The 70497-nt window shown below is 42.0% G+C and overlaps 7 protein-coding genes across 13 annotated transcripts in view; 5 read left to right on the top strand and 2 right to left on the bottom strand.

The window, feature by feature from the left end:
* Nucleotides 1-3482, top strand: part of ubald2 (UBA-like domain containing 2) — a 9093-nt gene extending 5611 nt beyond the window's left edge. Inside the window, exon 3 of the mRNA XM_030790240.1 lies at nt 3114-3482. Coding sequence (XP_030646100.1) covers nt 3114-3476 — 363 coding nt within the window. The 3' untranslated portion in view covers nt 3477-3482. The remainder of the gene's footprint in view (nt 1-3113) is intronic.
* Nucleotides 3483-28125: 24643 nt separating this feature from the next.
* mfsd11 (major facilitator superfamily domain containing 11) lies at nt 28126-32617 on the bottom strand. The gene is given in 13 exon segments (XM_030790756.1): nt 28126-28384; nt 28680-28815; nt 29075-29249; nt 29344-29469; nt 29683-29748; nt 29841-29881; nt 30158-30347; nt 30549-30607; nt 30755-30851; nt 30960-31039; nt 31338-31445; nt 32122-32177; nt 32522-32617. Coding segments are annotated over 13 exon segments (1392 nt in total). The 3' UTR covers nt 28126-28222.
* A 1314-nt stretch (nt 32618-33931) lies between these two features.
* Nucleotides 33932-37274, top strand: srsf2b (serine and arginine rich splicing factor 2b). 4 transcript variants are annotated; one of them, XR_004025795.1, is made up of 3 exons: nt 33932-34421; nt 34985-36398; nt 36926-37274. XR_004025795.1 is itself a non-coding variant. In XM_030790123.1 (3 exons), exons 1-2 carry the CDS (start codon nt 34060-34062, stop codon nt 35280-35282), a joined length of 660 nt encoding a protein of 219 aa, XP_030645983.1. In that variant the 5' UTR covers nt 33932-34059; the 3' UTR covers nt 35283-35297; nt 36297-37274. The 4 variants fall into 4 exon arrangements, 3 of the variants coding, with proteins under 3 accessions (XP_030645983.1, XP_030645982.1, XP_030645980.1); XM_030790123.1 differs by having other exon boundaries at nt 34985-35297; nt 36297-37274; XM_030790122.1 differs by having other exon boundaries at nt 34985-35297; nt 35754-37274.
* A 200-nt stretch (nt 37275-37474) lies between these two features.
* mettl23 (methyltransferase 23, arginine) lies at nt 37475-38891 on the bottom strand. Its single transcript, XM_030790912.1, has 5 exons — nt 38796-38891; nt 38490-38594; nt 38115-38352; nt 37908-37992; nt 37475-37718 (listed from the first exon to the last, which is right to left on the bottom strand). Exons 1-5 carry the CDS (start codon nt 38889-38891, stop codon nt 37550-37552), a joined length of 693 nt encoding a protein of 230 aa, XP_030646772.1. The 3' UTR covers nt 37475-37549.
* A 401-nt stretch (nt 38892-39292) lies between these two features.
* jmjd6 (jumonji domain containing 6, arginine demethylase and lysine hydroxylase) lies at nt 39293-45859 on the top strand. The gene is made up of 6 exons (XM_030790539.1): nt 39293-39734; nt 41488-41876; nt 42158-42444; nt 43815-43950; nt 44233-44371; nt 45644-45859. The coding sequence occupies exons 1-6, from the start codon at nt 39606-39608 to the stop codon at nt 45773-45775; spliced, it is 1212 nt and encodes a 403-aa protein (XP_030646399.1). The 5' UTR covers nt 39293-39605; the 3' UTR covers nt 45776-45859.
* Nucleotides 45860-48912: 3053 nt separating this feature from the next.
* On the top strand, nt 48913-64624 carry si:ch73-366l1.5 (FILIA-N KH-like domain-containing protein). 4 transcript variants are annotated; one of them, XM_030790043.1, is made up of 4 exons: nt 48913-49462; nt 57346-57673; nt 59486-59597; nt 63839-64624. In XM_030790043.1, the coding sequence occupies exons 1-4, from the start codon at nt 49106-49108 to the stop codon at nt 63840-63842; spliced, it is 801 nt and encodes a 266-aa protein (XP_030645903.1). In that variant the 5' UTR covers nt 48913-49105; the 3' UTR covers nt 63843-64624. The 4 variants fall into 4 exon arrangements, with proteins under 4 accessions (XP_030645903.1, XP_030645902.1, XP_030645904.1 ...); XM_030790042.1 differs by having other exon boundaries at nt 63834-64624; XM_030790044.1 differs by lacking the exon at nt 59486-59597 and having other exon boundaries at nt 63834-64624.
* A 4876-nt stretch (nt 64625-69500) lies between these two features.
* The window catches only part of st6galnac2 (ST6 (alpha-N-acetyl-neuraminyl-2,3-beta-galactosyl-1,3)-N-acetylgalactosaminide alpha-2,6-sialyltransferase 2), a 3579-nt gene continuing 2582 nt past the window's right edge, over nt 69501-70497 (top strand). The window contains exons 1-3 of the mRNA XM_030789680.1: nt 69501-69557; nt 69590-69761; nt 70202-70358. Coding sequence (XP_030645540.1) covers nt 69501-69557; nt 69590-69761; nt 70202-70358 — 386 coding nt within the window. The remainder of the gene's footprint in view (nt 69558-69589; nt 69762-70201; nt 70359-70497) is intronic.

The following is a 70497-nucleotide window of genomic DNA, read 5'->3' as shown; positions in this document are numbered from 1 at the left end:
GTGAGAAAGGCGGGGGTTGTGGTTTGTTTTTATTTTGGGTGCAGCTCTTGCGTCACTCTGCTGCGGGCGGTGTACGGGTGATGGGGCGGGGTAGAGCAGCGCTGAATTGGATTGGTCTGTGTGTGTGTGTGTATGTGTGTGTGTGTGTGTGTGTGTCAGGCTGAGGAGAAGCAGGCGTCAGCTGGCAGTGATCTCCTGTGCCTTGTGAGAGTGAGTGTCCTCATATCTTTCCCTGGGGTCTTCCTAAACAGAGGGAAAAAAAAAAAAAAAAAAAAAAGAGAACCAGTTTTAAGAAGAAAAGACCTACTGTACCAGCCATAACACTCCAGAGTACAGTAGATTACACGTTAAGCACCAAGATACATATTGATCACATCCAACACAAAACAAAGGAGCCTCAGTTCGTGTGTAAATGAACATAAAAGCAGTTCTATTTTATATCTGTTTGTTTATATCAAATTATAGCTGTATTTTCTCACAGACAAAGAGAATTTTTGTCTTTGTGAATTCAGTTTGGTTTTTTGTACATATCTGCTCACGTGATGTGCAGGGCATAGGTTTGACATGGGATTGTAGGAGGGGGGGTATTTTGATCTGACATATGAGTGTGTGCTGACAGCCCAGCCTCCTTGGCCCTTAGATATCAGTCTTACAGAGCTTGTTTTGTGTGTCTCTGTGCGTGCGCATGTATGCTTGTGGTTGTTCATGTGAATGTGGGTAAGTGCGTGACCGTGTTTACATATCTAAGTGCAGCACTGTTTGGCTCTGTTTTTTGTTTTGTTTTTGACTGAACTTCTCTTGAGCAGATAAAATAGCATCATTACCTGATTGGCTCTTAGGGCTTGTGTGAGTGTGTGTGTGTGCGCGCGTGCGCGTGCGTGCTTACGCACTCGTGCATGCATGCATGTGAATCCCTGTGTGTTTGTGTGTTTGTGAATCTGTGCGCAGGCGTGTATGTGTGCGTGCGTGTGCATGTGTGTGCGCATGTGTTCGTGTGTGTTCCTGTAGCAGGTAAACCAGTGTGTGTTGCCTGACTGAGGGAGACACATGCACATGCAGTTGAGGCAAGTCAAGGCTTGTCTTATTTGACAGGAAGCAGTCAAACCAGACACTTCTCCTCCTCTCTCCCTCTCTCCCTTCTTCTTTTTTTTTTTTTTTTTTTTCTTCAGCACAGGGACTGTTATTGTCCCTGAAGTTGCATGTGGCTCCTTAGAGATCCCTCTGTGATTCTAAGGGGCCCCTGGAGGCCTCCACTGTTTTTAAGGGGACAGACCTTACCCTCAGACTGCAGGTCATTTTCAGCAGGCATACTTCAGTACACATTCAGTCTTTATGATGTGAGGCGACACACCACAGCAAAGTCTGGAGCTGTGTTCCCTGCTGTGAGGAACGCCAGTCTCCAGCCTTTGTTATTCTGCTTTCTGGACAGGCATAGAGTGGTTGTGTTCTGGATTGGGTTAGATTGTCTGTTAATGCTGTCAGGTGTAAACCTGTTCAATTCCAACAGCCAATAATCCCAAAGCTGTCTCTAGGAGACCACACACACACACACACACACACACACACACACACACACATAGATAAAGAAAGACATTCGTTAACAACCGTGTGCGCGTGTGTGTGTGTGTGTGTGTTTGAGGTTTTTTTTTTTTTATACCTAAGTGCTTACTTCGCTCTTACACCATTCTGCAAATGTTCAGAGGTGTTTTGACACCTCTGTCTTTCCTACTGTTTGCCATTCAATCAGGTCAGTACTTGTCGAGAAGAATGACTCATTTTTATACGGTGGGGTAGAGGCTTGTTTGAGACGTCTCCCATCTGCCTACACTGCCTCTTCCCTCTCCACCAAGACAAGATGGAGTCTGATGACCTTATCTTGTCCGTCTGGCGTTTACAATGTGTTTACATGACAAGTGAAGCAATTAGCCCTCTTAGTGTTCTCCGCTCGGACACTTGACCTTCTCCGCTTGCTGTCATTTCTCTTTCACCTCTCCCCTTCATCACTCTCTCCCTCTCTCCGCGCTGGGGCCCTTTTCAAACAGAGGGGACCTCTTTAGGGGCCCTGTGAGTGTATGAATGCCCTTTGGCTGCTATCAGGACTGTGGAGGTCTAAATAAAGCAGCCCCCCACCTCCACAAACACACACACACACACACACACAGGCATATTCCTTCCATCCTGCCTGCTGACTGCACCCTCACGCCTTTTATGGCTGTCACCTGATCTGTGTGTGTGTGTGTGTGTGTGTGAGAGAGAGTCACAGTGTATTAAATGAAAATGATCAGTAACGGAGATGGTTATTGATGCCTTGGCCTACTTCGCTGTACCCCGGCCTGGGCAGCTGTGTAAAGCATATGTGTGTGGAGAGGCAGGACTCGGGCTCCAGTCCAAAACAAACGCGTACCTTTTTAATTGAAATCATGAGACTTATGCTCATGCGTTGACAACAATGCTTTTCACATGCGTTTTCCCGTGTCCTCAGGGCGAACGTGAACTCCCGACCTACTTCTCCGACTGTGGTTATTGTTTGGACTGTTATAAAGCTCTATCTGTATCAGATTCATTAGACTCTAGTTCTCTGACTGTGGTTATTGTTTAGACCGTTATAAGGCTCCATCTGTATCAGATTCATTAGACTCCATTTCCTCAGTCTGCCCTCAGCCTTGTGTTACAGACACAGAGCTGCAGGCTAACATAAACCAAAAACTCATCAAAAAAAAAATCAGTAAACCAGGAAGAGGTCACATCAAAACAGCAAAAAGAAAAACAAACAAACAAACAAAAAATTATTTATGTAGCTCATTCACAAAACCGACTATTACTCTTTGATATCAGTGTGTCAGACGATGATGGAAAATGCCGCGACATTGATTTTACATTGCGCACAAGGGACAGAGTGTTTTCATGTTGTATTTGTTTGAATAAGTCTTGCATAAAATGCACCTTTTGAGGCCAAAGCTAAAAAAGTTATTAAAAAATCATAAAAGTGTGAAATTTTAATATGTTTTCTTGAACATGCAAAAGAATCATTGGGAAGCTGCAATGCTTTACAGGACACGACCGTTGAAGTAACCTTTGCTTACGCCTGTTGTCTGGTTTTTATTTACCCTCAGATGTGCACCCCACGAAACACTCCAGCCACACCGCCCAACTTCCCAGACGCCATCACCATGTTCTCCAAGCTGAGGGCGTCAGAATGCGGCTCCAGCGGAGGAGGCTCTACCCAGGTCTCCATGGCCTGTTCTCCACCTCCACCATCCTCAACCACAGCCGGTTTTGGCTCCTTCTGGGCCCCGTCCCCCCCAAGCCATCAGCCCGTTTGGCTGCCTCCGTCTTCTCCAACAGGACACCACCTCTCTCACCATCACCACCACCATCACATGCACCAACCGCACCAACCGATGTGGCCTCCTGTCTCTCAGACCAGCTCCAACCAGCAAACACCAGTCATAACCGCTCTCCACGGCCAGAGATGAGACTATGGGAGGGGGGGGGGGCAGAGGGAGACAAGGAAGGGGAACAGAGGGAGAATTTGTGGGGTTGGGGTGGGAGGGTTGAGTAAGAGATATTGCTTGGTGAATCTAAAGTGGGTGGGTGAATATTTTTTGTGGGGTGGGGGGGGGAGTTGTTGTTGGGGTTAGAGTTTAAGGGGTCCGGGCGATCGATGGAGAGGAGACACAAGGTACTGTTTCTGAGGGATTTTATTGTTTTCTAAAACAATGAACAATCGGACTTCTTTTGGAGACCTTTCGTTTTTTTTTTTTTTTCTTCTTCTTCTTCTTCTTCTTCTTTCTCCATCTCCAACACATAACTATGGAAACCTGGGAAGAACCACTTTGGGAAGTGAGGATGGAAAAGGCAATGAACAAGGAGGTGAAACTAAAAAAGCCCCGGAGGAGCCTGGGAAATGCAGTTTTCTCTAGATATTGTAAGCCACGGAGCCAGCAGAGCACTGGCGTGAGGAATGATCCTGGGTGAATGTGTGTGTGTTTGTGTGTGTGTGTGTGTGTGTGTGTGTGTGTGTGTGTGTGTGTGTGTATGTGTGTGACCTCAGATACTCTCCTATGGTTCTGTAACGCTGCATCTGCAACAAGCACTCGCAATAAACAGCTGACACAAACTATGGGACTGTAAAAGCATATGATGGTCTTCAGGATTTTCTCCCCTTACATACACGACTTTGTAGAGATACTCTATTTTACAGTAAGCTATTATGTAAAATATGAATTCTCCCGAAATGGAATAGATCACCCCCAAAGCCACTGCATGAGGGCACATGAAGCCACGTGCCTGTTTTTTACGAAACGTATTTTTAAATGTGGTGTATGACTTTAAGGTGCGGTTGATGGTGGCTTTGTGTAAGTTGAGTGGTGGACACTAAGAGGTTTTTTTTGTTGTTGTTGTTTTGTTTGTTTGCATTGGTTCTGGAGGAAACGCAATGCTGGAGAGCTGTTAATGTAATGATTTGATTCAGAGAAAAGCAGACAGTTAAAAGGAAGTTGGCCGGGTTGGCAGTTGTTTATACAGTCATTCGAGAAGGATTCTACATAAAGTTCAAATGTCAGATTGAGATGATAATAACAATACAGATGATCACACCCCGAAATAATAAGTCAAGGGATGTGAAAAACATACGGTGGTTTCTAATACCCCCCTTCTTTTGCTACACTTGCTAGTATACTCCAGTATTTGTTTAGAAACGAACAAATGGTAGAAAACGCAGGTCCAATTTTGAAATGTATTTTAAAAAAAACAAGAAAAAAAAAAGACAAAGTTATAAAAATGTAGATCTCACTTTTGAATTTTTCAGAGAGACTTTTTTTTTTTAAATAATAATCTAAAAATCTTAACTGTTTTGATGAGAGAGAAATTTTGAAATTTATTTTCTGAAAACTGACTGGCTCTCAATGAAGCTACACAACACACAGAGGAAAGTCAGTCACCCCCCCCCTCCTCCCTTTTTCCTGTACATGAGACTCTCTAAGCATTCCCTACACTGTGCCCCTAATGCCTAACAGTACACAGTGTCCCAGAGAGTCATAAAAAGATGACAGTTATGTTGAGTGGAGTATTCCTCCTCTTGTAGTGGTTTGTAAACTTACTGAACAAACTAATAGAAGATGTTTTAGGACCTCTGTCCCATCTGGAGAGAAGTTTGAAGCCCGAGGTCTTTTGCGCGCGGCATTTTAAGGATGCTCGGGCAGCGATTTAAGAACCGAGGTCTTGTTCTAAATGCTGATTGATGACTTCAGGTGCATGGTAGTGTTGTGAGTGGGAGTTGTAATGTTGGTAACTCCAAACGGTCGTGTGTCTGTGAGAAAGAGACAGAGACAGGTGAGCTGGAAGAAGAGAGGTCATAATGCGAGGTATGGAAGAGCTGAGATGGGGGGAAAAGAAAGATTAAATAAAGGCGTGATGTTTTAGGTCTCTGTCTACCAAAGGAGATTTAGTCAACGTTTTATCGAACGATTAGGACATTTAAACCTTTTATTTCACCTTCCATTTTTGTGCTCTCCGGACAATCACAGCCGTTGCCTCCACGAACCCTGTCAGTCAGTCAGTCAGTCAGTCAGTGACCCCCGAGCGAGTCTGTCACAGTGTGGCAAAGAGGTCTTATCTCATCTCACTCTTTCAGTTCAATCCAAACTGCAGTAAACTCTAGACTTTTTTCTAATCATTTCTTAAACTTTGGAGATGGGTAACGTCGCAAAAGTAGTTACGTTTGTGAAGTTTGCGATCTTTACAAGCCTTTGGTAATCATGGCAAGCAAGCAAAGAAACAAAAAATGTTGCTTGGTTTTTTTTTTGTTGTTTTTTTTCTTTCATGTTATGAAAGTGCATGCTCTGCCTGTCAGTTGACGTTCACTCAGAGCAGAACAACTGTGTAGTGTGACCTCACTGGTGTGACCCTTGCCCTCTGTTCTTGTTTTGTGTAAGGATGTGGAGGGGGTGATTGTTTCAGCCATCTGGAGAGGAGTTTGGGTCATTTCCTGGTATGGGGATCAGAGGGGGTTTGGCACTATTTCGGTGGTACTCCCACAGCAGACGAGAAACAGAGAGAGGTCCACATTCGATCCTCTCTTTTCAGACTGTTAAAAATTTCCCAGATTTAGATTAAAAGACATTGTTGAGTCTGAGCGGCAGTTCCACTGAAATGGTGTTTAGCCTCACCCAGTATAGCTGACGTCCGTAGGAAACACTCCCAGTCTATTGACACGGACAGACTCATTACCTTAACGTGAGTCAGAAAAGACTCAGAGCTACTCCCATGTCCACTCACTGCATGCACTTAGAGAGAGAGAGAGAGAGAGATTTACCATATTAAGAGTCCCTCATGACAGACTGTTGTACCATGAGAAGTAATTAACTAGTAAAGAAAGCAATTGTCCAGCAGCGTAGCACACCAGACCAGGGGATTTCTGAGCTTGATAGCTTTAGTTAGAAGTCATGGCTCTCCAGATGGAAGGTTTCTCAGCTGCTCTCCCACTGGTTGGTTTTGACTTCTGGCGGAGGTTATCTAGCTTCCTGAGAAATTCTGATTTATACAACACCCCATGGGTCTCTCATCTAAAAAAAAAAAAAAAAAAACTGTTTAGTCCATGAATGCACAACCCTTCTTTTTTTTCTATTGATTTCTCTTCTGTACTTTGTTTCCTTTTCCCTTGATGATATTTGTATTTATATGTTTTATGGGAAAAAAAAAAAAACAAGTATGATCTACAACTGTTTTGGAGGTCATTGTGTTTTTATCAAAGTCAAAATAAAACAATTTGATGATTAATCAGATTTTCTCTCCTAATATATATATATATATATATATATATATATATATATATATATATATATATATATATATATATATATATACATATTAAAAAACTCTGGTAAAGATTTTATTTAATTGCAGTTTAATGAATAGATGTATGTGATTTTTGCGAAACAGACATGGATAGAGTCATTTTTCTGCTGATCAAGTCAAACTGATCTCTGGCTAAATCAAAATGTACTAAGTGATTAGCTTAAGGTATGGAGGAGGTTTACCATTATTTTCAGTTTAATACTCCTTAATTAAAATAAGTCTGTTAGTGGGAGTTCCACAGACAATAACAGAAGTTTATAACCCTCCTAAGTCCTACCTGTAAGGATAGAAACAATGTTTGCAAGGCCAGTGTTGGATGGAACCAATCCTCAAAGTCTCCCGATGTTAACTATGAACATTTTTCAAATTCAGATTCAGTGTTCACTGCCAGTGGAATTCACAAAATCCCCATTAATAGATTTCTTTTTTAAAAAAAAATGGCAATCCTTTTATGTAGAGATGGAGAAGAAAAACTCCACAGTAACAAAATACCAAACAATGTTTATTTGTGATTTATCAATGTGAACTGCAACAATTCACTGAGCAAAGACAAGTTTAACAGTTTCGCTGAAGGGGTCATATAGGATCTAGAAAACAAACACAGATGTTTTAACAGTGATGTGGTGGATGACAAAGTTTGCATAGGAAGGATGCGGTTAAAGTCATGAATGCAGAACTGACAGCGTGTGACGGCCTCTGTGTGTGTGTGTGTGTGTGTGTGTCTGTGTGGCCTGTTGTGACCCGAGTCTGTCAAAAGCCTTTGATAAAAGCACATAAACTAAACACGTTGCCACTCTTTTGAGAAGGACTACAATGCGACAGTACATAATAAGATATGTGTTACCAGGAGAGACAGTTAATCACAACAAAGACAAGTCACACGTGTTCTCTCCAGGCGAGAGAACAAAGTTATGTCTGCCTTGGAAACTCCCAAGGATTTCTAACACAGTCATACACTGTATTATCATTCCACAAACCCAAAGCATTTTGAAATTCACATTTCTACTCCAAGGTCTGAATGTGTTTATCATGGAACAAAACACTGATTGGAAAATAAATACGATACCCAGTGATGAAATCAACATGTTAAGGTGAAGAAAGCTCTTCCAGAGACACAGCACTGGATAAGAACAAACAGCAAAATCAGTTATTCATAGTGATTCATAGTCCCGTTTAGTGTATGTTTAGTAAACAAGAAGTCTCCCATTCTGGAGTTAACATTTTCATGAACACCTTTCAAACTGACAGAAAGTACCAAAGCGTGTGATCTTAAATGTCACTTTTTCAGTTTCATCAGTTTGACAGAAATCGCTATGTTGTCGGTGTCCTTCTCAGAAATGCTGCCCCCCCACCCTACAGACTCGCTCTGTTTGACAGAACATTCTGTCCCTCTCCGTATACATAACCCGTGCATCCTGCCCTGTCTCACGGCCTCTTTAAAACTGTCTGTTTGTGCGTGCGTGTGTGTGTGTGTGCGTGTGCACGTGCATACATTTGCACCCCACTGCAAGAGACTCATCTAACACCTGCCACAGAATGCCAACGTAGAGACTCACTTAATCACGCTGCCATAAAACTGCCATGGAAACAAACAGCAATTTAGTACAATCTTCTGTCTTAAACCATGGTGCGAACACACTTTAAATGGTTGTTCAATCAAAAACGACCATTTACGTGTTGTCGTTTTAGACTGAATAGTTAAATTTGTTTGATGGAAATCAAAGGGCCTTACTATGTTGGGGTCTTGGCTTTAGACTACGCTACTCCAGGCTTGGCTAACCTAGGTGAAGCCGCTCACTCTTTTGTTTAAGGCAAACCAATGGGAGAGCTACACATCTCTGTGAAAAACCACTGAGGAGTTGAGCAGAGTGGAAGTGTGGTTTGCTGTTTTCCAGTCAGGAAGCGGTGTGTCGGCTATAGCTGATAATGGCTTGTGGTTTGTGACAAGCCAATTCCACTGCATTTGTTATTTTTTTCATTCATTTATTCATTTAATTTCTACGACAGTTTTATTTTTTAATCTTAATAAAAGAAAAAAACAAAACGGCACTGAGAAAATGGACGATTTTCTCAGGACTAGGAAGAGCAGAGGTCCGGTATGATTTAGAGTGGATTCTATTTTATAAAGTCATTTCTGTAAAACTGAGCCGGCATGTGATCATGGCCAAACTGTATAAAATACAATCATTGTCAGCTAGAAGCCATGCGTTTAAACCATGGTCTAGTTCAGTTCAGCGTGTGGTTGTCTTTCTAGACGCACAAAAATATGCACAGAAAATGATGAACGTAAGGACGTATGTGATGAAAACTATAAATAAAAATAATGTCTTTATTCCATATTCCATGTTCACCAGCACTTTACCTGGATGTCCTTATATGGACACATATAACACATTTAAAATGATTGTGTATGAGCTTTATACATATTTGCCTTTACAAAAGTGTGATTTCAGTTAAATGTGAAATGATAAAATAACACAATAGTGCAATGTATACCCTGTACTATATACTGTAAGTATTTAGGTGCATGTGCAACTACTTTATACCATTTATGAGTTCATTATGTTGCTATTACACAAAGGGTTTTTAAGTAACAAATTATCAAATCATTCAAACATAGTCATAATACTTCTCTCCAAAATAAAATGGAGCTGGCCACCCCTCTCCGCTGCTGAAAATAATTTATTGATAGTACATGGTAGAAATTCTTAGCGGAGCACTACTGGGAGGTCACAGGCCTGACCTCTGATTGGCCAAGGTCTGCATGGAGCTGCGTCTCATTGGTGGATGCATCTGTATGGGATGAGCTCTGAGGCAGACAGCCAACTGAGGACAAAGGACGTTCCCGTAGTGAACTACCCGAAACTAAGGGGGGGGGGGGGGGGTGACGAGAAAGAGAGTCAAGGTGTCAGATCAGAGGTCAAAGATGAAAGGTACAAGTACACAATCTATACCAATCTATAACTGTACGTTCAGAGTTTAGCCCTGGCTTGTATTTGTTCAGTTCAGCAGGGGTTCAGATGGACTGAAGAAAACATTGAAAGAGTCCGTGTTGAAGGATCCAAGCTGAAGTGCAACAGCTAAGAAAGGCCTGTTATTGTACATACATGTACATTTTACAAGTCTAGGCGCAACACTCGTGGTCATTGCACGTCAGTTGGTCATTTGATCTGTTCATTTCCTATCACTCCGCACAGTTCACAGTACTGCGCCTGTTTAGGGCTTAAGACACAAAACTATCACCGCACAGCAGTGACCTCTGACACAGGGAATAGGTCAGCTCACAGGAGGGCAAAACTAAAAGTAACCCAAGTTCTATCTGGCAGAGTCAGTCTGACTTAAGTTATCCAGTCAGTTTTTAGGGAGGTGATGGTGTCGCTTATGAGGGGGGGCGGGGTGCGTCTGTGTGACATAAGAGCGAATTACATTGCCAGCTTGTTAGCAGTGGGGTTGTTAGCAGTGTGTTTTCTCATTCTCTTGAAGGGTGTTACTTTCCCCGCCGTAACGCTTCGGCGACTCCTAATGTCCCATGGGTTAACACGGGGTAATGGTTCCAGGCAAATTTTCGGGAGGTCCTGTAGCCCTCTATACATGTTACATTGCCATGGAGATGCTTGTAAACTGAGCCGATATCAAGAAAAGCAGTGACCGACTTTGCAAGTATTGGATGATTAATGTGGTAATCGACTGATGATTAAAAATGATCATGACTGAGGGTTCAAAATTTTAAAAAGAAGGTCTTGCACGCACCTTTTCCACAATACAACATATCCTCTATCCAAGATAATTCTAACATTTTTCCTAAGCTCAATTTTTATCCATCTATTTATGTATTTCAATCACTAGTTTCAACATAAGCATATGCTATTGAAGATTGAGTGCTCTGAGTCATTTTTTATGGGCGCCCATGTCCCGTCTGTCCTATATTCTGAATGGTGTGTTTTCGCCTGATTCTGTAGAACCTACCGGAACGGCTCCATTGAGTTTTGGCACTATGAGGGCGTGCAGTGATTCCTCGCCCAGGTTCTGGACCGCCGGACTTCTGGGAATGTGAGCGGACGACCTTGTCTTTGCTCTTGGCGACGGCTGAAGGGAGCAAAAACAGAACAATGTCAAAACGCCAAGCCTTAGCATAGCACGACGACAATGGCACGATAACACCTTCACATCCCTCAACTTTTACCCTTAACACAGATCACACTAACTCATAAATCAACAGCAGAGAGAAAAAACTCAACGCAAAGTCAAACTCTGCTCTAAAACGTCGGCTCCAAAAGACACAAAAATACTGAACAACAAACTCTTTTCCAGACTCTCCTTGGAGAGGACTGTGTTTCTAAAGAAAAGAGCCAGAAATATAAGAGAAATGACAGCACGTCTCCTTCACACGTCCGTTTTCTCTTACAGATAGTTACAGATAACAGTTCTCCTCTTCTTGCGTAACACAGAAAACATCAGGTTCTTTCCAGCGAGGAATGTTAAACAAGAGTTTTCTTACCTCCGTCCTCCATAAAAAGTTTATTCTAATTCCCTAAATCCTTTCACTAATCCTGATGCCACAGCAAACCACTGCAGCAGACCCCATCTACTTCCCATACCAGTCCATGCACTCTCAACAGTCTCATACTCTTTTATTTATTCATCTTTTTACTTCAGATTTCTCTTCTCTTTTCTTTTTCACAACTGAGCACCAACCCCCCCCCCAAACAAACGAACAAACAAACAAACAAACAAAAGTACATTAATGCTACATTCACCTTCCCCCAAAATCATTAGCATGCCATAACCTAGCCCCCTCATGAACCCCAAATCCCCCACCCCGATGCCCATCCCCCCCCTTCCTCTTTTTCTCAAAGCTCGAACTTACAGACATGTCTGTGGGTAAACAGGATGTAGGTCACGTTCAAGGGCAGAGCCAAGCAATGGTAGTAAGACATATTACATAACGTAGCCCTGCTGTGTGTGCATGTGTGTGTGTGTGTGTGTGTGTGCGCGTAGGCAGAACAGTCATGTACGTGGGCTATGTGAAACGTGAGGCCTCCTACACAAGAACTCTTTGAACTCTTTGGCAATCACAAAGACTGTTCACATCTCAGCTCTGTCACAACACACCCTACTGGAAGACTGAAAACTCACATCTCAGCTCTGTCACAACACACTCTACTGGAAGACTGAAAACTCATACTCAGCTCCATCACAACACACTCTACTGGAAGACTGAAAACTCATACTCAGCTCCATCACAACACACTCTACTAGAAGACTGAAAAATCACAAAGACTGTTCACATCTCAGCTCCGTCACAACACACCCTACTGGAAGACTGAAAACTCACATCTCAGCTCTGTCACAACACACTCTACTGGAAGACTGAAAACTCATACTCAGCTCCATCACAACACACTCTACTAGAAGACTGAAAAATCACAAAGACTGTTCACATCTCAGCTCCGTCACAACACACCCTACTGGAAGACTGAAAACTCACATCTCAGCTCTGTCACAACACACTCTACTAGAAGACTGAAAACTCACATCTCAGCTCTGTCACAACACACTCTACTGGAAGACTGAAGCTCCTCTACAGCCTCACTCATGTGGCTTGGCAGTACTTTCACATACTGCTCCAAAAATAGTCTTTTGCAAACTGATTTTTTGAACACCTGTTCATACTTACTGTGATTTAAATATAGTAGTCTCTCACTATAATTAAACATATATAAGCATTACAATAAAACACAGTTTATAAAACACGTTTCCCGTCACCGGCCTGAATTTGTCATTGTGCTGCCATTTTGCTGACTCAAGGCTCAGTTTCTTTCATCAACAACTCCAGAGTACCAACACTAAATGACACATAATTATCACACTGTCATATGGTGTAAGTTACTCAGATGTAGGTCAGGGATACGAAGACCATGCCTTCTCTGGAGGAGATGGTGGGCAGGCGATGTTCCATGTTTTTCACTGCCTTGTTCAAACGACCCTTGTATATGTGTCCATCCACGCCCATGATGTCCACCTCCTCTGACTGAGGAAAAGAAAGAATTTCATCATGTTTTGATTTTGATTTTTCCAATATGACATTAATACCAAACAGACATTTCAAGCAGATGTTCATTATATCTCCCATTTCCAAAAACTGTTTTGGATTTCGTCCTGCACTGGACTGGAACTGAGCAGAGACCACAAATCTGGTTCACTCTGTTGATTGTTCAGGTTCTGCCTACCTGAATACGAAGATCGGACCCCGGTCCGTTCTGGCCGTCTTCCTCAGTCTGGATGAGGTGTGTGATGTGCTGCAGGCGTGTGTATCTGCGGTGTGGGTAGGTGAGTGTGTGGCTGCCACCACAACTACGTGACATGGTCAGGTAACTGTAGTCTGTCATTTCAGGAATCCGCTCGCTGGGTCAGCCCAGAAAACAACAACAGATCCGGTTAACACGCTGTACCAACCACTCTTTTGAAGTGGGAGTGAAAATAAGAAGCAACACCAATTCACTATGTAGCATGATTGATTCTTCTCGGCAGTCCTGTTTTCCTGTTTCGAAATTCAGGGAACCAACTGGCACAAATATATATATATATATATATATATATATATATATATATATATATATATATACATATTTTTTTTTTTTAGCCAAGTTTAAATGGGACAGATTCAGTTTTAGACTGAACAGACAGACAGACAAACAGACGGACAGACAGACAGACAGACAGACAGACAGACAGATAGATAGATAGATAGATAGATAGATAGATAGATAGATAGATAGATAGATATAGTTAACCCTACAATTACTGGAACCCTTCACGTAATTGAGCAAAAATTATTTTGTGTAAGATAAACAATACACGTACTCCTTCACAAGCTTCACTCATATGTTTGAGAAAATTAGTTCCCTGGTTCTCATTAAAAAAAACCCCAAAAGTTAGAGTTAAGGTTAGGGTTTTTTGAGGAGTAGTATTTTTTTCTGAAATAATTACGTGTCAAAATGATCAGCATCCCTGTTGGAATATTTAACACAAAACCCAAACAAAGTGCTATCTGTTGTGAAATTCTGTGCTTTTTAGTTGAGCTCAGTCTCCAGGATTAGGCTGCTGTCATCCAGTAGTTCCTGTTTCTCCTGGATATAAATATGAAGCTGCATGCAAGTGAGATCCCTTTGTCATCCATCAGCATGGTTAAAGCCAAAGAGCTTTCAACTGAAAAAGAGACAGATGGCTGCTGACCTACACAGATCAGGTAACGGATATAAAAAGAAAAAAAAAATACATTAACATTTGAAAACACCACTAAGCCCAGTCAAATCAAGCTGCAAATTTGCCAAGAAGACCACGCCACGTGTGCATGTGTATACCCCCCCCCCCCCCCCCCCCCCCCCCCCCCCCCCCCCCCCCCCCCCCCCCCCCCCGTGCACGGTGAGGATGAAGGTGCAAGGGGCACAGAGGAATCCAAGCATTGAGGCTCCAGAACTACACAGTTTCCTGGTTATCAAGTTTTAAAATCAACTTGATTTTGATTCAACTTGAACATTTATTTATTTATTCATTTATTTGCCATGCACACCATCCGCATGTTTGGCGACAAAAGAGGCCTTCATTAAGGAAAACACCTGACACCTGAAATAACACCTGACACCTGCACTAAAATATGATGGTGGATCATTAATACTTTTGGGCCTTTTTGCTGCCAAGTGGTTAAGGAGTTCTTGTTAACATCAGTGGCATAACAAATTCCGCTAAGTACCAGAAATTTTAGCCAAAAATCCAGTTGCCCCTGCCAGGAGGTTGAGACTTGACCATAGATGCACCTTTCTACAAGACAATGACTCCCAAATGTATATCAAAACCAACACAGAAATGCTTGCGGGAACACAGAATCAATGCTTTGCAATGGCCATCGCAATGAGATTTGAATCGCACTCAAAACCTGGTCTGAACTGAAGAGAGCAGTCCACAGGTGCAAACCTAAGCCATTCAAGGATCTGGAAATGTTCTGCATGGAGGAGTGGTCCATGATCCCTCCAAAAGTCTGCTCCAAGCTTGTCACATTTTACAACAAGAGACTGTTCATTTTATACATTCATTTTTACTCAATTTCATGAAGGGTGTCAATAATTCCTGAGTTGACTGGAAGTAGACAGACAGACAGACAGACAGACAGATAGATAGATAGATAGATAGATAGATAGATAGATAGATAGATAGATAGATAGATAGATATTTTAAAGGACAAATGTGAACATATCCCTATCCCATACGTTAGTTTGGACTTACTGTTTGGTCACACTTTGACTGGTTCTCTGAAGTGGGCCCACTATGGGCGGGAGGCGGGACTGCGTGAGCTCCCTGATACCCTGATGGCTATAGGGCCGTCCGACCAAGGCAGCGAACTGATTCTGCACTCTCTCTATCTGCCTGCACAGTACACTGTGAGCATGCTGCACTTGCACCAGAGTCCTCTCTGAACATGCCAGCTCATAATGACAATGATTTGTCCCTGATCTAAGGCTGGAACAGAAGGAGATGTGTTTGACAAACTGTTTTTTTTTTTCACTCTCATTTATATTTTTATTGGCGCTTCGATGTCTCAGTGCATACAGACATATCAGTACCACAGTGGAGCAAAGCTATCAACACCTGCAAGCTAAAAAATAGCTTATAGATAACACTAGGAAACAAAATCCACAAGTGTTCAGGTTTGGTTTCGTGATTAGTGATCTATCGGATTATCCCTGATTTTCTGACATCAGTCCAGTTGTTCCTGATGCTCTAGATCCTAATCCGTGAAATTTTCTTCCTTTTTTTCACGCTCCTCTCATATATAACAATTTTGGTTTTGTTTTTATTTTTGATTGATTTCTACATTATCAGGTTCCAGTCTAACTGATATTGGGTGCGACGGAGCAGTGCTGCGACAGTGTTGCGAGCTAAGGAGACCCAGGAGTACTATGCACCCTAGTGGTTGGCGAATGTAAAAGCACAAGGAGAAGCTTACACACCCTCGGCAGTGCTGTCGCACCTGCTCCAGCTCATAGACAGTGTACGGGCGGCTGGGTTTGTGAGCTGGCAGTCCAGGAGCACAGGGTACGGTGAGAATGTGCCTGACGTCACAGGAGAGAATAAGAGAGAGAGAGAGAGAGAGAGAGAGAAATATATTGTACATGTTTTCACATTGAAAATATGATGTATGTGTTTTCTGTTTAATGTATCATTATTGTATTCATTGTTTAATTTACTACTTAAAAACACATACGGTCCTGGTGTCAGCATATCCACCGGACGGTCACAAGAGATGCAGTGGAACCGGGCAACAAGTTGCCTATGAGAGAGAGAGTGAGAGAAAGAAAGGAATGGAAAGAGACGGAGAGAGAGAGAGAGAGAGAGAGAGAGAACTTCTTAGGTCAATGTAAGTCACATACAGTCTAACAGGAACTTAAGCCGTGAAAACAGTCAACCAGTCAATTGTTTCTCACACATATTCAGTTCAGGCTGAGAAATTTTAAAACTGAAAGTAGTTCCTCATAAAAGCTTCAATCATCACTCTCTGACTGAGCAGTTAAGAAAATGCAAAGAGCTGTTTCAGTGGTAAGAGTCAGAGTGAAACTGGTAATGGGGATGGTGAGAAGCACTCACTTCCTGAAACCTGCAGCATCATCTTCTTTGGGCACAGGCGGAGCCTGAAGCTGTTTACAGATGTTCTTCCAACGATCTTCCAACTGCTTCTTCAGAGGATCCAGCTCAATCCGGTTCAGCTAACCAACAATCGCAAAAATATCCTTCAGCCGTAGTAGTGACCTTCCATATGAATGCTGTTTTTTTTTTTTGTTTGTTTTTTTACGTTTGCTGTTAGTACACATCTTAAAGCAGGGTCAAAGTGTCCTGAGGTGTTATTCATCCTGCTACCCTAAATCTCCTGCTCTGGAATGAGACAGTTCTCCGTTCAAAACCAGAGATTCAAAATTCACTTAAGCCCAGGAGGAAATTTTACAGTGGCGTGTGCTGCTGTTTCTCACCTTGCACTCCATCTCAGTAGAGATCTTCTCAATGACCTTGTGCCAGTCTTGCTCCTGGCCCGTGATCTTGCTGAGAAGCTCCTGGAACATTCCGTTGAGTTGTTCTGTCATGGTATCAAACTGCATACGGCTAACCTTAGTCTCCAAAGCCCTCTTGTCTGCTTTCTAGAGGAAGAGAGCACAGCATAACTTCTCTCCATTATGATCCACTATGAATCTCCATTATATCATAGAAACTTGCATATGCTATACGTACCAGAGACGTATAAACATACAATACTACAAGATAAGGTTCAAAACTGGTCTTTCAAACTTTATGTACAGATGAAACATAAATAATCATTTTAAAGGATGAACTCCATCAACTACCATCAGGTGAGGCTGTTTTAACACTGAGTTATGAAATTGTGCTGACACCTAGTGGTTGTAGTAACATAGCTGTAAAACATATCATTACAGTTCTCTACCACAAGCAGCAAGATTCCTGGAGTAAAGAACACATCAAAAGATATAAGTGCAGTTATCTTGAACGATGTGGTTCACAAGTAGCGTGGATCGATTGCATCCACCTATAGCAGAGTGCAGATGAACGTGACAGACAGTGAAAAGCCTGTAGAAAGCAGGAAACTCACAATCTCTATCTCCATCTCCACAAGCTCCTTATCTGCTTTCTTCTCATCCAGCTCCCCAACCGACTTATACAGGAGCTAGAGAGAGACATATCAGTAAAAAAAAACATAAAGGGGAGAGAGAGAGAGAGAGAGAGAGAGAGAGAGAGAGAGAGAGAGAGAACAATGAGACTATTAGAGAATGGGATAACGTCAGATCAGACTTCCTTCCAGGAAGGTATGAAAATAACAGAACCACTTGTTATTTATTCATTACAATACATTTTTCAACTAATGCCCTGACACAGAGAGAACTGAATAGTTTACACACACACACACACACACACACACACACACACGCACACACACACACACACACACACACACACACGTGTATATATATATATACACACACACACACACACACACACACACACACATATGTATTTCATTTAACTGTGCAGGATTAGATCCACAGAGAGGACTTTTTATCTCTTGCAGGGATGTGTTGGGAAGACAGACTGGGTTAGAGCACCATGCCGCACTACCTGGGGAGCAGTATTTGCCCAACAGCTATGGATGTATTTCTAAGATCCCACTCTGGGAATCCCTTCATTACCAGCATAAGTATCATTAGCGTGTGACTTATCTGCTGATCCCACTAGCACTGGCACCTGCCAGATGTTTAATCTTCCCTCAAGCCCTCACACCTGTGCCTCCTGTGAGAGAGCTTCCCCTCATACTCTACAAACCACACTGCTCTGAGAATCTTCCAGATTTTTCTTCTCTGAATTCTATTACCAAACCAGTGTCCCTCGGTCTATTAGTGACTGTTTTGCTAAAACAAATCAGGTATGGAGGAAATATACAAATATGCAAAACATCTTGGCATCCCCAAAACACTGTACATGCACACACACACGTGCCCACACATGCACACGTACCCACACACGTGCACACGTGCAACCACGCGCGCGCACCCACACACACACACACACACACACATGCACACACAACACTCACATCAATGTTTTTCTGTTTCTGAGCATGTTCCTCCACCAGGTGATTAGTTGTAGTGTGGAGTTTTTCACACTCTGCCTGCAGCTGAAGAATGGCCCCCTGCAAGTCACCTATTAGCCCTGAGTTCTGCAGAGAACACACACACACACACACAAACAGAGAGAGAGAGAGAGAGAGAAAGAAAGAGAGAGAAATAAAAAGAGATAGTTCATTCTACAAACCTGTGCTACAGTATACACTATACCTTAATACTCTGTGCTCCCTGTGTTGTGTGCCTTAGTTCTGTGAGGTGCTCTCTTAGTGATGTGTTCTTATATTTTATACCAGTGTGCAGTGTTCCGTGGTTTTTTTAAGTGCTTTGTGCTAAACCGTGCTACATCTTGGCCGGCTTTAGATGGGTGTGCTGTACAACAATGCAGTGTGCTGGTCTGTGTTGATATGTACCTCGGTACCCTGTGTTTTCTGCTCTCTGCTCTGCTGCTTCATCAACTTGGTGACCGTGCTCTGCAGTTTCTCATACCGCTGAAACAACTGACTGACCTTCCTACTCACATCTACAGAGCGGGAAATACATGTTGACCCTTGACCCTGATCCTGACCCTGCCCTAACCCTGGATCCTCCTGCTGAACACTCCGTGAGAGCAGAGAAGATGATGACACCATCATATCTTCCAACATGGACTGTAGGTTGTCCAGCTACAGTAAAGCAGCAGTAAGAGAGGGACATGCTGTTTATTCTAAAGAGCAAAAATCTCCCATGACTGGTGTTTTTGTATACAGAATACACGGTATCTCTGACTGTCTCTGTTTCTTTTCTTTCTCTCTCTCTCTCTCTCTCTCTGACCTGCTCCTGTAGATGACTGTATTTGCTGCTCTCCTTCTCTGCCTCCTCCTCTTCCCTCAGCACCTGCACATCCTCCTCCAGGTTCTGCACTTTCCTCCTGCATCCATACAAACAGAGTGACTCTATACATTACACTGAGTGCCTCAAACAGACTAACTGCTGAATTATAATACACAGTATAATGTAGAAAATATGTCCGACCCTCTGTATAGAAGTATATACTATATACTTATGTTTTAAACATACAGTATTTGAAGATTCACTTGGATTTTGATGTGGACTTCCTTAGGTCTGTGTAAATATTGCTACTGATCTCTTGGTGTCCTGTTATTATTACCTGAGATGGTCTACCTCCTGCTGAACTGTTGTCTCCTCTCCACCTCCCTCATGCAACATCAACTGCTCCAACTCCATCATCTAGAACATCACCAGCACTGTGTTTGTGTTTGTGTGTGTGTGTGGTGTGTGTGTGTGTGTGTATGCACATGTGTGCACACTTTTTCCAAAGCACTTTAATACCTTCTCCCTCTGTGTCGTTAGGTTGTCCACCATGCTTCTCAGATCATTCATCTGTTCCAGTACGTTCTCTGGCATGTCCCTTTCTCCTGACAGCATCACGGACAACGTGAGTGAACATGTCTCTCAGCATAACACACAATTTAAATGCATATTTCTACACACCTATTTCTCTCTCCCGTTTGATTTACATGCACTGTAAACACACATTTATCTCTCCTGTTAGAGGACTGGACTCAGTAAATGAAACTCTCTCTAAAAAAGAAATATGACTGAAGTGCTAGTGTAGGGATGGAACATTTTTTGTTGAACAGCAGGAACAGCTGTGTGTGTGTGTGTGTGTGTGTGTGTGTGTGTGTGTGTGTGTACATTAAGTCTTAACTGCATGAATGTTCTCTCACTGCTTTATCAATGACAAAGCTTTGCTCATGTCCAGTGGATCAGCTCAGGTGAGAAACTGTTCATCATCACTACACTAATAATAATTACCCATGTCTCTGAGAACTTCAGTCAGGTGCTGTAACTGGACATGGTCAGCCTTCCCTTCTTCCAGCAGCTTCACCCGAGTCTCCAGGCTATCATGTCTCTCCCTCAGCCTCCCGACATCCCTCAGGGCCTCAACAGCCTCTGGGTAACGCTCTGCTCCGAGGCTCACACGAGACAAGGATCCCCCAAGTGTTGTTAACACCCCATCTGAAGGAGACTGCTGGGGCGGGGCAGGGTCCATAGTTGTAGTGTCTGCAGTTGTAGTCAGGTGGCGTTGAGCCTCACCAGGAGAGTCTGTTATTGTTGTTGTGAGACCAGAGACAGCCATGGAGTCTCTCACTGCCTGAGTATGGTGGAGCGAGAGAGAGAGCGAGAGAGAGAGAGAGAGAAAGAGAGAGAGAGAGAGAGTGAACATCAATACCATTACACACTCAGTGTTTTTTTTTTTAATACCACAGGAAACCAGTTCTCAAACATGCAGCAAAAAGTTTCAGCTTGACGACAAAGCCATCGAATTAAAAGCAATCTAGGGTCAGTCTGTCCAGACTCATTCCGAATTTAAACCCTTAGCCAATTAACAAACCATGTGAGCATTTCACAGCTGTGACATACATTTTCTTTTCAGTCAAACACAAACTCAGCACCTTTACCCTTTGGTTGGAATTTACTCGCTGATGTCTCTCGGTACTATTACTGTCACTGCTGAAACCATGAGCGTGTATTCTTGTGCGTCTATCTTCCTTCAGTTTGCCATTAATGATAGCTCGTTTCCCAATGATGAATGAGTGCAAGTGAACTGGACTGGAGTCATTGTTAATTGTTAATTGTTAATTGTGTCAAGATCGTTAAACTAAAGATCCATATACCTGCTGAAGGGTCTCTCTCTCATTGACGAGAGCGGCCTGCATGACCTCCCAGGTCACACACTGAGTGAGCTCTTCTGGATCAGGGTATTCTGCAACCTTCCCCTGCAACTCTCTCTACAAGCAGAAGGAACCATAGTCTGTAAGCTTGATTGCTTGACAAATGAGCTTCGCTGTAAACCCACAGTAACTCTATACGTGAAGATATACATGCCCAAAGAGAACAAATACCAGCCTAAAAACATGCTGTTCAAACACATTTCAAACTTACTGTAGCTGCTTCCAAATTCTCCACTTGGTGGAAACATTTCTCCACAGTGGTGATTCTGTTGACCAGCTCACTGATGTTTAGCTGAGGATGACAAAGAGTCGCATCACTGTTGTGTTTGTTAGTAGGGAATGGACAAAAAAATTCTAATTCTAACTGCATGTGTGTGTGTGTATGTGTGTGTGTGTGTGTGTGTGTGTGTGTAAGTCACCTGACTGAGCTCATTCTGTAGGGCTTCGACTTCCTCCTTCCGACTGTTCATCAGCTCTTTCAGTTCCTGAATCTCTCTCAGTAACTCTTGAATTAAAGTCATTGCCTAAAAACAAAGATGTCAATGACCCTTCCATGCTTCAGTGACAAAGAGTTTCATTCTGATTCATCTCATTCATATGTTCCTCCCACTCAGCTGCCTTGTAGTAAATTTCCTGAGCATAACTTCTGTTTATTTTTGCTAACCACAAAACACTAACCATAACTAGCTTTCAATAATCATTTCCTATATCTCTCACCACAGGACAGAACACAGAGGAGTTTAAAAACATTAAACGAGCTTCAGTTCAATACGTCCTCCTTATGTCTCTTTAGTTTCCTTTTTTATCTTTTAATTACCCTTGTACTTGTTTAAAGATCAGTAACACAGTTTGTCTGAGCGGGGCCCCAGAAATCCTGCTCAGGTTCCTAACTCCAACGGGGTGTTTCCCGGATGCCTCCGTGGGACCACGGAATCCCATTAGTACCGGATAAAAGCGGAAATGCAACCACTCTTTGGCTTAACCCTGAAAATGTATGCATAACCCCCTCCATCTTATTGTTTCATTTGTCTCTCTCTCTTATTACTGTTTGGCTGCCTGGTGAGGCTTTGTTGACATAGCTGTCAAATTTGTCTTTGGCTGACTAGCTTGTTAGATTAAAGGGAGGACCTGAGCATACAAAATGGCAGGGAGAGCAAAGGTATGATAAACATTCCTGCAATTACTCCAAAAAAACTGTTTCCTGCAGGGAGACAGGGGCTTATTCTTACAATTCTCATAGTGTTTAAGTCATAGCTAAATGTGTCTCTATGATGTACACTGCTATGATGAAGGAATACACACACATACACAGACACGCACGCATGCATGCACGCACACGTGCGCGCGCACATACACACACACCCCCCCCCCGATCAAAATGCCTCTGAAGAATTCTTTATGGATAAATGACTAACAGCTTGTTAATTATTGCATACACATGTCAAGGTCCATTGTTTGACTGGACTCCTGTAATAAAATGCTTCAGAGAATCAGTGCAAACTGACCAAGAGACTGTTCCCAAACACAAACCTGTGTGCTGTGACGTATTTTTCTTAATGAATCAGCCACAAATTCAACAAAAAAGCCCAAAGCAATTCACACATTGTAGGACAAGGTACAAAAGCGGTGGTAATTTCCCATGGGGGATTTTCCCCAACCTGAGTCTTAACTCACATCTGTGGGTGACATCAAAAAATACAACACTTGGCAAAAAGTCAGCTTATCTGCACACGACTCTGTTCTGTGGTCAGACTAACACAGTCCTGTCTTATCTGGGCACAGCGTACCATCTGTGCCTACCGCTCCGCAGCCAGACACATGTGGCGTGGCAGAGGAACCACCTATACGTTACCCAAGGCTACCAGCTTGGCACTGCTAAACAAGACAAAAACAGTTGTTTGCCTTGATCTGAGAAGCAACAATCAAAAGTAGGTAACAAACAGTAGCTTGAAACAAATAGCAATATAAATACACACACACACAGACACACACACATATACACACACAAAGCCACTTTTATCAATGGAGAGGGGGAAATATGCGTAGGTTGCCTGGAGAAGCATGCTTATCTTCCTCTGATGTGTGACTGTTTAGCCAGAGAACTTTGAAACTGACAGTAAGTCATTAACTGGGTTGGACTGGGGCGACTGGATGTCTGGACTCTCTCCATGCCAATGTGAGCACAGAATGCCAATCAAACTGAATTTCCCGTGCCCCGGGAGTTTTCCGTGCGGTCACCGTGTCACTCTATAACACGCCTTTGACGGCAACATTGCCCCGGGCAACCTCCACAATGTGTTAAATAAGTATCCCTGTTGGCTGCATTCCTGCGCTCTATCCATCCAGCTAAAGCCAGCCACAGTGGCACTGTCTTCTCCTACATGTGTAAGTTACAGGGTCAGTTAAGGTCAACAGAGTACATAGATGACTCAAAATCTATCCATTAATGATTAAGGGCAGGTTTTTTTTGTTGTTTGTTGATTGTCACACACGTCAGCCGAGTTCTATTCTCTCAGTGACAGCAAACATTGTCCCAGCAGGGGGCTAATTACACCAGGCTTATCAGAGAGAGAGAGAGAGAGAGAGAGAGAGCAGAGGTGGGAGGGAGAAACCATCATCATTAGAACATCCCTCCTAGGCATGCCCGGACAATACCACTGCTATGTCATTAACACAACTCTCTGCCTAACTGCTAGGCTATGTGTGTTATATATTATCCACCTGTTTTCTATAGAACCTGCATTAAGCAATATTTCAGTCAAAACATTTTGTTTGACTTTCACAATAGGCAGAGTGCTCAGACACAAAGCAGTTATCTCACAATGTGAAAGATAACTTAACTTCATGTTACAAATTAGGGTCAAGTCAATAAACTGCAGTCTACACGTGAACTGATATGGTTATGAATCGTATATGTTGTCATTGGTGCCAGTCATCACTAATGATTTGGCCAGTTTTGAATGCTATGAATATAACATATTTTTATCAGATGATTTTGGTCTATATATTCTGAGAGCAGTGCCAGGAGTAAAGCAGTGTTCCTAAGTAGCTGGTTATGATGGGTGAAATGCAGGACAAATGTCCCTATGGGGATCTATACAGTATGACTTAACTTAGTGAGGGGAAAGAGAGTTGGCAGTGCAGTTTTGGAAACTTGAACAGTGTCACAGACAGGTTATCTGAGAATAGGGTTCAATGTCTGTCCCCCTTTGTCCTGAGAAGCTTTCATCACACACCTATCTGATGCTGAAAGACTGAGATGAGAGAGTCACTGTACTGAAGCCCCCCAGCTGAGAGAATGTTCTAGAGTTTCTGACATTGTGTGTGTGTGTGTGCGTGTGTGTTAGGGGTGGGGCAGGGTGGCTATAACAGCTATAATAAGCATAGTTTCATAAGAAACCTAAACTGGAAGGCCATAAAAAAAAATCTCTAAATAACTGTGTACGAACATGAGCAATGGTAAAATGAAGAACAATGAGCTAAGACATAATCTGACATTAAAAACAGTCGTCTTAATTTGCTTAAAAATGATCACCTGACATTTTTATCCATACACCCATTACGCACACAAGATGAGGTTTAGTTAATTTAGATCGGAATGGTTCCACTGTGTGCCATTTTAAGAGGAGGAGCCTACCTTGGAAATTCCATCCTCGTTCGCCTGCACTTTCCTCCGGAGCTGCATCAGCTGCCACATGTCATTTACCGGTGTGCTCCCAGATGCAGTACGGTTCAACAGGTCGGTACCGCTGGGCAACGTGTCTAGGGCGGCCATCTGCTCTTCGATCTGGCGTAATTTGTTTTCCATACGATTGTAAAGGCTTGATTTTTCTGGTGGACATGACTGGGTGATAGGCACGGCGCTGGGATCTCGTCCCCCGTCATCACCTTTCCATTCTGCAGTCATATTTTGTATTTTTAGATGTCCCAAGATAGCGTGTAGTAAAGTGTGCAAACCATTGAAATTGACAGCTCCTGGTTCAGGCGTACCGATCGAAAGGTTCAGCAAGTCATACAAAGTAATACTGGACGACATGCTGACACGACTTCTTACCTATACTTTCGATATGGAATTTAATAAGATGTTCCTGGGCAGATGTTTTGGTGGAAATTGTCCAGTTTGATCTAACATCTTGTATTCTGAAGAAATGAATTAGAATCGGAAAAGCAGGACATGCCCAATAAATAAATTCAAATCAACCTAAGAAATTAAATAGCAACAAAAAAGTGAACTTAAATCAAAGATATTAAAGCAAGTCACTGAGCAGTAAAATTAGCCTGCCCCTCAGTCCCCTGGGAGAAAGGGAATGAGAAAGGCTGTAAACCGACACTTAATCTTTTAACTGTAAAAATCTGTCGGCAGCTATTCAACCTTTGTGGCATTTAACTCGCATGTCACTAGCGGCTTTGCTTTGGTGAAATGTTACAAAAATCAACATTCTCATTCCGTTTGCCCGCCTCCCGAAGACGCGTATTGGTCTTATTAAGAAGAATGGTGTTTTGTTCGCTTTTTCAATTGGATAGATTATCCATCAGTCGCAGAACATGCTCATCCCCGTTGTGACTCACGGCGTCTGTGGTTGCCAAGAAACAGACTCCAGCTCTGCGCTAGAACTCCGCTGTACACCTGCGAAGTCTATACGAACCATACGAAAATGAGCTAATAAACGTGCGTAATAACACAAGTAAAAAACCCCAGAAATTAAAATGATATTGCAACAAGAGAGAACGGCAAACACCGCACTTTAACAAGACCGTAGCCTTTCTGTTAACAAATCAATAAGTAAGACTGATTCATCAGGTTTGCGCATTGAAAAGCTACATCTCTTCAGACACAAACTTTACTTCTTCCCCATTACAAATCTAAACAAAAGATTTTGCTAATATATCCTCTGTCATCTGCATATAAGCTCTCTGTACATACCTCTGAATATCTGAATAATGTCACCTGCATATAATATTCATAATATACACTATGGATATTTTATGAATACACAACCATGAATTTTGAGTGAAAGACAAAAGAAACAAAAGACCTTAAGTAAGGCTCAAAATAATCTTTAATCATATACATAGATATAAAAACAAGAATGAAAATCCTGATGCTTTTCTCATTTTTTTTTTTTACAAGATACATTCAAGTATAAGATATTCATAAACATACAGAATCCATCAGTTCAGTTTCCCTCAACATCCTATAGATTTCCATTACCCCAAAACCAGACGCACACATCATCAGCATAGTCGACATCAAACCAGAATGGCTCTGACTGGTAATGTAGTTGTGCACTAAAGGCAAACTCTGTACTGTACATTCAGCATAAATGTCTAATGGGTCGCTTACTCAAAAGTCACTCTGCTGTACCGAAAAAAAAAAAAAAAAAAAAACATTACAAAATGCCTGGTACCAGTGGCACTTGACAGACAGCTCTTAAAAGAAAATGAAGATGACAGAAAGAAAACAACAGGTTGTGTACTTGAATAATCTGAGATGAGGTATTCATATAACATCGTGACAATACAAAGAACGTTTGTCACCGGTCATAATCTGAGTTAATGCCATAGCGTTGTGTGCATCTGCGTGCAAATGGGACGATAAAAGCGAACGCAGTGATTTTAAAATGCAGTTGCGGAGACTCAAAGTCTTGACATATTTTCACCGAGAACGGTTGGGCGACGTCGGCATCCCGCCTCCCGTGGAACTGCAGCGTGTGAAAGCATTTGCTTCGGCTCGACACAAGTGTGCCCAACTCAGTTCATCAAGGCCCTGGAGAGAATCTGAATCACCGTTAATATTGCATTTGTGTAAAACTGGAGTACATGGCCGTAGACAGTGCAGCATCACAGAAGTGGGCTGCTTATCCTTTGCCTAATCGGTTTTGCTCTGAACAGGAGAACACAGACACATGAGCAGGACTCAGATGGACCCAAAACAGCAATTATACAGTGGATCAGCAGTTCTGCATTTCAACAGCAAATCATTTTAAAAATGCTCAGATTTCATCCATGTTCTATTTTGTCAAGCTTCTCATACCATCCTCATCCTGCATCAGTTACTCCATAGTTACTCCACACCGTATTTAAGTAACATTGACTGTAAAGAGTCTGAAATGAGCCAGTCTAATGGAAATTCTCAACAGACAACAGTTGTTTCTTTGGCAAGCATTTTCTTCCCCTAAAAAAAAAGAGCGGTAACCAACTTGAATAAAAGTAATGGAGCAAAAACAGTGACTGCTTGATTTCATATTTCATTTCTATTTACTAACTACATTTAAAATGCAGGTAACTTTTTAAGGGTGGAGCCATTGTCAGCTATTATAGGGTATTATAAATTACTCTTTTAGATTAACATATTTACAAACATATTAAGTTTACAGTGTGCATAGCAATTTCACGTATATTCCGATGCTCTAAAACGACTAAAATTGGATGACTAAGGTTTTGAATTCTTCGGTTTACATTTTCTCCCTTTTCATGTTTCTCGCATCCAATCAGAAGTCACATGAGTAATTTTTAGTGCACTGTAAATGGTGGCAATGTTAGTTTGGCAGCTGCCCTTTTTTTTTTGACAGCTTCACTGCAACAAACAACCTAACTGTTTACTTCACTAAGATGTGCAAAACGTCCCAAATAACATAAAAGAATCTGAGTGTTTGATCAACAATGATAGATGAACTGAATTAATATTAATATAGAATACTTCCATGTGCAGCCGACTTGTTCTCAGTACAAATAAAGAAACAGTCGAGCGTTCTCCATTTCCTCTGATCTGCAAAGTAAACAAACTGAAAAAACAAACAAAAAAAAGGCCATCAACCGCAGGTTCTATGCCATCAGGGAGTGAAAAGGCTGAGCGAGAGAGTCTCCTTAAAGAGAAGTAAAAATAAGATGAGAAAGTCACAGAAATGTCCACTGAAAAATTCTCCTCTCCCCTGGGCTTGGCTGTTAGATGCTGTCGTAGTCAGAGTCCCGTCTGTTGTTGACGACTATCCACTCGGTGACAAAAAAAGAAAGCGTCCCCAGAAATCCAAACACAACCATGATCAGCAGCTGCCAGTGCAAGAGCAGATAGTTGCTGTAGAAAAAGGCCACAGCTGCAGTGATGGACTACAGAAAGGGAAACAGAGCAGAGGGTAACGTTAAAGATATGGGGAGAAAGTGCAGGACCAGGTGAGCACAGGGATGCTATTTCAGTAACAGAGATTTTCTTTTATAGAAAGTTCAGCATGTTCGTATGTTCCACCCTCCTTTTTCCTACGCGATTATTAATACTTGCTTCATTAAAAACAACAAACTAACAAGACCTAAAGAAAAAAAAAAAACTTACTACACTAAAGCTAAAAGCTATTTTAAGAAGTTATATAGTGTATGAATTCAAAATAACCATGTATAGATCAACCACCTGAACAAATTTGAAGACTGCGAAGGCAGGGGCGCTATCTTCGCGGAACATGAACCCGACGATACTGAGGAGCTGGGTGTTAAAGCAGCTGTCCCCAAATCCCAGCAGGAAACTGCACAGTAACGCCACGTCCACGCTAACAAAGAAAACAGAACCATTTAAAAGCATTCTAGTTGTTCTGGTTTTTTTTAAATTGATACGCTTTCCCAACATAAAATGAAGTACTCGTTATTATTTTCTTATGACAGATATTTAGGCAACACTGAATTGTTAGTCAATTCTAACATTGGTTGCATTCATGCACAGCACAACAAATGATTAAGAAAGCATCTTCTGTGCGTCATGTTGCCTGTAACTCTACTCTACTCTCCTCCCTCCATCCAGGCCCCACATACTCAGGAGTTATGTAGGCTTGCTGATCTATCCCTTCCTCCGGGGCCAGTGGTGCATCCTTGGCTATGTTGAGGAAGATCAAGTAGAATGCCAGATAGTGTGTGAGGATTCCCAGCAGTACCACGGGGTTCCTCCCAAAATGTTTATACTTGTTCAGCATCCCAAACAGTCCCCCTCCTGGACAGACGGAGTAATTACATACAGAGTAATCAGACAGACAGAAATGCCAAGAAATGACACTGGATTTGGTGGCACTGTAACAGAGACTCACCCAATATTTCTCCAAGTCCAATAAATATTCCTGACAACCCAATGAGGCCTTTAGCGTCATGACCAAACTGGGTCATCGCTCCGATACATGTCCCGTACACTCCACTGTAGAAGGTAAGCTCAAGCCCTGAGAGAGAACTCATTGTCAATAATCTTTTTTTTTTTAAAAGTGTTTATCACAATAAAAATAACTATAAACAAACAAAACAAAAAAAAAAAACACACCCCACAAAAAGTAAACTGCTTTAACAAAATCAAACTTAGAGCCTTATAGAATCGCCGACCATGTGATTAGATCACTGTCGACAGAACTTGTACTTTGCGGTCATGAACAGGTTACCTGTGTATGCTATGGGGACGCTGAGCAGTAGCATCTCTCTGGTCACAGACAGCCGCAGGGCTTTCTCTGTTAAAATATCACAAGACCGTGGGATACAATCAGGGATGTGTTCTTCACATCACTTGAGGGTAATTTAAATGTCTAAATGAGATACTCACTGAATGCATCAAAGGCCTGAGAGGACAGACTCCGAGGAGCGCTGAGAGAGAGAGGCAAACAAGCAAAAATGGACAACAAGAGGATTACATAAAGCATGAGGTCTGCATGTTAAAGATTGTCGTAATACACAACCTACAAATTATTGGGTTAAGGAACAAATCTGTGTCTTCATTTTTTTTACAACACAGAAATCACAAGTTCCGCTGCCTTCCTGAATGCAAACAGTGTGATATCTGACAAATTAGGTGTTTAATTTACAGTCTTAGTGACTGCATGGTAGGAGAGGGAAGCGTTGTTTTTTTTCTGTCCAGGGCACTTATTTATCACGTAAAAACACACTCACACCACCCCTGAGTCGCTCTCAGACAGGTCGGCCGGCAGAAGTGACTCAGACGCCTCAGTGGAAGAGCTCTCTGTCTCCGCCGGCCGCTGGATGAGGAAGAAGAGGAAGCTGCCGACAAGGCTGATGACGGTGAGGGAAATGAACACCGTTTGCCGATCCTTATCTGAGGCGCAGAAAGAGTGACACATGCAAGAGAAAAAAAAAAAAATCATCTCTATAATCGGCCTCAGAAAGACACAAGTGTCTCTACTGAGTCTTCAGAGACTGAAGTAACTAGGACATGGAAATGAAAAGTAAAAGGGACTCAGATAAAGCATGGTTTTCAAACATTACTACATCAACGTTTTCAGACCGTTCAACTCACCTGATATGTGCATTTTCCCCTGCCAGGCAAGATATATGTATAGATTGCCAAAGAACAAGCTGGAAGAAAAACAAAATGAGAAAAAAACCCCCAAAACAAACAAACTTGAATAAACTGTGGCAAAACACTGAAACTTTAAAATGAATTTTAGGCATCCATTCAATCCACTGATTAGATTAGAAGAAACAGATCACTGGACTTAGTACCTGAACTGTAGCAGAGCCCAAAATATGCCACTGTTTCTGCCTATGGTGGAGTCACTGGAGTTTATTGCCAGGACGTTACCCTGAGCAGTCCACAGCACTGTGAAGAGTCATTGCAAAGAATGATGGAACAGCAGGAAAAAAAGGAAAGCTTCAATGAGAATAAGAATGAATGTGAGGAAACTATGAAATCTATGAATTAGATTACCTGCGGCTGCAATGCCAACCAGGACCGAAGCAGTGTAGAAACTCCAGGTGAAAGGATGGATAAACATAGCAATGTATCCACTGAGGAAAAACAAAAAACATTCATACAGTGAAGAATAAAGCAACAGTTTCACATCAACTATCATAAAGATGTGTCACTGGAAATAAGAAAGAAATTTCTTTCACTGGGTTCATACATGAACAAAACTGGTTACTTAGCTAATTCAGTAATAACAGCATAGCCTCCAGACAATAAATGAAAAGATTTGACACACACAAAAAAGGCTGAATTCACTTCAGTGCAGATTAACGAAGGTGACTACACACAGATAAATCAATCGGTGTCAGTATTCTACAGTGTGTACAGGGTTTTGCTTACCTATACACTAAACCACTGAAAAACAGAGAGAGTTGAGGTCCAATGACTGCGACCACTGAGGGAGCTATCAGATTAGATGCAGAGAAGACTCCATAGATAATAGACATGCTACAAGAGAAAGCAAATATACATCAAGAAGGAAAGTAGAAAGTCAAGAAAATGTTCATTCATATGCTGAAAATATGGGTTTAAAACAAAAGACCCCCCCCCCCCCCCCCCCCCCACCACCCCCAAGCAACCCTTATCTTGTTTCTTTCTATGGTAATAAAAGGACAACTGTTTCCAAAGTCTGCATGTTTACTCAGCGGTGATTAACATCAGATGTCCATGGATTCCAACATCCAAAAATAATCTTTAGCCTAAAACTTTTCCAAACTGTTCAAGAGTCTGCGACATATGAGGTCATATGAAATTCATTTCAGTGATACAACCACCTCCTTTCACTAAGAGACCTGAAAGTACCGCTTTGTTTGGAGGACCTGGCAGATCTAATTAGAACACCTCTTGAAGAGGATGGATGCCTGGCTTCATTGAATTAAGTGATATTACAACTTTCGGTCACCACTTTTTTTTTTTAGGCTTTTTGCGACGTACAGTAAATATTTCACTTATCATACCGAATTCCTTTCAAGCAAACACAAAGATAAAACTCGTTTAAAGCACAATATATTTACAAACAAGTAGCTTCTCTGTCAAATACCTCACAGAACGTTTCTGAGATCCACTGGAACTACAATGTGCTGATATAAACTAAATCGGATAGTATAGTCAAATAATAATGTACCTCGTGTATCCACTTCCATGAAACTCAGAGCTGTTGAAACTCTTCATCACTGTTTGCTGGAAAGGAAATGAACAACAAAATCACAGTAAGGTTTTCTCTAAATGTCTTTATATAATCCACACCTGCAAACACAATTCGTTTCATCTCCTAAGTGAGAAAGTTCGGTTTGGACAACAACACTAGTTCTTTTGCACGATAAAGTATACAGCATGCAGAAAGACATATTATGTCATATACTTTACATATAACTTTATAACAAGGTGGATGTTAGCAGTTAAATAACACTACTGTTTCGCGAGATTACTTGATGGTTTATATGAACGAACAAAAGTTTCAGAGGTCTTAAAGAGATATTGAAGAAAATTAAATGTATCTATGAACTCTATGCTAGATTTCTTACCTCAATGTTTCCACATGTCTGAAAAGCGGTGAACATGAACATGAATCCGAAGCCCAAGATGATGATATTCAGCAGCGATTTCCCCTCTGGACTCATTTTGGCTGGATAATCTTGCTCAGTTACAGTTTAGAACTACTGAAAAAGAGAGGATTCTTGACCTCACTCTAAGGACACACGAAGAACCTTACTAAGTCACACAGAGGTGATGCAATGATTTAGCTAGCAGCTCCACTCTCCATAAACAGATATGAACACTGCTTAACTTGTTCTCTACTCCTCTGCAGAGAGGTTTATTCACCCAAACCCAAAGGTCACAGTGTTGTTATGATAGGCAACTGTACAAACTTAAAACTGGATTTTTTTCGGTCATAATTTTGCCAAAGCAATTGTCTTCTTGAAGCAAAAACTTACCGATAACCGGGTGCGGTAGTAGTCTGCGGCTAATTTCTTCCTTGTACAACTATACCAATACCCTCATCTCGAAAAGCGCTCGTTTCGATCTAAACGTTAAAAGGGGAATACTAATTTATTTTTACATTTGATAATTAGTAAGCATCAGCGGCAAAGTTTTCCTTGGGTCCAGTAAAATATAACAGATCCACGATATCTCTGTTGTATGACTGAACCGCAGAATAAGTGTCATGTGAGACATCAGCTGACAAATCGAATCTTTGTTTCCAGCATGCTAGTAGGATATGTAGTTCTTTTGATATTCAGTGACTCAGTGTCTTCCGGAATAACACAAAAAGGTTTTACGCACATACGAAATCTCGTTACCTTATACGCTTGGATTGCACGTTTTATACCTTAAATTAGTGTTCATACTGTAACACATCAATCTCTTAATGGATTGATTATAAGTGTTTTTGTATTGATCCTACTCCCGCCATTTTGAGAAAGGAAGTGTATGCACTCCTGATAGTCACATAGAGAATAAGAGCGGGGACCCAGACGGATAACTCCATGTAGGAGGGAAATGAAGCATTTTGTGGAGAGTAATAGGGGAACAATGGCCACATAAGGCAGTAATGAGAGGAAGTCGCCTTCATTGTTGTATCGCGTGCAACAGAGGTTGAGTGGGGTTGATTCTAAGTTTTGTGTCTTGTCTTCCCTGGATTGAAATTAGATGCGAAATTGTTGCGCGCGGCCGACGTTTAATTTAAAGATTTTATTAAAGAATCTGTTCTGTCTATTTTAGGAGTATTCCACTTGTTTCCCACTTCCCAAAAATAAAGCATCCATATTCATATAAACATCTTCTTTCCTATATCTTTATAAATACAAAGAGCCCAGTCGTTGTGGGATTCAGGAGCTACTCTTTTGTTTGACTCCGCCCACTGAGTGACGAAGATTTCATTGTACTACAGGATAGTTCGCTGTCTGTACGTGTTTTTTAACAGTCTGTGGTAGTCAGTTTGCTACGGCAGTTTGCTAACTGGCTAGCGACCTTTGAGTCTTGATTTGTAATTCGTGTTGCATAGCTTTTTGGTTTCGCGGTTTAAAATTTGGACAAAATTAGTCTTTAAGTCAGTAAAAAGATGAGTTACGGTAGGCCGCCGCCCGATGTGGAGGGCATGACTTCTTTGAAAGTGGATAACCTTACTTATCGAACCTCTCCAGAAACGCTGCGGCGGGTTTTCGAGAAGTATGGCCGCGTTGGAGATGTGTACATTCCCCGAGATCGTTACACGAAAGAGAGCAGAGGTTTTGCCTTTGTACGATTCCTGGACAAACGAGATGCAGAAGATGCGATGGATGCAATGGACGGTGCCTTGTTAGACGGACGGGAGCTACGAGTTCAGATGGCTCGCTATGGCAGACCACCAGACTCTCACTACGGTGGGCGTCGTGGTGGACCATCTCGTAGGTATGGCGGTTCTTACGGTCGGCGCAGCCGAAGGTAAGTCAAACTTATATGTAATTGCTGACTTAAGTCACGAAGTAAACCCCTCGGTTCTTCAATACAAATACTTGCCTTTGAGCTAACTTCACCAATAATGTTGCAATAATGTCAGTGGAAATCAACTGTCCCTGTATTTATTGATTAGGAATCATGGCTGCCTTCGTGTCATTATGCACTGCTTGAAAACAATTCACTTGAACTTGATTTTGACCGTTTCGATTTGAACACGGGTTTCGATTAGCTAGACTTGTAAACCTGTTAGTTTGTTGCATATTTAGGTGGAACAGGGTGGTTAGTGGGGTTTTTAAGTCTCAATGTGTTGGCTCGCGTTGCTGGGTTTCGAAATGCACGTTAAACGGTATCCAAAACAATCGAAACTGATCCCTACCTCGACAAGGCGTTCAGGCAGTATATATCGGAAGCCAACTGTGGTGGATGAATAATTAATTTGGCATGGAATTAAAATAATGCCCATCATGTAGTTTGGGGCATGTTTGGATAATTTTGTCATAAAAAAATACTTGGTAACTCATGCTGAATTCAGTCATTCTGTGTTCAAGTCCTAGACGCCGGAGACGCAGCAGGTCCAGGAGCCGGAGCCGCTCCCGCTCCCGCAGCCGTTCCCGCTACAGCAGATCCAGGTCCCGCTCGTACTCTCGCTCGCGGTCCCGCTCCAAATCCCGCACACCCCGCAGGAGCAAGTCAAAGACCCCATCCAGGTCTAGGTCCCGGTCGAAGTCAAAGTCCAGATCCCGCTCCAGAAGCCGTACTCCTCAATCTAACAGAGGTTCCAAATCCAGATCGAGATCCAGAAGTAAACCCAAGTCTGGAGGAGAGGATGGAGCTGCATCGTCCTGAAAGAGCAACTCTTTGGTAAGAAGCCAGCAGAACAGTCCTCACGCTTTGTCAAACCATTGAATTGATGGTTTGATTTGGAGCTACAAAATAGTTTGGGACATGCATTATATAAATAAATATAACTATATGAGGACAAGGAAAGGTTTGAAATAAGGTGCAGTTTGTGACTCTGCATGTCTGTCTGGGTGTAGTACTAGCCCTAATAATGGTCATTGCCAAATTTGGTGCAATACTTAAAACCACCCTGCAGATCATAAGTGACAGCCAAACGGTATTTAACAGTTACGATATTAACATTAACGGAATTATTAGCTATCAATTCCCACTCTACTAGTTTGTTGCCTTTATTATGACCAGGTGAGTCGATAAACACGTCAGTAGCAGAGCAGCTTATGTTCACATTTTCGCACTGTTTGAAATGGTTTTGGAACTCCCATGTTCACCAAAAACTGTGGAATTCTCTTCTCCAAGCTGCTGAATCCTGTATGCGGTAAAAGAGGAGTGTGTGGCAGTGAGAACAGTTAGAGGTGTGTGTGAGCTGCCCATGGGCTTCCTGCTGCCGCTGGGGGTTACTATGGAGCAGGCTGGTGTCGGGCAGTGTTTGGGGTTGTGTTGAGGTACGTCTGTTGGAGAATTGGAGTGAAACGAGCACTGTCCCAAACGTGTTACTGTCCATCTGAGGAGAAAAGACTGTAACACTACACTTGGAAGTCAAGGTTTGTCAGTACAGCGTAAGAACCCCCCCCCCATCCCCACTTTGCCTGACTTGCCTGTGGAGGTCCCTCAAAGTGGAGACAATTCCTCAACGACAAAAAGCTGCCACAACTGGAAACGGTCTTCCAAAAATTCACATGAAAAAAAAAAAACCAATTTGACATTCGTTTGTCGCAAACACATTTGCCCATTTTAGGCATTGGTATATAAACCTACCCCCATTACACAGATTCCCCCTTCACTTGATATTACCAGTTATGATTCAATGATTGCTTACTCTGTCGTCTTGCTTTGTCATAGATTTGGGCAGACATGACACTTCTCTGAAGACTTGTTCAGCAGAGCACAGAAACCTCAGACTGAAGATCCACATCTCTACACGGTGATGACCGAGACAAAAAGGTCATTGTTGTGCATTTGTCTGAATGCTTAATGATGTTCTTTTTTTGTTTGTTTGTTTGCTTTGAATATTTTCTTGTCATATTCTCTTTCACCTCAAATGAGACTGCCTTTTTTCTGTTTTGTAACGTCTCATTACCTTGTAATTCACCAAATGAAACTCAGATTTTTATTGACTTGTGAGACTAACGCTTTGTTTTAATCGATGGTGCCGGGAATGTTTGCTTGGTTTTGTTTCTGGAAGCACGTCATAATGTCAAGCTGATGTTCAGATTCCTAGTTTTGAACGTAGTTTATCAGCTATCTTTATTTGAATATTTCTGTGATTTTGTGTTGTGTCCATCTAAATGTTAAGTCATTTGGTCAGTTACAATTAATACTGAAACACGCTGACCTATTGTAAAAATAATAAGCATACAAATTAAAACAAGTGAGTTGGACAGCTCTCAGTTGATTTGTCAGAGGAATTCTTCTTCTGATTTTAATATTTTGATCCTAACTCTCTGTCTTATGTATCTTTTGTGCACTAGGCGCAGTTGTGTAGCAGTTGAGTTTTGCTGGTTAGCTGTTAAGATGGCGAGTTGCAGTGCAGAGTTTGGCAGTGCTTGGCTGTTTTCTCCAGATGCGTTGGTGTGGCTGACGTTTAAAACAAACAAACAAACAAAAAAAAAAACAGCGACTCCAAATTACATTCTGGCGGAATCTCACTTAATGTGATAACACTGAGATTTAACAACAACAACAAAAAAAACCAATGATAAAATCTGTTAACCCTCTTTTCCTTTGCATTCTGTCGCTCTGTCTCACTCCATTCCCATGTATTCTCAGTGGTCTGTAAAACAACACTGAGCACATGATGATAATAAAAGTTCTGTTGTATGATCCTCTGTTGTTTCGTTTAATAAGAGCAGTACTCAAAGGTTGTTTTTATTCTAGAAATGTAAGTACTCTATTTAAGCATAATAACAGTTTTACAGCTTCTCACCAAATACAGCATCAGCAGTAAACTTCAAGATTTACACATATCCATACACACAAAGCTAAGAGCTATGACTTTTTTTTTTTCTTTTTTACAATTTGAGAACTGTAGCTATTGTACACTATTTCTCCACATCATTGTACAGATGAAATCTAACTCCTTAAACAGCTTATCACTATGTCACTTCAGTTCCCTTAAAGGTTATAATCATCATCTGTACTGTGTGATTTCCAGGTAGCGTGGATCCAGCAAGGTGGGTTTCATTAGCATGGAATGTGTCCAAGGGAACCTCTTGACACTGCAGGTTCCATTTGAGTAATAAGGTCTCTATAGACCAGTCAGCACTAAAACAGAAAAATGTTAACTGTGTCATTAACATGTTGATCCATCCAACTTTATTCAGTTCCTGATAGAAAGATAAATAAAAGGTGTCGGTCATGGGAGTTACAGAGTTTACCCCTTGTACTGACACACTGACTAACTGAAAACTACACTTGCTAACACTAGTTGTAATATACAATCCAAACAATTACCTTCGTTCCTGATATGTTGTCCAGAATTGGGCGTGTGGATTTCTTCTCAGTAAGAAGAAGATGGTCACAAGAACATTTTCAAAATCTATTGAGAAGGATTTGTGTATAAATATTCACTTATAATAAATGGAGAGCTAATTTCTCTTTAGAATCTCAGCTCATGAGAACCACAGTAGTTTTTAATGAAATTAGTGGGAAAACAATTACCTTCAGGTTCATAGAAAACATCTGAGCCCAAGATGATATCCACAGGTGGCAGCAAAAGTAGGTCAGGGGACACCTCTCCCCAGGTGAGTCCCACGACAGGGACGCTGTGTAGGCCATTAGCTTCACAAGAACGCCTGCAGTTGTCGAGGCACAGAGGAAGCTCGGCGCTGTCTGACAGAAACACCTTGGCTCCACATTTGGCAGCCACTATACCTGGTAAACTAACCCCCGCGCCAATCTGTGACAAATAACATCAGTTGGAACTGTGATTGAAATTGTGAAGCAGATGCACGTACACATTGTGATCCTCGTATCTTACTCTGTGTGTCTATGTATGCGTGTGTGAATAATAGAGAGAGAGAGAGAGGGTTCCACCTCAAGCACTGTCTTCTGCTGTAATGTCTCTTTAAACGTCCACACATATTGTGCCAACACCACTGCACAGGGCCAGACATACATTCCATACTGTGGATCAAGGACCTGGTTTAGGCAGATAAACATTGGTGTGGCATTGAGATGACAGGATATTACAATAATGTCAACGGTTATCAAGAATATTATTATTCAGTTTTCATCAGATAGATTACAAATAACAGACTGAACGACGGCAAACATTCTTAAATGTAACCATACACATATGAGAGAGATAAATGTTTTACGCTCTGCACACATTGTGCACACCTCAGGTATGGACACTGACAGCGACTCGGATCGGGAATCGCGGTCCTCAAACGTGAATACTTTCAAAACAAGAGTGGGTTTGTCGACTTCACTCATTCGCATTTGTCCGTGATCTACCGTCATTTAGCCAGCAACAAGAATGTCTGGACACAAAATCAAAATGTAAAAATTATCAAAAGATATCTCATCACGTGTAAACTCTTCCCATTTCTTGCATAGGCCTGTAAGCGGCTGTTGAATAAAAAATTTAGAGCCAATGAACTTGCCTTTTTTAGGCGGTCTCAGACCCCTAGCGCTACCCAATTGGTTGCATGTTTCAGGATGGCGGGAGGGGGAGAGCTAGTTACAACCAATTGCTTTACACATGAATGTGTGCGAAATACAGCTGTAGCAAATGAATTACAGAGTATGCTTTCTGGGGGTGGGTTTAGTGTGGGACCGAGCTTGTTCGGTTGTGCCGGACAATGTTGTAGCTCGCCGCCTGCTTATCTAATTGAATGTTTTTTGCCCTCTATTTGGTTCACGTTAGTGTTTTCACAAAAATCAAACAAACCTTTCTTTTTGTAATTCTGAGAACAGATGACAGAGTCGGTAGAATTAAACCAAAGAAGTCCACATTGAACTTGACTACATGCCAGCTAGCTAAGTTAGCGAGTTACCCAACTTCAAAGACTGATGCTTCGCAGCTAATATAGCCTTCTAGCTAAGCTAACACTGAGTGTAATTTGGCAGGGCTTGCTAGCAAGCTAGCTAGTTAACTATTCTGGCTGAAGAGGTAGCTGTAAGGTCTGCGTGAATTCTTTCGTAGGAATGAACCATAAAAGTAAGAAACGAATCAAAGAGGCAAAGCGAAGTGCCAGACCTGAACTAAAGGATTCCGTTGACTGGACTAAACATAACTATTGCGAGACTTTCGATCTCTCACACCGGACAGTGAAGGTAGGTGAAAAGGCATTCTGACAGCCGAAATACGCCGCAAGCTAGCTTGCTCGCCTCCACAGCTTTCAACACGTTTCATGTTTCAGAACCTCCGACCTGCCACATGTTAATGATAACCCAGTGTCGTAATATGCAGTTTCACCAATAATGGTAATGAATACATTTTATGTAATACTCGAAAGACGTACACTAGACTATAAAGTGTTACAAATACTGATACGTTGGCTGGAGCACGTACGCCATGAAGTTGTCTTCTGGTTTAGGGCCACGCACTTATGAATTCATCAATACCTGTATGAGTTGGTGCGATGATTAGTTAGTTGGCCAGAACACCTAATTTATTTTCCTAATCGATCCCATCATTACTTTAGTTAGGAGGATCATGGCTAATTACAGTGTACTGTTTTGAACAGGGCATATTACAATTCAGTCCATAATTTCACTTTATAAGGGGGCCACAACACCAGACATGAGGTTCGGAGCAGCTCATATATATATAATTTAACGTAGTTAAAATTTTCTTCTCTCAACCATGATGATAGAAGTACGTCGACTCCTTAAGCCTAATGCAGGCTATTTCAGGAAGTGTTACCTTGGAGATTAGCCGCTTCATCTTAATATCATAATATGGAACACAGAAGTGTTGGCGGCAATAGAGAACAATCTGGAACACAAGCACCGTCACCTGGAAATTATTTAAATGTTACATTCAGTTACTGAGACTCACTGGGACGCACAGTGCTGTCCCTCGAGCTCAAAATGATTTGTGTGTCATAGCCCATTGTTTTAGTCATTTCGATTTTTACAAGCTCTATCACAACACCCCAAAGCTTCAAATCATCTGGAAACATAAGCCCAGCTGTATCATTGGGCCTCTGTTGCAGGAATATCTCTATGCATTGTATATAAAGGACAAGTGGTCTCCTTCCTTGAGAATTCTGTAGGATGTTTTCTCCAGTTGCCCATCTTATTTGAAACCCTAGAGCTATGGCCAAGAGGTTCAGCGAGAGATTTGTTTTTCACTCTAGTGTTAAGTAGACCTCCCAGGGTCGCTAAAAATACTTTGGTCATCCCAGCAAGAGCAGTCTAGAAGCAATATGACAGGTAAACAACTCACCATAACCTTGAGGGTAGTGCTGGTGTCTTAGTGACCAATGGGAAAACAAGTTTTCTGTATCCAAACTTGTGTTTACACCTTTTGTATTGTATACATTGGTAGTTCTCTTTCGTTCAAGGAAATGCAGCTGAGGTCCTTTTGCTTGTTTTAATGTGCTTTTGATTGAAATCACGTATCTTTAAAATAGATTAATGAAAATAAGGGAACGTCCTTGTCTACTTTTCCTTGTGTTCTACCTGCATCTGTCTGCAGTTCGCTCTCTTACTTCCTTTAACTTTTTCTGTGCTTGTATCTGGTCTAATACGGAACTTAGCAACAGCACTTATGCCACAGACAGCTCCATAATAGGAACATGCTTTGTTTGTGTTCTGCCTTTGTTGGAAGTTGCTTTGGATAAAAGCATCTGCTAAATGAGTAAATGTCAATGTAAAGTATACTTTTCATTGTGTAGGTACAAACACAGACTCTGCATATGCAGATTACATCTACATGCACTTATATTTAGACCCTCTGACCCCTCAGTAGCCTCTATATGTTCCCACTTCTGTCTCACACACACGTACACATACGTACACACACTCAAACACACTACTCAGCCTCAACTAACATGCTAACACAGAGTCCTGATGTGTTTAGGACAATGTAGAGCGTGTGGATGCCCTCCGCCTGACCCCTGAAGAGTTCATCCAACGTTTCGAGAGGCCCTACAAACCCGTGGTGCTCCTTAACTGCCAGGAATCGTGGCCGGCGCGAGAGAAATGGACCCTAGAACGCCTCAAACGCAAGTACCGCAACCAGAAATTCAAATGCGGCGAGGACAACGATGGCTACTCCGTGAAGATGAAGATGAAATACTACGTGGAGTACATGGAGTCCTCGCGAGACGACAGCCCGCTCTACATCTTCGATAGCAGCTACGGCGAACACGCTAAACGACGCAAGCTGCTGGAGGACTACACGGTTCCCGTCTTCTTCAGGGACGACCTGTTTCAGTATGCTGGGGAGAAACGCCGTCCTCCCTACAGGTAAACACTGACATATAGAACAGTCTCTCAGAGGATTCTGGTTGTTCAATAGTCACAGGTAATGTAGACATCAGAAACCTCTTAACTGATTTATGATTTTAGATATGTGTGTAAAAAAAAAAAAATACATATATATATATATATATATGTGTGTGTGTGTGTGTGTGTGTGTATGTATGTATATGTATATATATTTTTTAGTGTTTTCTTGTGACTCTATTCCCTTTTTCATACTTCTTATTTCCTGTTCGTGTACCTCTTCCTTTTTGTTTCGCTGTCAGGTGGTTTGTGATGGGCCCAGCCCGCTCTGGCACAGGTATCCATATAGACCCTTTGGGTACGAGTGCATGGAACGCCCTAGTGCAGGGTCACAAGCGCTGGTGCCTGTTCCCCACACACACTCCCCGCGAGCTCATTAAGGTCACGCGAGAAGACGGAGGGAACCAGCAGGACGAGGCGGTCACCTGGTTTAAAGTGATTTACCCTCGCACTCAGCAGCCCACCTGGCCGGCCGAGTTCAGACCCCTGGAGATCCTGCAGTGTCCTGGGGAGACTGTGTTTGTCCCAGGTCTGTTCACGCACTCCTAGGCCATTTACGTGTTTGTTTATTTACTTCTCAAGGGGTTTTATGTTTGTTTGTCGGATTTGGTGACTTTGGGGAAAAAACTGGTATGTTAGATTACTTGAAGTCTTCCACGACAGCTACCTCAGGGTTTGAGAGAGAGGCTTGGCACACACCTCGTGTTCATGTCTTAGCAGTGAATGCAGTTCCTTATTTCTTGAAATGAAAAGTCTCCTGTTTTCATTTGTTCACAGCTACACATTAGCACAGACAAACCCTGACTAGCTGAGTGTTAGTTATCATTGCTATTATCTTGTCTCTGAGCAGGGACTTCTCCTGTACTGTCCCACATAAATATCAACTGAGCCCAGTTTAAACTGCATAAGGACATCTTTCATGTTTCAGAATCATTTTTTCACCACAGTTCACTTTACTTCATGAGCTTTGTACAATAAAAGTTAGTTCCCATTTGCTATTGATACAGGTATATTGCTAACTAACACACCAGTTGTGCTTGTGCATATCAACTGTGATTCAAAAGGGAAGGTTAGCCAAGAGTTCTGTCTTATCAGTGGAGTCTGAAATTGCATTTTACAGAAAGAAACACATAGTTTTGAAAACCACTAAAATTTGAGGATGGTAAAATACCAAAGAGGGTGTGGAAGGCTCTCTTCAAAATATAGTCCCTGTCTAAGCACATTGTCTGGGCAGAAAAAGGAAGTCTAGTCTGCGTTACTTTAGCGTGACCGATCCCGTCCCAGGCCTCATGGTATTTTTAATACAACCCTTTGGCTGCAGTTTGCTGTTTACTGACCGTAAACAGGACTGTGCAGAGCAGAGAGCCTCCTCCACAGCAGTGTTAAGCCAAGCAGTGCGACGCAGTGGTACACATAAGCTCCAAGGTTAACTGAAATGGTAGCTCAAATGTCTCAGTGGAATGATGCTACTGACCACTGTACTCAGCATGTGTTTAACAGCCATGAGAGGAGTCAGACTTTAACACCCCAGACTTTTGGGCTTCCAGTTTTGACCCGTTGAAAGTCGAGAAAGTAGTATGCCAATTTAACGATGACACACTGAACACTGTCAAAGAGCCAGTGTCTCTACTGGCTTGTTCTTTATGTCCCATTGCTTTTAGTTTTGGTGAAATGATCCCACTCTTCTCATTTCTGTCATGCAGTTCTTGCTCTTAAAGTATTTAGTGCAGCTCTAAGCATTGTACTAATCAGGGAATATATCATTTAATCTTCAATTAAATATTTGGTTCCTAGTGAATTAGGGATGCCATGTCTGTTATTCTGAAATGAATGTGAATGTATTCTTTTGTTTCTCACCTCTGTCTTTTCTGATCCTCTCTTTTCTCTTCTCTCTCTCAGGTGGCTGGTGGCATGTGGTGCTTAACCTAGACACAACCATCGCAGTAACCCAAAATTTCGCCAGCACCACCAACTTCCCCATCGTGTGGCACAAAACCGTCCGTGGACGACCCAAACTCTCCAGAAAGTGGTACCGGTAAGAGTTTGCTCAAGTCCAGTGTTCCTATCCCTTTTACTCCACAACCCAGAAAGAGAGCAGACTGACTGTTAGCAAGATGCTTTCAAGATATTGAAGGAGTTTTGCTTTTCAGAGACAGGCAGACTCTTTGTAGAAGTAGTTTAGTGTTTTTTTTAGTATTGTAGTATTGACATAGTTGTATTATACTCTATAGCTGCATCTTATTCCTCTTTTTATGTAATGTTCCATATTCGTATTGTATTCCTGTGGCATGTAATATTCTATTGTTGTGTTGTGTAGCATCCTGAAGCAGGAGCGGCCTGATTTAGCAGCACTAGCAGATAAAGTTGACCTGCAGGAATCCACAGGCATCGCATCAGACAGCTCCAGTGACTCTTCATCATCCTCTTCCTCCAGCTCCTCCGACTCTGACTCTGAGGTACTCACAGACACACACAGCCCTCAATATGGAGAGAACACATAGAAGTCTAGGAGCTGTTTGGATTCCCCAAAATAATCCCCTCTACGTATTGTAGTTGGCCAAATATATTCCATTTGTTAGATCTTACTGGCAGCTTATTGCTCAACCCCATGAGGTGTCAGCGGTTTGGCTGTCAAACTAAAAATAATAAAATGCTACAGTCCTGGGCTGCCGCTCCATATACACATACACACACACACACACACACACACACACACACACACAAACATAGACATACACACACACACACTCTCACTTTCTCTTTCTCCATCTCTCATGCTCACTCTCACTTACATGCACGCGCACGCACACACACACACCCAAGCACCCTCACAAACACTCTCTTACCAGGGACTGTAGAGGATGGTGTTGAATGGTGCTGTCAGAATGAAGACTGCAGACACCTGTTCTCAGACTGGGCACATGGCATCGACACGGGTACATCATACACATGTGACATGGGCACATATGTCAGCTCCCTTATATGTATGTGCCCACCATATAATATTTATATATCTTTTGTCCTCTACTCAAACACACACACTCAACCATACACTGTCATTTATCCTCTCCTCCACCCACTGTGTTGAGGAAATGTTTACCTCAAAACACTTACTCTAATGCACATGTTTCTCCTGGTCAGACATGTGAGTTGCAATAGAAAACTGTGTAGTGTTATGTCTACCATTTGGTCCGGTGGCCTTTGAAACATGGCAAGGTTCTGGCTTGGGTTTCTGGTGGCAGTTAAAATAGTGTGACAAATGTTCAGTCAGATTTTTAGCATGACCATGCCTGGCTGTCAGCCTCTTCCCTCACACTCAAACATATCAGATTATGAGGACGCGCAGTCATGATGGTGCGGGTGTGAAGTTCTGCTGATGGGGTGTGTTTCTGTAACGCAGACGAGAAGCGGTGTTGTACACCCGTGCATACGGTAGGATGTCAGCGCAACCATCAACGGCAGTGTGACCGTAGAATGGTCTTAGACTGTCAGATTTCATTATATCTGTTTACACCATTGAACAGACACTTATCTCTCCCATCCTCCCTGCGTGTGTGTTAGAGAGGCTGTGGTCAGACATGGCTCAGTGATTCAGTTATGATTTAGTGGCTGGGATTCCCTGCCAAGATGCATGGACTTATGGAGTGCCAGCATCCCCACTGACTTGTCTTTCTATTCCCATCTTTCTTTCTCTCTCTCTCTCTCTCTTTCTCTCTCTGTTTCTCTAGGCTGAATCAGGCTCCGATAATGACACCATGTCCCATCGTCGTAAGAAGAGACGGACCTGTGGCATGATGGGAAATGGTGACATCACCACCCAGGACGACTGCGTGAGCAAAGAACGTAGCTCCTCACGGTGACACTCCACCCCTGTCGGGCACATCTGAGGGGAGTGTCAATCTCTCTCTTTCTTTCTCTCTCTCTCTCTCTCTCTCTCTCTCTCTCGCTCTTGCTCACTCTCTCAGGAGATTGCGGTCCCCATCTGTCCATTAGTTGCTGAGTCTTTGAGTAACGTAGTACACTCCAGGTGGACGCCTCGGATACCTGCCACTATTGTGCTTCTAATGATCAAGCAAAAGAAAGAAAAGGAAAAAAAAAAAAAAAAGAAAATCCGTTTAAATTCATGCTCGTTGGCTGTGATCTCAGCCATAGCTTGGATAGGCATGAGAATGGACCTCTGAGGGGGCAAAAAAAAAGAAAAAAAAAAAAAGGATGGAGACCACCATTTTCGTTCCTGTTGCCTTGCCTGACTCGAGACTTTGTCACAGAGATGGGGAAGCCCAAGGGGATCAGGCCCCCCCCTCACCCCTCCGTCTCTCCAGAGCGCCAGGGGTCTTACGTCGTTGTGTGGGAAGTCGTGAGGGACATGGTTTTTATTTAGCATATCATTATTTTTATTTTCCCACACTAAGGTTATGGTGGACTTTGTGGTGGTGCTGGTGGTGGTGATTGAACGAGACACTGAGCCATACTGTTGGAGCCATTTGATGTTTTTACTACTTTCTGAGGATTCTTTCACACAGTGTGGGTGAATGGGATGGAGGGGAGGGGTTTGGTTTCGGTTAGAGAAAATAATGCTGCCTCATTGTTTGCAGAAGTGTTTCTTTGTCATTCATTCCTTTGATACCCATCACCCATAATTTTATACATGTGTGTGTGTTTGTATTGGGGATAATCTGCACATCAAATGGGCTGTAATCCCCGTAAAATTAAGGTAACTCAGAGAAATCTGAGATAACAGATGACGCAAAAAGTTTTGATGAACAGTTCAGTCTGTTAACTTAGACTTTGTAAGAAAAACAAACAAACCAACGGAGTTCAGTTACTGGCTTAATCTATTCACCCATGTTCTGTTCTCAGTTTATCTGAGGTTATAATGTGGAAATCCAGGAAACTGTTTCTGAGTTTCAGTCTTGGAAAGCCACAGCACATTTTTCTCCTCCAATCTGTCTCTTAATACAGCTGATTACAAAACTAATTAGCTAATTATCAAGTCCTTTGAGTTCATTACAGGGTTTTGGTGTAGACTTGTTTAGAAGATGATGGTGCTTTGGCTCTCCAGGACTGGAGTTGAAATACAATTACACATGAAAACTGGTCCTTCAAATTACAAAGATGGAGATTACCTCCAGTGATGTATACAGCAGTGATCTAATCTGCCAGCTTTAAAAGTCTTTAAGACCTTTCTCATACAGCACCCGTTCAGTGTCTGAAAGCGAGTGTTTCCCTGGTGATCTTACAGAAACGATAAGTGAAACGTTATCCATGCAAAGAAACGAGTCGAGTGCTTTTTAGAGATTTATGAAGAGGCCTAATTCTTAGAGCGCTTAGACTTTCTCTCACAGTCTGGGGTATATTGAATTACTGCTGTTGATAGGAATAAGATTGGCAGTCGTCCTGGAACTGACGACAAAGTGAACAAGACTACGCTAGCAATCGCTCTGAAAACAACCAATAGTACATTTTAATTCCATCCTCCGGTTTGTTGTCTTTGAGATTAGTTGCGTTAAATGTGACGTGACCCCATTCGTTGTGCTTTTCTGTTCCGATTAGCGCAGAGTGCCATTTGTTTTTAGAACGTTAGAACTCATAACGTCCGAACTCAGAACTCCGCACACGATGCTCAACCGCTCCACGCAGGACTCTAACACGGTTATCTCTTGAGCCTGGGCTTGTTTCAATTAAGCAATTTTCACACCGAACAGTAGGGGGTAGTAACGCTAACAAGCTGTACCTACGTCCAAACGGTTGATGTGTTGAGGGATCTGAGGTATATTTTTTATTATACACAAATCAAACACTGGGGAAAGACAATCTATTTTCTTATTTCTAGTGGCCTGTTTAAAAGCATTTGTAACACAGATCGTCTCATGTAGTCTCCCAAAGACTCATTTTAATGTTAAAATGTGTTAAATATAGGAGCAGCTGTGTCAGTCGTTATGTATAAATTATTTTGTTTCTCAGCACCAACCCCCTTCTAAAAAAAAAAAAAACAAGTCCGAGAGCAAATAAAACGATTTAGATAAACTTACATTTGTAAGTGGTGACTGTTCAACGTAGCCAACTCTGTTCGAAGATGATGGTTTGAAAGTACTGTGGGGAGTCAAGTGAGTGTGTTTTTCGTGCTTTAAATGACGTAAATCTACTCCGAATTGGATGAAAGTGGTCTGCTGGAATAATGTGTGTATTACTGTGCTGTCTGGATTTACATCCCATTGAAAAGTGCCTCTTTTGCGCCCAATGATGTGCTGTCGTTGCTCCCACTGCTCATTGACTGAAAAAAAAAACAAACAAACAAAAAAAAACAAGAGCGCATGGGTTTTCAGCCTTCGTCGAAATGTGAGATTGTACGGGTCTAAGATTCATCTGTCATTGAAAGGTTTTCTTACTGAATGCAATGTAAGGGCAAACATGTTTGTTTCAGAGGATGAGTCGTTGTTGTATTGTACTTGTCTGGGGTTATTTTTTATGCGCTATTACCTGAGTTTTACTCGCCTTGAACGCTCAGCACTAGTACAGTCCCTGAGGTTGCACGCACTTGAGGCCTTTGATCCGCAGGGACTCTAAGGGGTGTGGGGTAAAAACGACACCTTGTGCTTGACCAGATCAGAGTAAACAAATTAATATTGTTATTGAATCAATAAATCTTTCTATGTATAACCACAATGCTTCAGTTCATTTTATTGTGTTTAATGAAATCAGCCTTTAAAGCGTCAGTTCCGTGTGAAGACATATTATAATGTTTCTTACAAGAATACATTGTCATGTCTGCACTTCGGTCTTTTGGTAATTTAATGCTTATAAAGTATACGTGTCTAGTTTCGCTGTGTTCCTTGTGTTGAGAGCACGGGGTATTCGGATTTGAAGAATTCGTTACAAGAGGGATATGCCTCTTTAAATAGGGCCGGTCTGTGTAAGCAGGGCAGGTCCATAGGAAATGACGCTCTGGACTTAAGCATGATAACAGAGCTTACATATGCAGGTTGATGAGACTGGCGAGAAGCGCACACGCAAAATGCGTCCACGAGTTGTGGATTGACGCTCTCACTTAAACTGAACTCCACAGATAACTGCAAACTTCCTACCTTTCTGTGATAAAGTTACATGTCCTCGTAAACAAAAGATAATTTCTTTTTAAAACATCACGATTTACTTTCAGTTTCTTAGAGTTTGATTTTTACCTGGCAACCATGGCTATTGACGCGCCTATAATATTATCAGCACTTTTCTTTACGATTATCGCTATAATCGTTGGAGCGACACTGTTCGCTAAGAAACCTGCTGCAAAGAAGCCACAGAAGAAGCCTGAAAAAAGTAAGCCCGCGGAGCGTGTGCCAGAGTACTACCAACCCAAAGTGGAGCGCCCAGTGCCTGCACCAGTGGTCGAACGCAAAGAGCCTGAGGTGAAAGCTGAAGTTGTCGTGAAAGAAGAGAAAAAAGAGGAGCCTGTCGTCGTGCCCCCAGTTGTTGAGGAGACTCGAGTCGTGGAAGAACACCCCGTTATTGAGGCAGAAGTCGCTCCAGCTAAGCAAGAGCCTGAAGTACAGGTAAGACGCATAGAGCACACGCTGTTCTTTGTGTTGTACAAAAGGTGATTTTTTTTCCCCCGACAGAACACAGAGTACCCTAATTTCTAGTTCTGGTTGGCCTCACAGTACCTGCAAATCTCGTAATTCGCAAACCTTTGCTAATTGGTTCAGAGATGGAGAAAGAGCACTGGGACGCCGTCCAGGCTTAATTAAGATTTGGAGCGAGATGCCAGGCAAATGTAGGGTACTGTGTCTCCGTTTCATGTAAGCAGAGCTGGAGTAGCGCTCGCAGAGAGGCACACCCCCCTTCTGAAGAGTTGTCTTAGGAAACTCTACTAAGAGGATATGAACATAAAGTAGCCTGTATCGAAGAGAGTCATTTTAGGTACCCATTCAAATATTGTACGAGCTTGGGTAGCTAATAAGAATATGACTGTGAATACTACAATGACTGCACAGCGTTAACCGCAGTAGTCGCGTTGCCTTGTAAACCTCACTTAATGTGCCGAGAAAGACATATTCCCTTTCCATGCCTTAGTTTAGAGCGAAAAATCGATGGTCCAATTGACCTCCTCTGATGAAGCAAAATAGTTGTTTTTATATGTAATGACTGAAGAGTTTGCAGCGTGACAATACTTTTTTTTTAACTGTGCATTGAAACACAGCTGGATCAAAATAGATCCATCTATCTCACTGCACATATCAAAAACCGTACACGCCCTGGAATCCACACGGGTATTTTAAATAATATTCATCTGTGTGCAGAACGCGGATTGTAAATGTAAGAGCCTTCGCCCTTTTCGGTAAAAGCTCTTTCAAAGCCTCTCGACTTCACTAAGAATGTGCCCGAAGTGGCTGTAAGGGGAGACGCAAAGATATCACGAAGAATTTACTGCAGAGACACACTATATCTAGACTCAAACGAAAGTAATGCACATATACACATGTTAAATACATTACAATGTATATGGGTTCTATATATACAAACATACATGCACACACTGTGATTAAATCTGTAGTATGTATTGTGTGACATGTTTGTTTGTCTTGTTGAGGCTGTAGGGGAGAGGAACAGACTCCCCTATCTGCTTTGGTGAGTTTGAAACCGATGGTTAGGCAGTAAGGCTCGAGCAGTGTTTGATTCTTTGTTCAGTCAAGCCAAACTGGTATAGACTGATTGGGGACACCTTCAAATTAAACATGGTGGACATCCATTCTTGGCTTGAACTCACAAACATCGGTCCACTGTCCATTACAATGAATAGAGGTAGGTTTTGCCATTGCCTTTGATTGGTAGAAGGAGACAGTTTCTTTTTATGACTTAAGTCCACCTGTTTTGACAGTGTCAGTGCTGTGCTACAGTCAGGTCTCTAGCATAGTTTTAGCCTCTGTAACCCCCTACCAATCCACTTTCAGTTCTATGACAGAAAATAGGCTTTAGGGCTAAAGTGTCACTTAAGAGCTGGCTGTTTTATCAAACAGTGACAGGAAAAAAAACCTGTGTGTTTGGTCATTGTGAGAGACAGGAGAATTTTTGTGCTCTCTGTCTCTCTGAGACAGAGAGTCTCTTGTTCTGCTCCCCTCCTCTGTTACTATTAGAAGAATTCTTTTCTTTCTCTCCTTCGCCTGCGAGGAAAGGCTGCACCAAGCGAGAGCAATGCCCCAGAGGGCTTTGAAAGCACACTGACAAAGCTAATGGGGTAAAGCCAAATTTCAGAGGCCAGTCAGAGTGGTAGACTTGCACTGTCCTGAGTCTTGGACACCTTTAGTGTTTTAACTCCTCTGGACTCAGCAGTTCAGTGTATGATGGTTCATTTGGCTCTACCTTTCAAGAAACAGCACTATAGTCACTTTTGAATACAAAAAAACTTGACTTAAAACAAGAGTATGCAGATGTCTTAGTTTTGCAAAGACAAAAAGATGACCAGATAACAGTAGCTAGATTCCGAGGTTTTCCATAACTGCTGTTCTATTTCATTTATTTTATGTGGTTCTAGAACCCAAGTATTATGTTTCAGAATATGTGGTTTGTGAGCGAGGGAGGAATAAGAAAACTGTGCACAGCCGCATCTGGGAGCTCTGGAATTTCTTTCCCTGGCTTCTTCCTGTGCTGCTGCTTGTATTTCTGCCTAAACCCCCCACCCCCACTCATACACACACACACACACACACACACACACTCACACTCACACTCACACACATACACATACACACACACACACTCTTGAAAATCTCACCTCTCAACTGTGTTTGCCTATGTGGGCTTAGAAACTGCTACTGCTCCTGTGAATCCTGTGTATCTCAGTGCTGTGTATGGTATAACCACACCCACACCCCAGGCCCCCTTCTGTTCTCTATTACATGTCATTATGTAAGGTTTGCAAAGCAGATTTTGTTTCTACTGGTTCTCAATGTGTCTTGGGACCAAATTATCACAAGCAGAGTTACTCTGAAGAGATTAGCAAAAGCACGTACCTGACTGAAAGTCAAAATCTCTTTCAGGGCACACAAAGCATAAGGGTCTTTTAAACGCTACAAAACTTTTCCCAAATATTAAACATGGGCCTCACACCCAGACATCAACTTTGAGCTGAGATTTATTGACATTGTAAAAGCTATGAGAGCACTCTGCTGGTGGTATGTGTCGGTTGCCAAGGTACTGGGTGACCTTTGACCCGCTCCTGCTATTCGCGTCTCTCTTACCTACATGTGCACAAACGCGCAACAGTTACGCTCTTGCGGAGTACACTTTGATTGATAGCTAAGAGTGCCCACCTCTGTCTGCTCCACCTGTCCACCTCGAGATCTATAACCCCAACCCCCACCCCCCACCCCCTTGCTCAATCCCCCTCCTCCAAACTGTTCATGCAAAATGCCCTTTCCCCTTTCTGGCTCCTCGACCTTTCAACATATGTGCATGGCATGTTCGCTTGTAACACACCACTCTCGGGTTTCTTTCTCTCCCTTCGCTGTCTCTCTCTCGCTCTCTCTATACCTCTCTCTTGACCTTTTTTTCCCCAGCACAGAAAAAAGAAAACGATGAGTTGGCACTCAGTGCTTCTGGATTGAATTTCACTATTCTTTGCTCTCAGGCTTGTGACTGTGGTACGTGTCAGTTATTTGAATATACTTGCGTCCAAATGTAAATTCACACTGAGTGTAACTAATGACTTCATGATGGATAAACTGCCTTTTATGAATTGCTCTCTTCCTGTGTTTAGCCCATCGGCTGGACATGCCTAAACTCAAAGATTTGGGATATTTATACAGATACTGCCAGATCTGGTTGAAGCTTCAATGTGGCTCCAAAAACCATTGGTATAAACCTCGACTTTGCTCAGGTTTTTTGGATAGGGACAGCGTTTGGTTTTGCATGTGCAAATGCTGCCCAGATATGCTGGAAAGTATTTTCTAAATCCCAAGTGTTTGCCGAAAGATTAAATTTTGAAGTTCTGAGAGGACAGAAATCCTTTTTAAAAAGCGTTCTTGAAGACGAAGATCTAGAGGTATGCACTTTGATTTTAGTGCCATGGTTACTGCTGTTTTGGGGCAGTGGTGTCCATTGTCATCCTTAGAACTAAAGGTTCAGGTTCATTGTTATTATCTGATGTCTAACAGTATTACAAAAGATGAATCTACATTCTCTTTCTGTCACCCAATCAAAAAGAATCCAGCTCTCTATCTCTCTTCAAATCTCCCCTCTGAAAGTTTGCTTTTTTTGTGGGTCTGGGGCCCTCCTTACATGGCAATGCATGCTCATGGGAGAGAGGGAGACACACATACACATACGGAACAGCTGTAGCAAGCTGCTCTCCTCTGAGGGGCAGCTGAGAGCAAGTCAACACTATATAGGCTTTTAGCAAGCAAATGACCCCCCACCCCCAAAAAAAATTCCTCTTCAGCATATTTCTGTGTGACTGACCAGTCCTGACATGTGTACATGTTTGCCGTGTTTGCCTTCTTCAAATGCATTTTGGACAAATTACATGTTGTCCGTGAATCTCGACTGAGGCTAAACTGCTTTGGTTATCCAAGGCCAGTCACACTGAGTGTTATACATACTAAGCAGAGACAAGTGCTGAATACACAGAGACATTCCTCCTCCTTTCTGTGTTCTCAGGCAGCCGACAACCTCCTCCTAACAGTAGCGTGCGACTGGAATTTGTCCGGTCGCTTGCTGATTGGTCAAGTTTTCCTCTGACCTCGCCATCTTGGAATTTCCCTCTCCTGCTACTTGTCTTGTCTCTTAAAAACTGTTTAAATGATAGCATAGTGTTAGTAGTATATTGGTGTAGGTGAACTACTCCAGACTGAAATACTAGTGTATATGTACATGCTTTGTGTCTATTGACAGATTAAGCTTGTAGTGGGCACCTTGTGTGGTTCAGCACAAAGCAGGTATTAGCAGTTTCTCAACCAACCTCTAGTCTGAGGAATGTTATTTTTGGATCGAGGTACATTATCTCTTGGATCTTCTCCCTTTTAGTGACTCACTGTAATTTGAAAACTTGGATTTTGTGGTCTTTTTTGGCCATGTTGGACAACACTACCCTAAATGCCCAGTGATTCACTCTGTTGGAATGGAATGGCTCCTTGCTCCTGAGAGAGAGAGAGAGAGAGAGCGAGCGAGAAAGAAAGGGAGAGAGAGAAACTTTCCACTTTCAGAGGCTGGCCAATTGCAGAGTTGAAGACAAGAAACAGTATGCGATTTTGTGTATGTTTTGACAGGCGATGCATTTTATGTTTGCAAACAATCTGAGGTTTTAGCACACAGATTCACCACAAATAAGTATCACTTTTCTTTTACCAAAGAGAAAACTACTGCAAAAGTGTTGATTTTACCTTACGTTAGCATTTCAGTTAAGTGACCACAGTCCATTTAAAGTTTTTAAATGTTTTTGTGAATAAAAGAGAGCTTTAATGGGAAGCAGGGAAACAGAGATATTATAGAATTATGTATTATGCAGGAGTCCAGTTTAGACAAATTTATTAGCAGTGGTGTTGCCTTTGACTCTGTAACAGAAAGCTCTCTCACTAGTCACAGTAGGCAGACCCAGAGCATAATCCTATCTTTGGTCTTATCTTGATGATCCCAAGAACTGGGCACAGCTATCTCCGTGGCGTTCCAGGCGTGCAATGGGAAATAATTGGGGAGGAGAGATTGCGCTGAGCAGCAGTTTGAAACAAAGTCCTATTGTGAATGAAGAGAAACAGAGGGGGCAGGCAGTTGTGAATGAGACAAGGACAGTCTATGCCACTGTGGATGTTTTGGCCCACCGCCACACACACACACACACACACACACACACTCTCAATGGGGTCCTGAAAGCTTCTAACAGCAATCTATGAAAGACAAGCATGGAAGGAGAAACACGTGTCTGATCAGAGGGTGTGCATAGAGACTGTCACTACAATTACAGTAATACTCAGTATCAGACAGTGTGCATAGAGGCTGTAACTACAATTGCAGCAATACTCAATATGTCACTACATTTCCGTGTGAGGTGGAAATCCATCAGTAAGAAAGCCTTCCCGAAGCATTTGTTAGATTAAAGCTCTTTTTTTAGTCATTTATTTTCACCATTCCCCCCAGTTTGGCCTATCCAGTTCCCTTGTGTTCTCATAAAGCCCAGGTTTTCATTTACTTTTCCAAAGCCAAAAGTGACATTAAAAACCTCCATATTAAAGAAGGAAATACATTAATTCATATGAACAGCACTCATCCAAACCGTTCTGTCTTACTGTGCTAAGAAAGGAAGCGGAACAGCAGGCAGCTCTGATGTGCCGTGTTTTTAACACAGTCAAAAGTTAGCGGCGCTTTGTAAATGGTGAGAGGAGGTAATAGCCTGGCTGTTTCTCGGCATGGCACTGAATCCTGTACAAGCTGCTCTTAATCCTCTGACTCATTTTTGGAGTCAAAACAGGTCAGGGCAACATATCAAGAACTGCCAGTAAAGAGGAAGTATGGTCATTGGCATAAGAAGATAATGATGTGCATAAATTATGACAGCGTAGTAAAGTCCACGGCTGAGTACCGTGAGCACCACGACTGTATCTGTTTTGTTAAGTACTCCCATTGTGTTGGTTCTTACTGACAATGTGAATTTAGTATCTTCATCTGTTTGTACTAAAGTGTTATCATGAATAACTGCCCTGGATCTCACAGACGGGCAGGGCAGCTGCTGATCGTGCCACTAAATGGATGCCATGCCAGTGATGCAGGTCAGTTAGTCAGAGGCTTAAAGCATTAGAAACACACACACACACACACACACACATATACAGTGAGCAGGAATAGCTTGGACATTTGTGTAATACAGAATACAGAATACAGTCTCTATTCCATCGGCCAGTTAGTTTGCAGTTGTTGCCAAAACGCCTTTGGCAGTGAAGTCCGCTCCAATAGACAGCCAGAGCTGTTTCACTAAGGCCATTTTGTTAAGCTATCCCATAAGCAGGCATCTGCTGAAGTGACCCCTGTCTGTTCAGTTAGTTTTGTTAGTTCATCACTTCTTGTCTGGGAGCTCAAATCCTCACATGAGTATTCTTTCCCAGCAAAAGAAACCTAAATTTCTGCAAACTTAACTGTCAGAAACCACCTTAGGTTTTTACTTTCTTGGGGTAACTTTATGTTCATGTTCTCCACATGTAAAGCAGCAACGTTTGTAGGGGTAAATCTGAGACCACAAATGTTTTTTTTTTTTTATCACTCTGCAAATCAGTATGGTCTATTAAGCCTTCGGATCCGCTTTCCTCTGTTATGGTCTTCAAGGGAGTACTTCTGAACAAGCCAGACTCCTACAGCTCATTTCCGCTACAAGAAATATCAGGATCGTAGTGACTAACTGTCAAGTAATGGCAAACCGAGGAACATCAAAACTTGTGCTCAACTTTCTGTTGCTACGAAAACAAAATGTGACTGGCTTGTGTTTTTAGCCGTGGTCTGAGGATCAGCGCCCAAACCTTTTGTAGTTATCCAAAAAAAAATCTACACAAACCAGTGCCCTTTGAGTCCTCCTACCTCCAGTATGGCAAAAACAGCAACTGGAGGGACTGATTTTCCGTGGTTTGCTCCTACCACCATCTCACCCTGCACTCAAACCAAAGAACTCTTGCATAGAAACAAAGTAGTTGCGACTGCCTTTAAATAAATGGCACACCAAACAAAGGGGGGCGAAAAAAAAGAGTTGCTATGGTTATTCACTCAGCACTGGACAAGAGGTGGAGACAGGCACTTCCTCCTGCAGACTGTGTCACTGATAGCCTAACTGGTGTGACTGGGACCTCAGTCTACTGCCCAACAGACAGGTTCTGAGCTGTCATAGCCAGGGAGAGATCCAGAGTAAGCACTAAGATGGGGGGGGGGGGGGGGGGGTAGGCTTTGTTCTTGTGTCTCAGACAGGTGTTTGATGAAGAGGAGGTTGCTGAACAAGGAAGCAGTTTCAGGCTGTGTGTGACAGCTGTCACTCATGTTGTACACTCAGCAGGGCTGTACCGTGAATGTAGAGAATTAGCAGTGGTGTACATGTCTTTATGAAGGATCAGTAGTATCCAGTAGAGAGGCTAAGCTTGTAGCTCAACTTTTGGGCAAGCTATCCATGCCATAAGGTGTGACAATTAAGTAGGACGGTCGATTGCTTCAGCAACCTCTTGAGGTGGAAAGAAACATCCCAGGCCCGTTGTTTATTAATAAGTGCTCATTACTACATAACTAGTCTTCAGACTACAATGAGTTAGCATTTACTTTGCAGTATATCTTGATTTTCCTTGATTTTGCTGCTACAGTTTGAGCACATAGCTTATACCCCATTATAATTGTTTTGTATCTGAATTAACTTTTTTCTTCTGACCTAATCTCTCATATTTTATTTCTTTCCTCGGTTTTCCACTTCTCTCCATAGCCAGCCCCTGAACCCGCCCCTGAACCTGTTCCTGAGCTCGCCCCTGAACCTGTTCACGTCGAGGAGCCCATCCCAGAACCCATCCCAGCCTCTGTCCCAGAAGAAGTTCCCATCCCCGAGCCTGTGCCTGAACCAGTGGAGGTACCAGCTCCCGAACCAGAGCCAATCCCAGTGATTGAACCAGCTTCAGAGCCTGTCCCTGAACCTGTCCCTGAACCTGTCTCAGAACCTGTCTCAGAACCTGTCTCAGAACCTGTCTCAGAACCTGTGCCAGAACCCGTGCTAGAAGCTGTTCCAGAAGCTGTTCCGGAGACTGTAGAGCATAATGGTATGTCACTCTATCACTGTCACTCAGCCATCCACACAATGGAACAATTGTAGCGTAGATGGTGACACAGTTCCATTGTTAGCATACACAGCCTTCATTCAGCTCTCCTGTAGGAGTGTAGACCTTTGAGCCAATGTAATTTCTTATCTTGAAGAGCTGTTATTATTCTCAATGCTCAGTAACAGCGTAGTATAGTTGGCTTGAATTTTCCCTTTTTTTAAAAAAAATGTTTCGAACCTGTAAACTGATGAATGCAAACTAAGGCAAAACTAATATCAAATCCTACAAGATTTCAAATTCAGTCTGTATAACTGACTGGTGCTCCCTCATTTCATATGCCCTGGCATGCTGTCTTCAGCCATCAAGCTTGCCTCACACTGTAATGCTGTCCAGCCTTTAAATGGTTCCATAACAAATACCACCATTATTAACACATCTGGGATTGTTACATACTGACACATCTGATTTAATTCACTAAAGAATTGGGCCCAGCTCAAAGCCTTCTCTCACTCTGCTGTGGGCACATCATCCTCTTCTTATTAGAAATGCTTAAAATGTATTAAGGTCTGCCACCATCTTGTATTCTGGTCTTTTTCTGCTTGTGTTTCTCCCCTCTGGCCATTACTGGAGCAAAGCTCTGAGACTGCAGCTCAACCATTGTCTCCTGGACTGAGCTCCAAGTGCTCACAGATACATTAGGACCACAAGGGGACATGGAGACACACACACACACACACACACATGCACATGCACATAAGCACATATATGTACTCAAGAGCTTTGTGCCTTAGGGATCTGTGGTTATATTCGCTCATGTGTAACTGGTTGTTTTTCAGATGCCTGCTTTGTTTTCCAAGCAGCATGCGCTTGCTGTGCTCTGAATATCAGAAAGCGGTGATGTTTGCAACCTAACGTCACTTGTGGGTGTGCACCAGAGATAACCTAATTCTGGGAAAAACCAATAAAGTTAGTTTTCACCCCAGTACGGCTGGGTCTAAGACAGGACTGGGCAAAGCAGACAGAAAATGAGATAAGGCACCCATTTTTTTTCTGTCCTTTGATAAAAGCTAATATTAGATTAAACCTTTTCTAAGTAAAGCAACATCTTGGAAACTCTTTTATGGGATCTTTGTTTCAGGGCAAAACTTGCCAGACAGCCTTTCTATGGTGAATAGAAATTCAAATATGTTTTGTTAAAAATGATTCATGTGGATCATGAATTTCTTACAGATATCAATGTGGGGTTTTTTTCAGTCAACATTGCATTTGATGTTATAGTAGACATTTTTAACAAGTACTTTCAGGTGCTATTGATGAGACCTAGAGCAAATGGATTGATTTGTCTGAGGACAAACTGGAAATTGTGACATACATTTGTCTATTTTATTGCACAACCTGTAAGCAAAACTCTGCACACAGGGTTCAGAGTACTTATAAATGAAACAAAAATCAATTACATAATAAGTCAATAAATTAACCTAAAAAAATACACTTAAAAATGTATAGCCTCACAGCTTAAGCACACAGTTGCTCTATTTTATGTTCTCTTTATTTTTAAAGACCATCTCACAGAACTACAAATCACTGTATTACTGTTCAGTGAACTGGCCAGCACAAGAGGTCATACTATAAATTGAACCAGTGATCCTGGAAAATGCTTGGTAGTGGATCAAGCTTCTATGTCAGGTCAGACCTGGACATTAATCTGGGGCAGTCTGCGCCCAGCAGGGACTAAGCTTGTAAGACTTTTCGCCTGTCTGACGGCCGTCGCCGAACGTCGACATTAATACCCTGTTCCTCCTCGACCTTCAGATGTGGCAGCAGCCCCTGAGGAAGGGGAGACCCCAAAGGTCAAGGCCGGCAAGAAGAGGACCACCAAGTTTGAGAAGAGGATGACTGAGGAAGAAATGGAGGAGGAGCAGAGGTCAGTGCCGCTATTCCAGGAGAATCCAGCATTGATGTCATAGGGAAGGGAGCAAGGCCTTACATGGGAATCGAAGAGAATTCTCAGTTTTCCTGAAATCTTACTTGGAATGGAAGCTGAAGCTTCCAGTGCGGTGGTTGTTTTCCTCAACAGTCTTAGAATGTCTGCCTCTTCAAATGTTACTCTCTATCCCTGTTCAGCTTTCTCTAACTAACTGACTACTAACTGCATAATCTATTCTCTGCTCTAATTTGGCTCTTCTTACTTTGCCCTCTCTTTCCCATTGATTCCCCAACTGATTCTCTTCAGAAGAAGTTGAGTTCTTAGTCTTAATCCCGTAAAGCTGCGGGGATTGCTTGTTTCCCTCAGTGGTGAAGACTTTGTGTGTTTCCCTTTGTGTGGTCTGTGTGTGTGTGTGTGTGTGTGTGTGTGTGTGTGTGTGCGCGCGCACATGCATACGCATGTGTGTGTGTACATGTGTTTGTATATGTGTGTGCGTGTGTGATCTTTGGGTGTACCCAGGTAAATGAATGGAGAAGTACAACACAGTCTAATCTAAAGATAGAACAGTGCTATTCCCATGTTGAAAAAAGGGATATGGTTGATGGTTAAAGAAGAAGACAGCATGTTCTCATCCAACAGGACTGTTTGTTTCTTTCTTCAAAGCGTCACCCTTGAACTTTACAGTGGCACTTCAAGAGTTTATGTCTAGATTTCATTTCTGTGTATAGCATTTTAGGTATATGAGTGAAATGCTCATTGCAACAAAAACTGGTGTTGTTTCTTAATCTGTTTTATTATCTCTTAACCTCTAGAATTAATTTGAGAAAATGAACTACAGATACTTTGAGAAATGCTTGCAGAATTGAGTTGCTATAGATTCCACTCCACCGTGGAATCCATAACTCTGGCTATTTTTTGCTCCGTGAGAGGGGTTTTTTGGGCTGCGGCGGTGGGGCCGGCGTGGGGAAGGGGCCTCCCCTCCTTCCTCCTCTCTTCGACACGCACAAGTTCCAGAGTTTGCATAAGGAGAGAGAAATGTTACAGAAAAGGCCAGCCTCACTCCTTTCTGAAAAACACTCTGTGTTCTTCAGAGAAATTACTGGAGGTCAAGACTTGTATGGAGTCGGAGACATGACTGACTTGTTTTTTTGGATTGTTTGTGGGTTCAGATCATTAGTCGTAGTGAGGGTAAAGGGAGGAAGACAGAATGATGAAGGTATGGAAGGATAGCGAGAGTCTAATTGATGAATCTGTAGCCTATGTCGTTTAGTCATTTGTTTCAGACAGTTGCTTGGAGAGAGGGGGTAAGGACGTCTTGAGTGGACTCTGATTGGACTTGGGGGAAACTGAATCAGAGGTCTTAAAATAACTGATACATCACCAAGGGACAAGAAGGGAGACTTGACCATGTTGGTTTATTGTGTTGCCATGGAGCTGTTAAGAAAATGGAGTGAGAGAGAGAGAGAGAGAGAGAGAGAGAGGAGGAAAAGCAGAGAGACGTGAAGGTTCAAGCTTTTATGTTCCAGTTGTGGTCGATTTCCTTCCATTGTTTGATCAGGGCAGAAGTTGAAAGATCAGTTTTCAACTGAAAACAGTTGAAAGTCGACAACACAACACTCCAGACCCAATATACTTCACCAATCTACACTGTTTCAGTGTATGTGCAAGTAGCCTAATGTAATGAAATCCAATGCACTGATCAAAACATTTGTTTTTGTTACGCAGTTGTGCAAGTTCTCTTCCACAAGAGCTGTCACTGTGTACTCATGACTAACACGTTATCTGGGGGAAACCAAACAACACAGAAATGTAAAGATGAACAAAAGTCATGCATATGTACATGAACTTATGTTCTATTCTAAAGTGTAGTTACACAGTGTGTACATAATGTCTTCACTCCCCACCCTCTCCACCTTTATCTTTACAGGATAGAGTTCACAGCTGATTTTACCTCTCTTTAAACAGCTGCTGCAGACAGTGTGTCTGTAAGAAACCGCTGGTAAGGTACAGTTTACTTAAGCCCCACTCCAGAACCCCTTAGAACTCCCTTATGACATTCCCCTCACAAGCTCACCTTCTCCTCTCCCTCGCACTCCTATTGGGCCTCACCACTGGCTAATATTTTCTTTTGGTTTTTTGTTTTTCTTGTTTGTTTGTTTTTTTCTTTTTTTTTTTTGTAATGTCTCCCTGGTGATTATGGGTCTCTGTGACAACTCTCACAGTATGGGACTTAATCTGATACATCTAATGTATGACATCACAATAGGACTTTTTGACATCATATAGGGGCTCACCCTCCATCTTAAAAACAGAACTGTCGCTTACCATGCAAGCCACCCCACCATTTACCAAGCCAACGTGTACATCGCTAATCTCAGCACTAGTGTGAATGTGCAGCTTGGGGTTCATTCTTTTTTTTCTTTTTCTTGGCTTCTTAAATGATAGCTCCAGCTTTGAAAAGCAAGTTGGGTCTTTTTGACTGTTAAATGTGGCAAAGTCCCAGAGGATGTGACACACAGCATTTATGTGTGTTAAAAATCTACCTTAAGGCTCTTAGAGAGACAGGATGCCCAAACACAACGGGTGTTGGATGACTGACATAGACTGAAGTCATCAACCTTATATAGTTATACAAAGAACAGTGTATCAAATTTGAATGTAGTGCATGAGAACTGCTGTAGCTCTGACAACCCACACAATACAAAATGGCCCATTTCAGTGGGACTGGCCCAAGGGAAGATGTGTTTAGGTTTCAAATGAAAGCCGTTCTCCTGAGTACCTTACGTAAAGTGTCTGAAACTCAAAACTGGATAAATCACATGATCTTGTCTTGTATGTTGCTTAGGCTTCATCTGATTCCCTTATATTTGACTGACAGACGTGAAGTTCCAGCCCGTATGGAGCTGATACCATACCTAAAGAGGAAGTAACAGAGCGTTTCTATTTGCAGTGTCAGTTAGATCAACTTTACAATACTACTGCTCCCTCTGCTGGCAGCTATGGGAACATGCAGGGAGAGAAAAACTAGTGTAGATAACTCAGGAAGTTCTCCCCCCTGACTTTTTTTCTTCCTTAAAGCTATTTCCCCAGCTGTGTCCCCCCTTTTGTGCCGTGTTCTTTGTGGAAACACGTATATGCATGACTGTACATTTTCTGTGTCAGCCCATTAATGCATGTGGCAATCTATGCACTGAGATACTTTATCTTCATATCTTTATCTTGATATAGGCAAAATGAACAAGATGTTTTGTGAATTTATAAACACACAACTACAGACTATTACACAAGTGTGCATGCATATGCTTTTTGCTCTATTTACACCGACTAAATCCTGAATTCATGAAGACCTGATTCACGCTCCTGTTTTATCCATATCAGCGAAGCTGTTTTGGGTCTAAATGCATGAGACTGGCTGAGTGCGGGCTGCTCTATTAGGGTGGTGGGAGTTGCTTTTAATCAAGGCTGATCTGGCTCTCTCTCCTAACTGCTTGTGTTGGCTCTCTGGCTCTGGGTGTGAGACAGGTTCAGCCAAGTCTCCTTTAATCCTGCATGACTCACATCCTCTGCTGCTTACATCTAACAACACAGCAAACGGTGAGTGGGCTTCAGCTCTACCTAATCATATGCTTACAATCAAAGCCATTCATTCTTCATGTCATGTACAGCTGGCCATGAAAGTTAGGATAAAGGCAGAGTTTAGATGAAGGTTAAAGTCTGAATACACAAAAAGATGGCAGTTTAAAGCAGGAGTTATATTAGTTCTGGTAAAAGCTTTAAGTCAGTTAAAAAAAAAAGGGGGGCAGAAGAATGGATTATGTTTAAGCTCAGATTTACGGTTAGTCTGGGTCTGCCTTCAGAACAGCCTCTACACCAAAAAGCTCCCCTGTTTCACCCCCTTTGAGAATGAACTAAAATCACAGTCTGTGATGGTGACTCATAGGAAGAGCCTCTGTGTCTCAGCTGTGGAGCTTTTAAAGCTGAAGGGGGTTTTAAAACTGAAGCTCTCCTACAGGGAGAGCAGAGCGGTAGAGTCAGCAGACACCCATACATATCTCACATTCTGTACCATATGTGTAATGTGAGCCTTAGACTGGAGTCCTATACAGTATGTTCCCTATATGCCAGTCTTAATCCACACTGTCTAATAATGGAACATGTTTATTGCTGGATCCATTGTGGGTATATACAGTATGTGTATATAGAACTTAATGGTGTTTTCCCTGTCTTTTGCAGAGTAGCTGAATAAGCCAAATCAGATGGACTTTAACCAAGAGGCCCTGTCTTCGCTTTTTGTGTGCGTTTGTGAAAAGATGAAAAAAAAAAAAAGAAAACTCTTGAAGACCTCCGTCAAGAGAAGTGACCTCGTCTGTCTGTTGTTTGGCAACTGTTATGGAAAATAAATATTGTTTTTCTTTTGACTTTTTTTTTTTCTTTCTATCTTTGTAAAGGCCACATTGCAGTTTCCGCCTGTGAATAGCAAGCTTTAAAACCAAACACCAAAGCACCTAAAATAATATCCTCCTTGATTTTTTCTTTGTCTTTAACCATCACCTCTTTCCTGTCCTGGGCAAAGCTTTTCAGTTGATGTTACTTAGCACACAAGTTCTCCAAAGCACATTTATGGTGTCTTTTTACTGCCAAAACATTTGTAGTAACACAAAATTTAACCTGAATTTGAGTTCATAATGCACACACCAGAATGTTTTTCGAACCCCCTGCTCAGAGGAAAACGGTGGCCATTTTGTGAGATGAAGAGAGGTTTGTAGTCACTGTGGGTGGAGGATCAGCCAGAATTTGGCTTTTCTTTTTTTTTTCATTTTGTTTTATTCTTTTGGGTTTTTTTAGATTGAAGATGAAACTGTGATGAACCATTTGATGATAAAGCACCTTCCACCCTGTTTGTCTTGCAGTGTGCTTATTGTGTGTTTGTTTCAGAGTTAGCTGAGTAAATATCAAAATGTGTCTCTCTGATCTCTAAGGACGAGATTTTCAGGCAAGGATTAAACTGTTCACTTGTCTGAAAAGCATTGTGAGTTGGCTTTTTCTCCTCTAAAACTGTAATTTAGTCCAGGACAGGTCTTAATCCTTGAATAGAAAATCAGATACTGTGGTAGTCTCTCTCTCTTTCCAAGTTCTCTTGGGGCTTTTTGGACAGGACACACAAAAGGTACTCTGAAAATGACTGAACTCTGCTACAATCAGATCTGAGTTCATTTACACATATTAAGGAGACATAATGGACAAGGAAATGTAGTGATTTTTTTTTCTGTTTTGGTTGGGTGGGGGTTGGGGGCAGGGGGGTAAGGAAAAGATTGTTTAAAAAAAAAAAGTTTAAATGGCTTTTGTAATATGTGATCAATAAAAAGCCAGATTGTCTAAACCATTTGTTCGTATGATCTCATTCCACATGCAGCTCGTGCTCAAAATATTTCTCAAAGAAAATAAGACTGTAACTGTTACCTTTCTTTTAAATGGAGTAATCATGACATTAAAGGGAATGTGGGTATGTGAAATAGCACGATTACATCATGGAAATGATGTATCATTGGTTTGTCCCTTCATTACTCTAGGTCCGTAAAAAGCCCAGTCGTCATTCTAACACTTAACATTCCTCTGCTCACTGCTGATGCCTAGTAGCTCCTTACAGGTAGAATCAAAAGCAAAACTCAGCAATGACATTTCTAAATCTGTCTCAATTTAATTGCACACTTTGTGAAATGAGAAAACAGAGAATCTTAAAGTCATCATTTTTCTGACTGGGGGGAATCATGGCTGCTCTGTAGAGTTGGTCAGATATAGATTTCAGCGGCAGATCACCTCAGATCACTATTATACGTGTTAGAAATTCAAATGAAAGCTTAATAGTTTATAATAGTTGACTGGCAAAATTCGACATTTGTCAGAGTGTATAAATGAAATAGATGCACTGGGAAAACGCTTGTGCAATGAGTTACAAGTACTGAATACTTATCCAAATGTTCAACATTACTCATCCTTTTGAATGTCTGACCCCTCTGTCTATGTTCTCAGTGTGTTTTGCTTGTATGATTCATTGTCTGTGTTTCTCAGCGTTTTATGTCTTTTCGTTTCAGGGTGCAACAGGTGCAATTGGCAGCCATTTTCCAGTTGCTAAGAGAAAATCAGGAGACATTTGGAGAGGTGACTGAGGGAGACGTGGAGGAACAGCTCAAACTCTACTCATTCTAGTCTCTCTCTCTCTCTCTCTTTCTTTCTTTCTCTCTCTCTCTCTCTCTCTCTCTCTCTGTCTCTCTCCGTCTCCCTCTTTCTCTCTCTGTTTCTCTGAGAGGCAGTTTATCAGTCTCCCTTTCAGGTTTTGCCCTCAGGGTGCCATGTTCTACTGACCAGTTCCTCAGATTAAGTGTGCTCCTGGATTAAACTGCATTCAAACAGTAATTTTGAATTTTGTTGTAGCATTACTTGTTGTCAGGGGAACCAGTCCTGAATGTCAAAGTTACACAAATCAATATTGTGAGCAATGTTGTAAAATTTGCACAATGTAAATTCATGAGGGCTCTGCGTGGAAAACAGCAGAATTCATTGCATAGTCGCAAAGCCCACTTGTCTGGTTAGCACAGGTGGTCTCCATTGTAACTGGTCCCATTGTTCTTTCTATAGAAATCATTGTGATACATAATACTACTGTTAGAGAGTTACAATGAAACCAGCTTTTAGCCTAACACCAGATTGCAGCATTATTGGGCTGAAGAACTGAAAATGGGACTCATTCACATCCTACTACATATGAGCAATTACATTTGATGTAAATGATTGTAATATGTTGGATTGATAAATGTCCTTTTTAAAAAAAAAAAAAAAAAAAGACAAATGTTTGCAGTAACTTGAATGTGTGGTTACATATTTTAAAGTTAGTATCAGAATTACTCTTTTATATTCATAAAATGTTATGAATAAGTTATTTTCATATAGCTATGATCCAGTTTATAGTCTATGCAGTTTACATTTTAGACAAAGGTGTGGCTGCATTATTGGTATTTTGATGTCATTAAAAAGGAACTTCCTACCTCCTCTCAGTGATCTTATTTTTCAACTTGTTTTACTGTAAATACGATGTATGACATGAAATGGCCTCATATTTCATGTTCAAGTTCTAAGACTGTACATAGTCTTATGATTTCCCTGTCATTCAAGAATGCATTGTCTGCGTTCAGTGCATTATTGAACTTTGCTTTGAAAAACAGGACTGGTTTGAATGTGTGGTTATGAAAGGCTACATGGTTTCAGAAAGCTTTAGGTCACATGTGAAAACAAATTACTCTCACAGGTTCAGCTCACTAAATGAGTGACATGGTTTAAATATAAAGGGATGTTAGTGGCAGCTACATATATAACATAATCAAGTTGTCGTGGAATCGGTCGTCCAGAGGAGGAGTTCTGAAACAAGCCCTTAAATGCAGTTGCTTTTTGAGTGTGTTCTTCAGTTAACTGAATCATTCTGCAAATATGTTGGCCGCCTGCTTTTAACAAGTACACCATGTGTCTCACAATTTTAAGTTTAGTACATTAAAAAAAAAAAGCCCTGCCTAACTAATTACACATACTATTAACATTTCTCCCTCTCACACACATGCAGGACTTGGATACAATGACAACAGTGCAATGTTAAAACCGTTTATAGTATTATTTCCTCTATAGCTTAGAGCCAAGCGATCATCGAAGTGTTGGCACGAACAGTGTAATAGAACCTGTGATACAATGGGGGTAATCTTTCAGCGTAGTTCGACAATAGTTTCACTTTCATCTGTGACCTTTGCCTGTCTCGAGGAACTGCTCCGACGTTTTTAAGGTATGGCTGTGACCGCTGTGATTCTACGTGATAACTTTTAGCGGCCTTGTAGCTGTAAACCACGGGTGTACTTGAGGCCATGATTTGAATGAGACAAGATATGGCTATAGGCTATAATCTGTTTCTTGCTGAGAATCCAAACTGATACAGTCCTAAAAACCCAACCATCACAACCACTGGAATACAAATCATCATGTACAGAAATGTTTCAACAAGGCACGATGCTGGGGAAAAACAACAACAAAACCAAACGAACAAACAAACAATCAAACAAAAAACATGATTAATCTAGGATAAACCTATACATATCATTCCAGATTTTGTTTCCTTTACCATAATTTCCAGTGCTCTCCATACTGAGATAAGACATGGTGAATACAATGAATATAATTTACACGGTTGTCATCTAAGACTAACTTGTAGGATCTCTGCACTGTTTTTCAGGGTGGACATACTGATGTGGCATCAAGTTCTTTTTTTTTTTTTCACCTGAATTATTGTACAGATAAATTCCAGACTGAATGCAGAGCTTTCCCAGACTAACACATTTACCCATCAATAGACATATCAATTAGATGACGTATAAAATAGCACCACACACAATGAACGTTACAATTTCCCGCCACTGAAGCACAAACTTTACAAATCAAGAGCTGCTAGTTCTGAGATATTTAAGCATATGCAGCTCACATTCTTCAAATATGACACCATCTCAATATCGGCAAAAGGCTATCGCGCGTAACAAGCATTTGAGCTGCTAAACTACAACAATGACAATGATTGACACTTGGACAAAGTGACTTGATCTGTGTAACGAACGTCGTCAGTTGTGGGAAACAGGAACCGCCTTTCTGTTCCAGTCTGTCTGATTTCTGCTTCAGTTTGTTTGAGGGCTGACAATCATGAAGTCTCACAGGTGGATACGCAAATTGCTGGTGGGAGCAATTTGTGTCGCCTTCACAACGTTTATCTACGAGCAACATCACATATTGTTTAACACGGCAGGCAGACGCTCTGAAAGGTATGTTAGATAGTACGGTCCTAAGAAATCTAATGTTATGGCTCTCAACTACTTGTTAATTGATCTCTTTTATTCATATCTAGTCGATACCCAGAAAGTAGTAAATATTTATTGTGTTTGATTAAAATTTTGCATCCTGAAGGGATGCAAAAATTTGTTGAAAATGTTCTCTTGTTAGAATTAACCGGACATCCTTTCGGTTGTGAGAAATCATTGCCGTAAGAAAAAGTAACTAAGCTTAATGGTAATAAAACAATGCCTGGTATTGTGAATGAATGTTGTTATCATGCCAAACAGCATAAGGTGCGTGCTATTGTTCTGCTTCAGGACAGGTTTCACTCTTTGCCTTGGCAAATCTCTTGGCAACCTTGATTTATTTTATTTATTTTTAACAACACTTGTATTTACCATTACTAGTCTGGAATTTGATGACTACAACATTGTCTTACAGAGCAGATACATATGACACTCTTTCTCAAATCCTGGACCACAAGAACTTCACAAACTTGTATGAAGAACCAGAGGTGGGCAAGCTAAAACCTTTAAGTAAGGACTTGTAGCTATGCTGTGATTAAATGGTCAGTAATATAAAGGTGTATCACAGTCGAGCATGTTTAGTCTGAGGTGGTAGTTGCTCTTAAGTACTTGTCCGTGCCTTGTTTGAAAATGGACCGTTAGGAGGATGAAAATCAAACGAGCAATTTCTGTGAAGGATGGGAGAGATGCACTTAGAGGTGGGCTACACATCATGCCTTGAGGGTCAAAATCCTTTTTTGCCATCATTTCCTAATTAGAAACTGATCTTTTTATTTATTTATTTTTTTACTTGAAAAGTGACAAGAACGGGTGGTTAAAAATAAAACCCAGCGGGCTGGATTTGGGGAACGCTGCCGTAAACGCTGCTGTACTTTGTTTCTGACAACATCTACATGTCTCTTCTGGGCACGGGAATGCACGCTCCTGTTTCATGTGTACATTCCTCAGAGACAATGGAGAAGCAGCAGGAATCCAGCCCTAAACGAAAAGCATCTTACTCTTTGATTCTTTTAGAGCAATGACGGGAAGTTCTGACGTTGCTTTGCAGATGGCGACCCTTAATGGAGCTGAAACGGTGTGATTTAATCCCTCTCCTGTTATTCCCAGCCCGTGCCATACTGCTCCCTCAGACGAGCTGCCACACAGGATCGCTTCGCCCAAGACAGCTTTGATTTCTCCATACCTGTTCTGCAGTGGGCAGGGAGCTTCAGTGAATCTGAATGGCATCGACATCAGAATGCGCCGCCTCCCTATGGCTGGGGAGGCCTGCCTGCCTTTGGTAAGTCATCATCACTCAAACCTATGGATAGCTATCCCTCTTCTTGCAGAGATGCAGTGTTTTGTCCCAAGGCTGCTTAGACCTGATTCAGTTATGGTCAAGGTCTTGACGGGCTGTGCGTTTGAACCGAATTGAAGTAAAGCCTTATATATGCTGTAGCTTTATGGGGAAACAGCTGCTCTAGTTTCCCTGATCGATTTCAGAGGACTGATAAAAACGGCTGGGTTGATGGAATCGCTGTGTGTGTGTGTTTTGTCGGTTCTGTTTAATTATGTGTTGTGTGTTGCTACGGGAGAGTTTTTACTTGTGGTCCGTATGTTTTAGCACTGAGTGTTTCTTATAAAATGCATTGTTGCAGTGTAAAGTGCTCTGCTACTCTCTCATTCTTGCCGTCACACACACATGCTTATGTCCTCTGTCCCTGTGTGCAACAGTGGTAGGTTCTGCCCTGTCTCTGCTGAATAACGCATCGAGCAGTCGTTTGTTTGAACGGGGTTCAAGAGATCAGTGTGTGACGTGTGCTGTGGTGGGTAACGGGGGCATCCTCAGGGGTTCCGGACAGGGACAGGCCATCGACAGTCATCATTTTGTGTTTAGGTATGTGCAGTCTGTCAAAATCAAACTGTCCATTCATGGCTCCATATATATGTCTATCCATCTCCCCAACCATGCATCCATCCATCTGTCTGAACAACTAAATTGACCAACAAATCAGTTCTTTTACATTTCTGATTAG

The sequence above is a fragment of the Chanos chanos genome, chromosome 13, assembly GCF_902362185.1.
Source record: "Chanos chanos chromosome 13, fChaCha1.1, whole genome shotgun sequence".
NCBI classification, from domain to species: Eukaryota; Metazoa; Chordata; class Actinopteri; order Gonorynchiformes; family Chanidae; genus Chanos; species Chanos chanos.
This window is presented reverse-complemented; position numbering and strand designations above follow the sequence as displayed.

What these genes read in the sequence shown, in the direction of transcription:
- srsf2b (XM_030790123.1), top strand. Translation starts at nt 34,060, where the DNA reads ATGAGTTACGGTAGGCCGCCGCCCGATGTGGAGGGCATGACTTCTTTG. An exon ending in TACGGTCGGCGCAGCCGAAG is followed by an intron (nt 34,422 to 34,984) that starts GTAAGTCAAACT and finishes TCTGTGTTCAAG; the next exon opens with TCCTAGACGCCGGAGACGCA.
- mettl23 (XM_030790912.1), bottom strand. Translation starts at nt 38,891, where the DNA reads ATGAGTGAAGTCGACAAACCCACTCTTGTTTTGAAAGTATTCACGTTT. An exon ending in AGCAGAAGACAGTGCTTGAG is followed by an intron (nt 38,353 to 38,489) that starts GTGGAACCCTCT and finishes TATTTGTCACAG; the next exon opens with ATTGGCGCGGGGGTTAGTTT. An exon ending in ACAACATATCAGGAACGAAG is followed by an intron (nt 37,719 to 37,907) that starts GTAATTGTTTGG and finishes TTTCTGTTTTAG; the next exon opens with TGCTGACTGGTCTATAGAGA.
- jmjd6 (XM_030790539.1), top strand. Translation starts at nt 39,606, where the DNA reads ATGAACCATAAAAGTAAGAAACGAATCAAAGAGGCAAAGCGAAGTGCC. An exon ending in TCTCACACCGGACAGTGAAG is followed by an intron (nt 39,735 to 41,487) that starts GTAGGTGAAAAG and finishes TGATGTGTTTAG; the next exon opens with GACAATGTAGAGCGTGTGGA. An exon ending in CTCTCCAGAAAGTGGTACCG is followed by an intron (nt 43,951 to 44,232) that starts GTAAGAGTTTGC and finishes TGTGTTGTGTAG; the next exon opens with CATCCTGAAGCAGGAGCGGC.
- si:ch73-366l1.5 (XM_030790041.1), top strand. Translation starts at nt 49,106, where the DNA reads ATGGCTATTGACGCGCCTATAATATTATCAGCACTTTTCTTTACGATT. An exon ending in AGCAAGAGCCTGAAGTACAG is followed by an intron (nt 49,463 to 57,345) that starts GTAAGACGCATA and finishes TTCTCTCCATAG; the next exon opens with CCAGCCCCTGAACCCGCCCC. An exon ending in GGAGACTGTAGAGCATAATG is followed by an intron (nt 57,674 to 59,485) that starts GTATGTCACTCT and finishes CTCGACCTTCAG; the next exon opens with ATGTGGCAGCAGCCCCTGAG.